The following is a 69,228-nucleotide window of genomic DNA, read 5'->3' as shown; positions in this document are numbered from 1 at the left end:
CTCTATCTCTATCTCTATCTATCTCTATCTCTATCTATCTATATGTTTTATATGAAATATCTTAGCCTATTCTACCTCTCCGTTCTCTTACTCCCAGTGCATTTCCCTTTTAGTCATTGACTCCATTTTTACAATATATTATATCTTCAAATTCAGCTCTCTCCTGTGCTTCATCTATGAAAGATCCTTCTACCTGCTCTATTAAATGAGAAGTTTCATATGAGTATTTTCAGTATCATTTTTCTATGCAGGAATACATGAGTTCATCATCATTAAGTCCTTCATATTTTATCCTTCTCTGCTCTCTATGCTTCACCTGGGTCCTGTATTTGAAGGTCAAACTTTCTGTTCAGTTCTAGTTGTTTCAACAGGAACATTTGAAATTCCCCTGGTTCACTGAAAGTTCATCTTTTCCCCTGGAAGAGGATGCTCAGTTTTGCTGGGTAGTTGATTCTTGGTTGCATTCCAAGATCTTTTGCCTTCTGGAATATTGTATTCCAAGCCCTACAAGCCCTTAATGTAGTTGCTACTAAGTCCTGTGTGATCCTGACTGAAGCTCCATGATATTTGAATTGTGTCCTGGCTGCTTGTAATATTTTCTCTTTGACTTGGGAGTTCTGGAACTTGGCTATACTATTCCTGGGGATTGTTTGTTTTTGTTTTGGATCTCTTTCTGGGGGAGATTGGTGGATTCTCTCAATTTCTATATTGCCCTCTGCTTCTAGGATATCAGGGCAATTTTCCTATAGGATTTCTTTAAAAATGAAGTCAAGGCTCTTTTTCCTGATCATGACTTTCAGGTATCCTAATAATTTTTAAATTATCTTTTCTGAATCTGTTTTCCAAATCAGTTGTTTTTTCAATGAGATGTTTCACATTTTCTTCTAATTTTTCATTCTTTTGGGATTGAAGTATTGTCTTGACTTCTCATAAAGTCATCAGATTCTCAGTGAGCTTTCTTATCTCCTTTTCCATCTGGCCAATTCTGCTCTTTAAAGTATTCTTCTCTTCAATAACTTTTTGAACTGTTTTATCCATTTGACCTATGCTGGTTTTTAACATGTTATTTTCTTCAGCATTTTTTTTGGATCTCCTTGACTAAGCTGCTGACTTCTTTTTCATGTTTTTCCTGCATATCTCTCATTTATTTTCCCAATTTTCAAAATCTTTTTTGAGCTCTGTCATAGTTTGAGCCCAACTTTTGTTTTTCTTGGAGTTTTAGATGCAGGAGTTTGTACTTCCTCATCTTCAGATTGAGTATTTTGATCCTTTTTGGGATCATAGACAAAAAATTTCTCAATGGTGTTCCATTCCTTTTTCCCCTTCATTTCTCCAGCCTGTGTCTGGTTTTGGGGGTGCTTCCTGAGTTTTTGAGTATTATTGGGACACCTACTTTGGGGGGGTTTGGGACACCCCACTGGGACCTTTATTCCTCCAAAGTCTTATGTTCTCTTGCCTGTGCTTTGATATGTAGATGACCGCAGACATTCCCCTCTGCCCTGGAGCTGTGAGGAGGACCCCTGCTATCTTAGTATGGAAGGCCAAACTGCAACCTGGATCTAAGTGTGGATAAACAGCAGAGTCCTGCCTCAGGGAGGGCAGACATATTTTTGCAGTCTCTCCTGACTCACCCTTACCATCTGTGGGCTGTGCTCTGGAGGTGTGGACTGGTTCCCCCCAGATTTCTGCTACAGGTTCTCACAGCAGGGCTGCTCTGAGACCAGTGGTCCTCACTCCACACTCATTCTAGTGCAGCAGTGTTCTACTGCCCCTTCAAGCTGTTCATGGTGATCCCTGGGCTGGGCTGGGCTGGGCTGGGCTGTGCTGAGCTGTGGCTGTGGCTTTTTTCCAACCCCCAATCCTGGTGAAACACACCTTTCCCATGGAACTTCTAAGTTATCTTGGGCTGGGAAAATGCATCATTCAGTCATTTTGTGGGTTCTACCCCCTCTAAATTTAGGTAGAGTCACCATTTGATGGCTTTTGGAATTTATTGGGGAACGAGTTTCTGGGAAATGCTGCCTTCAGGCTGCCATCTTATGATTAACCTTTTAAAGATAATTTTTTTCTTGTTTAAAATTTTAATTTTTTCAATTATCACACATTTTTCTCTTCTATCCCTCCCAAATAAATAGAAAACCCTCACAGCATTTAAACATAGGCAAGCAAAATAAATTCAAACATTGGCCACATTAAAAAATGTGTTATCTCATGGGGCATATTAATCCATCACCTCTCTGTCATGAGGTGAACAGTATTCTTAATTAGTTTTCCACATAAATTGGTATAAAAATGAAATATAATTTAAAAGGTGATTTGTGGTCTTACATGCTCATTAAAAATGTCTTAAAGTAATGTAACAGTAAGAGTTAGGAATACTTATTATAGCTAGTAAGATTATAAGTTTCTTTTTGCTGCAGGCATATAATATCCTTGTTACCATTATTTGATTATTCCTTTGTTCCACAAAAACACATTTTTCCATGAAATTGAAATTTATGGACAACTCTATAGGTAGCATGGAATAGTCAGTCAATAAGCATTTATTTACCAAGTGCCAAGCGTCCTTAAAGAAACACAGAAAGGTGAAAAATGTGGACTTTGTTCTCAAGGTTCACATTTTAAGGGAGAGATCACTTGTTCATAATTATGTATAACCAAGATATAAACAGAATAGAAGGAAACTAGTTTCAGAGAAGACCTCCTACAGAAGATAGGACTTGAGATGAGTCTTAAAGAAAGCAAGATTGGGGGCAGCTAGGTGGTGTATTGGATAGAGCACTGGTCCTGGAGTCAGGAGGACCTGAGTTCCAATGTGACCTCAGACACTTAATAATTACCTAGCTGTGTGACCTTGGGCAAATAACTTAATCCCATTGTCTTGAAAAAAAAACCAAAAAGACAAAAGAAAGCAAGTAAGCTAAGAAGTTGCAGTTAGGAAGGAGAACACTTCAGGCAAAGGTAGCTAGATCATGAAAGGTAGGAAGGAGCTAGTTTATGAAAGGTTTTTAATGCCAAAATAAGGGACTTCATCATTGATCCTGGAGTCAATATAGGGGGCCCCTGGAATTTTTTTAAACAGGATAATACAGTCTGACATATACGTCAGGAAAATCACTTTGTCAGTTGAATGAAAGAAATGGATTAAAGGGAGACTTGAAACAAGACCAACCCTCAGTGATGATGATGATATTATAAGAAACAATCATATAAATGGTATATATGTTCATCAGAAGTCAATATTTATACTATAAAAGTATGAATGTAAAGGTGGTGCCTTGGTATGGGAGAATTAGTATTGATTCTAGATTCAAACCCTGGGTTTAAATTCTACCTCTGCCCACTTATTATATGATCTCAAAGACGAGTCACAATCTATGACCTCATGTAAAATGAAGGCGTTGATCCAGAAAGCCTCTGATATCTCTTTGAACTCCATGATCCTACCTATGTTCAGACATTTGCTATCCTTAAAAACATTCATTTAAACCCTGTTATTTTTTCATGTTAATTTAACTTCTCTTACTGATGTTTTCTAAATCACTAAATATAGTGGTCTTCTCTCAGTTCTCACCAACTTGATCTCTTTGCAGCAATTTTACATTAATGGTCACCTACTCATCCTATATAGTCTTTCCTCCTTGGATTTTTCCCATACCAATCTTTTGTCCTCCTTTTATGCAACACCTCCTTAATCTCCTTTACTGCATCATTATCTATGTTCTCTCCCTGAACTATGTATGTCCCTTAGGGGTCTTTCTGAGTCCTCCTCTCTGTCTAGACCTTCAATCTTGGTGATGTTATGAACTCCCTTGAATTAAACGATAACTTCCAAACAGATGATTCCCAATATGTATTCAATTAGAGTTTCTCTTCTGAGCTAACAAGTTTTTGTTGGATATTTTCAAATGTATGTCACATTAGACATTTAAAATTCTGTCTATCCCCACTTTCTAAATGTACTCTTTCTCTAAACTTCCCTATTTCTGTTGAGAACATCCTCATTTTTCAAGTTACCCTAGTTTTTTCACTATCCTTAATGCTTTATAGCTAATAATTTGCTATGTGGATGTGTGTGTGTGTGTGTAAATAGGAATCACAATCATTTTGCAACATCTTGATGGACTAACTAAAGAAATCCCCTAACCACATGGTGGCTTATTATTGAAAAGTCCCAAACTCTATGCAAATACATGATAACTCAGATGATCTCATCAGCTATTATAACAACTACTTATGTTTGAATAAGAGGCAGTTTTGACTAAAAGGACTTATTTCACAATTATAAAAGTATTTGATCTCTTCCTCTTATCTTCTGCCCTTGAATAGTGACTATTTTCTTATGAAAATAAATCCTGCCAGTTGCATTCCAGTTATTCCTCTTTTCTTCCTTTTCTCTACTCAGCTTTCTTCTGTTAAATTCTTTACTTACATGTCCTACATTAATGCAGACTACTCTTGTGTACTGTATGAATATTTGAAATGTATTGAAATATATGAAAAGGCTTAAAAATATCTTTATCCTAGAAAGCTAAAGCAACTATTAGCAAGAGATTGATTTTTCTTAATATCTAATAAATCTCTTTACTTTCAGTTTGACACTCAGTCACTGAACCTTTAATGATGGATATGCTTTTCCAAAAAGATTAAGAAGCCAGACTTCTTTCCCATTACTCCCCTTCCATTCATTCTAGACCTAAACTAGTCAACTTGTTTGGTTTTTTTTTAAATTTGCTTGTTTGCTTTTTTTTTTGAGGTAATCAGATTAAGTGACTTGCCATGGGTCACATAGCTAATAAGTGTTTGAGGATGGATTTGAATTCAAATTCTCCTAACTCCAGGTTCATTACTCTATCCACTTAGTCACCTCATTGTCCCCTACTTGCTTATTTTTAAAGTTGGTACTTATTTCCTGCCTTTATGCTTGATCCCTAAAATACATTTCTCCATATTTCTCTTCTTAGATTCCTTAATGTTTTTTTCAAAACTCACTTAATGTGCCACCTTCTATGGGAAATCTTTCCTGGTCTCCCTAGTTATTAGTGCCTTCTTCCTTTTAGGATTATCACGTATGTACTTATCTCTTCTCAAGTTATATCCCTGTTACAGATAATACATTCCTTGACAACAGGGTTATTTTTTTTATCTTTGTTAAATCAAGAGCCAGAACCTGCTATTATGACTTGAACATAGGAAGCATTTATTACATTCTTTCTAGATTAGATGACAAAACAAAAAAACTCAAACATGTTCATGCAGCACCAAGATGTGGAGTTACTGGAACCTATAACTGAGAATAAAGAAAGATTTCAGGTCCCTAAAAGTTTATCAGCTCTGCTTAATTAAGGTGTATGACTGAGGTGGGGCCACCAGGTGGTGCTCAAACAGAGAGGGAAACAATTTGAGTTGAGGAATGAGCATCATGGGGCTTTAAGTTCAGTGATGCTTGGGAGTTCCTATGCTGACACCTGCACAGGACACAAGTAACAGAAACAACTTCACCATTAGGGCTGAACAATACAAACTAGATCTAGTTAGTAGAATCTCTTTTAGGCAGACAAGACAGAAAAGAAAAGCTGGTATGAGATGAGAAAGCAGTTTCCAGGGGGACAAAGGGTGGATATTTTCAGAAAAAGTCTAAGCAAGGTAGTAAGGTAAAATAACTTGGGTCCCACAGACTAATGCCAGGAAAACACTCCTGAGATACTGTTATAGGAGGAAAGCATCTATACTGACAGCTTTGAATGATCACACTTTGGATTTTCTCAAACTTGCACAAGAAAGTGCTTTCAGGAAGTCTGAAACATAATAACCTTGAAGTTAAATGCAATGCTAGGAAATCGGGCAGGAAGAAGATCAAGAAAAGTAGATACCATTTTATCACTTTGTAGTTGGTGTTTGGGACCAAAATCAAAGGGAAAGTATAGGAAAGGGAATAGGCATTTTATCTTTCATGTGTCAGTGCCTACTTAGCATTTTACAAAAATTTTATGAAATTGTTATTCTTTTCATTCATGATCATATGCTATCCTTCTAAGCTCCTGTCTATAGAAAGATACTTTGATAGAGAGAGAGACAGAGACAGAGATAGATACAGAGATAGATATATTTATCTATTGCAGGACTTGGTCCCTTAATTCCCTTAAACACCCCCAAAGATTGGTGTGCAGTTTATTGTGAGAACAATGAAACAGGAAGGAAAAGGAAAGAAATTCTATGATTTTTCCTCACATGGGTATTTGCTGTTTACCTCTCTGAAAACACATCATATAGATTAAGTAGAATAGAAGCTTCTTGAGGGCAAGAGAGTATTTCTTTTTTTAGTTTTGCATTTCCACTGCTCAGCATATTGCCTTGTACATAGTAGACACTTATATTGCTGTGGATTAGATATTTGGCTTATTTTTATCTTGTCATATTTACTCCTTCATTTCATACTTTTGTCACTTGTGGGGTTTTTTTTGCATCAAAGCACAAGATTTTATATTTATCCCCCTTAAATGTCACCTTATTAGATTAAGTTTATATTTCTAGTGTTTTTAGAGTCCAACTCTTATCTAATATTGCAGTTCTCAAAATATAGTCTATGGACATCTAGGGAACCCTGAAACCTTTTTGGGGGTCTTTGAAGTCAAAACTATTTTCATAATAATGCTAAGACATTTTAACTTCTCATGCAGTAAATAAATAAAACTCTTTGGAGCCCTCAATAATATTTCAGAATATGAGACAAACAAATTTGAGAACTGTTTATCCATTGTGTTAACTAAATGCCTTAGTTTTATGCTATATGACTTCCCTTAACTCAGTATTTTCTGACCCACGGCTCTACATGTTGTCCAATAGCTTGAAAGCCTGATGAAATCTTAGTCAACTCTGTCTACTGCATTCCTCTGATGTTTTTCAATGTGTCAACCCTGGCAAAACAAAGGAAAAGCGGTCAGTTTGGCATGACATATTGTAATTATTGTTTTCCATTTTAGAATGTTACTAGGCCAACTGAGGTCGGCCACAATCTATGCCAAAGAGAATGTCAGGCAAAGGTAGAAAAAGACAACCTAATAGAATACTGAGAACTCAACCGTCAGTGGATATATTTAAGAGTTAAGGGGACTCTAAACTAAGGACCACAAATAAGCCCTGTATAGATCCATCTAAGTATCTAAAAGGAGTCAGGTTGAATAATTTAATGACAAATTTTAGAATTCTTTCAGAAAAGCTGGGTGGCCTATAGTATATAAGTTTCAGTCTCAACTTTTTTTTTAACATTTGCCTTTCTCCAGTTCTGTAGCCCTTCTCCTTTAATTAAAATATAGATTAAATTAATTAGATTAAATATTATAGATATATATTATAAATATCTGTCCATCTCTCTTTTTTTGTCTCCCTCACACATATACACGTACTCACATACACACATGGTACATTCTTCCATAGTTACCACATCATCAATGTTGGAAAGGTATACATGTAAGGATATGTATACAGAGTATACATGTATACAGAGTTCTAAGTTTAGCCAAGGAACACATGATTTCCCTGAAAGGTTCACCTTGAATATTTTTGGATACTATTAAACTTTTGCAACATGGTTTCACTTTTCCAACATTTCATGAAAAGTATTTTCCTAGATTGGCTGGATCATGATTTAACAGTATATCAAGATGACATTTTAATTTACTTTCAGAATATGATCCAATGTACTATCCACAACCATAAGATGCAGGCTTCCTTCTACCACTACTAATGCTATGGTTGGCTGGAGAACTGCATATTCAACCTGACTACTTATTGAATCCCTTAACTCAAATACATCCACTGCCAGTTGGGTTCTCAGTATTCTATTAGATTGTCTTATTCTACCTTTGTCAGACATTCTCTTTGGCATAGATTGTGGCTCACTGTAGTTGGCCTAGCAAGCCAAGTATTTACAGAAGGAAATTGGGTGCTGTCTGTGTCCTTGGAGAAGGTTTGTGTGTGGGGTTGTTCAATAAGCAACCTGACGTCATGGCACAAAGAACACCGAAGGGTTGGGGAATTATGCTTGTGTGTCATAAGAGAAGTAATAACTGTATCCTTGACAACCCCTTCTTACTGCTTTTCTATTCTTAATATGTTTGAGGCAGCAGAACCTTGACATCAAGGCTGCTTCTGAGAGCTAGCAGAACCACATGAATGAAGCTAAGGCAGTATGTCATGGTCCACAATTGACTCCCTGCAAATTGGAGCAACTTTAAATGATCTTTCAACTCGTTTGTCCATTGTCAACACCAGATATACTTATCTTTTTAATGTGGTTCAAATTTCAAACAGGATATTTATTGTTTACAAAATTTAAGGACCATTGTCCTATCCCAAGACCAGATAAGAAAGCAGAACCATTGAACTATTTGGTACAAAAGCTTCACTGATACCCAACTCTGATTGAACTTCATGTCCCTCATGAAAATGGCCATTTATCCCATGCCAGGAGACCTGTTTTCCAGGTCTTTTAAAGTCACAGAACATAATACTTGCCACACTTGATGGAATAACTTGGCTATTTTACATGCTGACCTTTGAACATGACTACTCCATGGCTGGGTCTTTTCACTGACTGTCTCCTACCTCTCCCTTCTCTCCTTTATCTCTTAACTTTCTTGACTTTTTTAAAGATTCAACTCAAATCTCTCTTTCAGAAGGCCTTGCCAGGACTTCACTAATAGTGTCCTCCCCTCTGAGATCATATTCTATTTACTCTATGTTGATCTTAAATGTATCTAACTGTATGTTGTCTCATATGCAAATGTGAAGTCTTTGAGGGCAGGAACTATGATTTTGCTTTTCTTGTATCTGAATTGCCTAGCACAGAGCTTAGCACACTTTAAGAATTAATGTGTGTTAACTATTGACAGAATTTTACTAGGACTTTGACCTCCCTAAGAACATAGTGACTAGTATTTAAAAAACCCCACAAACACCAGTAAAATGATGATGCACTTCTATGTGTTACCCTCAATCCCAATTATGACTGAGACCATAATTGAAGGTAGGTACCCCTAGATTGTTGGTCAATGTTACCCTTTATTTTCTCCCTTTAAAAAATATTTTATTTTAAAGCAATTGGGTTAAGTGACTTGCCCAAGGTCACACAACTAAGCAATTATTAAGTGTCTGAGATTAGATTTGAACTCAGGTCCTCCTGACTACAGGACTGGTAGTCTATTCACTGTGCCACCTAGCTGCCTCCCTCAATATTACCCTTGAACTATTGTGACTCTGTTCACTTATGTTGCTAACGTACAGGACATATTTTATTTGCAGGGTATCTATGTCAGTCTTGTTAGTCCAATAATCAATCACATTGTATCCTCTTGCTTCCTTTCCCCTTCTTCTAGGTAGGAAGGAGGCTGTTTTCATTGCTTGTTTAGAAATGATGCAGGGAGTTCTAAGAATATGATACAGGGAATTATGAATATGGGAGATTCGTAATTGGAAACAGATTTTGTAATCCTTTATACTGTTAAATTTTGTAAAAATGTCATCTGCTCCTGTGATATAAATGGATTCTATTATTCTTGTTAGATGTAAAATTTGTATTATCTCCTTATTCCCAACCCCTAGGTTTCCAACCTTTTACCTTATTTTTAGTCACTGTATATTTTAGTCACTGAGGGGAGGGATTTCCCTATTGCCCACAGTCTCTAGACCTTTCACTAGATCAGAGAGTGGGCAAAAATATTAAAAACCTGACCTGGAATCCCCTTGAATCTTAGCCCAGCCAGTTCTCTCTCTCTCTCTCTCTCTCTCTCTCTCTCTCTCTCTCTCTCATTCTCTCTCTGTGAATTCTTTCACCATTCAGGCCTCTCTCAAACTTCCAGGGTGACACCAACTTCCTGGCAACACAGTGAGTTGTGAGAAGATGTGACAGTGACAGTCAATAACAAAATTTATTAAGTAACTAGTACAGCACCTTCAGGTATGTCCAACCTTCAGCCCATGGGCTAGCATTTGTTGTGCACGTTGGTGGACTGGATGCATTGTATTCATGAATGAGTATTGAATTCTGTATTGAGTCCTGGGTTTTTGTTGAGCAATGTGGACCAAAAGAGCTAAAAGGTTGAGTAGCCCTGTACTGGTTGTTCAGGGTTTGAGTCTGAGGACTGGGGTGGGGGGGGTGGGAGTGTTGGGGGCCATCAGAAGAGGAGGAAAGACATATAATTTTTTTTGGTGAGACAATGGAATTAAGTGACTTGCTTAAGATCACACAGCTAGTATATATATCAAGTATCGAGGCAGAATTGAACTCAGGTCTTCCTAACTCCAATGCCTGGTTGCCCCCCAAAAGACATAAATTAAACAATACCAAGTCCCTGCTCTTGAGGAGCTTATAATATAATAGAGAAGAAAAGTTAAAAACTTACTACACTTACAGTAAGTAAAAACTGACTACATTTCCACTTTACAGATGGAAGACAACAAAAATTAATTTTCTCAAATTCTCCAGGAATTGATAACTCTTGACTACTCACTCATCTTATGCTTTGTATAACCTCTTCCTTAGCTTGTAACCTGGTTTATTAGTTCTAAGCATGAACATCTCTGTATCTGTCTACTTTGCTCTCTTGCCAAGTGAGTATACCTTGATACAATCTGAATAATGAAGCAAAAAGTTCCTCCATCCCAACTCCTCTGGAATTTATGCCTTCAATAGGGTTCTGGGGAGGGGAACCGTTGGACTAATTAAGAAAAGTCTTAGGGGAAGATGTTGTAGAATTCTTCCCTAGGGATAAGAAATAGTTGATTGTATTGGTATTTCTCTTCAGATTTAGAGCTCTTGAAAGTCCATCAGTCTGTAGCTATTTGAAAGTGACTTAGGCAAGTAACAAACTTCCTGAGTTGTAAAAGGAAGGATTTGGACTAAATGGGCTCTGAGGTCCCTTTCAGCTTCAGGTTTGTGATTCTGTAATTATATGAATATCTTGCAATGTTATCCTGCTGTCTTGAACATTGCCAGGCAAACTTTTCATGTCGCCCTAAGAAATATGTCTATTACTTTCAACAGAGCAAGGTAAACTTTCCATTTCCATATATACCTTGTGTTACTTGGATCTGAATTGGGTTTTTCTTGTCTGATTTAATATTGTTATCTAATGTGTTGATTGATAGGGACCCCACATTTCAGGTGCTTACCCTTGGAAAACAATTACTAAATCATGTAGTCTGGGAGGTATAATAGGCAGAGTGCTAGACTTGGAGTCAAGAAGACCTGAGTTTGAATCCTATTTCAGACTCTTACTAGCTGGGTGATTGTGGGCAAATGACCTTTTTTATACCTCAGTTTCCTCATCTGTAAAATTAGAGGAATGTATTGAATGGTCTCTAAGGGAATTTCTAGTTCTAATTTTATGTCCTATGAACCTTTTTTGTATAAGTTTTTGCAAGGTAAATTGGTTTAAGTGGCTTGCCCAATGCTACACAACTGAGTAATTACTAAGTGTCTGAGGTCGGATTTGGACTCAGGTACTCCTCACTCCAGGGCTGGTGCTCTATCCACTGCACCACCTAGCCACATCCGTCCTATGAATCTTTAAAGTATCAAAGCCCTTTGGAAACATCCAGAGAGGCTATAGGTAGTTCCGTGCTAAGTACATTTTGAAGTCTTTTTTTTTTAGGTTTTTTCAAGGCAAATGGGGTTAAGAGGCTTGCCCAAGGCCACACAGCTAGGTAATTATTAAGTGTCTCAGCCCTGATTTGAACCCAGGTACTCCTGACTCCAAGGCCGGTGCTTTATCCACTATGCCACCTAGCTGCCCCTAGAAGTCTTCTTTGATAGACAAGGTTGCTTTAAAAATGTAGTTAACAAAGAACAATCCTCTATATCTTCTAATCGGTTCACTGTCTTTATAATGCCTTCTACTGCCTCAGAGGGCAGCACAGTGGAAGAATTGGTTCTAAATTTTTCTTCTAAATCTTCTTGGTTCAATGGTTTCCTCCAGTGACCATAGAAAGTATCACAGCGTTCTGTGAAGGTACTTCCATTCTCAAGGGTGACGCTCACCTCACAGTAGAGTGTATCAAAGTTAGGGTGATTGTTGGGAGGGTGCTCCAACTCTACTTTAGCAAGCAACTCCCTTATCTGAGGCCTGCTCACCTGGCTCTTGTGGAATGAGTGGACTGAGATGCCACCATCAAGCAATACAGTACAGGCAATGAACTGGAAGGAGTGCCGGGCTTCATGCTCTGAAACTGGGAAAGGTCTGTTCACGTATTTGACATCAGGGATTCTGAGCACAATTCTTTTGATCCTGTCAGTGGGGAGCAAGTACTTCCTTACAGAAGCAGTTGCATCTGCAACCCAGTGTGTTCCTAAATGGGCAGGGAAGCGCTTGGTGGCTATGTTTTGTTGATCTAGCAGCAGAGAATAAGATTCCAAAGCTGGTAGGGCTTGTGGGACATAGTTGGAATAGAAAGCCCCGAACCCTGATTCTATGTCCAAGATCTCCTGGTTCCCTTGAAGACCCAGCAAAGCCAGGAAAGCAGCTTCCAAGCCATGCCTGGCTGCATTGCCAATGTGAAGAGGTTTGGTCTGTGTGGCAGCATTTGCCATGGGTGCCCCTGCATAGGAAACAGCAATAGCCATGGCTTCTCTGCACTTTGTTTGGTCAAGCCCTAAAAACTTGGCTGCAGCAGCTGCACTGCCCAAAGTGCCCACAACTTTTGGTGGATGGAATCTGAAATGCAGAGCACAGAACAAGCTAGTTAGTTGTGGAGCATTAGAGAAAGATGTGACATTGATAACTAAAGGCATTTGAAAGGGGGTTATAAAAACACAGGTCAGGCAGTGGCTTACAAAGATGAGCCAATATTATATTTTACTTTTACTTGCTCATATGTAGTGAAATAAAAAATGTGCTCATCTGGAGAATTTGACTTGGAATTTTGGCATCAATTCTAGCAATTGGTCCAGGGAATATCTCAGAAGAAAATGAGGTAAACAGGACAGCCAATGGGAAGGGACTACAGATAGGGTCAAAGAGTTAGAAGGACAATTGGTACATGATGATGAGGGTATTTTAGTCTGGTCTGCCCTTGTACCATGACAAAATTAACATTGGAAAAGGCAGTTGTACACCTATACCAAGAATGAAACTCTAAATAGAAAACCACTTATAGGAGGTTTGGTCTGTACCACAATTCCCCTGACACCATCCCCTGTGCATTGAGAAAGAGCTGAGACCCAGATCTAGTATTTCCTTTTCCAACAACTGGTTCTATTAGTTGCTATGTTAGATACAAACTGTGTCCTTTTCCTTTTCCTTCTTTCCCTGATTGCAATATGTAGGATTGTGGGGAGTGCAAATAAAGTGAACTGGGTCTTTTCTGCAACTCTTGAGTAGAGAGCATATTTATACACTGTGGGAATACTATATGTAGGAGATGGTATGGACTCCACCTGAGTCACTTATTTTCTCTTATAGAATGCTTATGGAATACTTACAGAATACCTATAGAAAATACCGCATACAGTATCCACATATTTGTGTGAGAGATTATACCATTATAAGCATATGACTAGGGTTCTATGCAATATAGCAGGTTTGGGAGGAAGGCAAAATTTTCTAGTAGGTAAGAAATCTCAGAGCTATTCTACTTAGGTAAATCCTCATGATTGCACCCTTTGGTTAGTGGGAAGAGTGTAGCTACCTAGAGAGAAATGGACCTGGGGATTATTCCTTCTTAAAGAACGAAAAGAAAGTCTGCATTTCACCAGCAATCCACTCCAAAGTGGAGTAGTTTTTGATGGTCAAGTGGAAGAATCAGCATTTACTAAGTTCTTCCCATGTGTCAACATCTGCTAATAGTCGATCTTTTCTGCTGCATAAGACCAGATTAAGGCTAACAATGACACCTGGAAGTTAAAATTAGCCTTTAGTACTTGATAGATTTGATCTTGTGAGTAAATTAGAATACTCCAGAGCCCTAAAAGCACCAACTATTTAATAAATGAAGCAAAGAATGAGGTATCTTTTTGCCCAACTCTGGGACAAATTTTCTCCATACCTCTTTGGTATGTCTCTGGCTTCCTTGGAGAAATGCATCAATCGACCTTGTACTTCAATTCCAACATTGAAAGCCAGCAGCAGGTCAAGTCCAGAGATTCTGGGATTTTGAGGTAGGACCTCTGATAAAGCCAAGAGGGCAGGAAGGACAGGCCCCGAAGGATGTGTTGCAGGGTGCCAAGTATCATCAAAGTCCATCGAGTGAACCTTTTTGGGTAAGAAAACACATACAAACCCATAGATATACAAATTCAGTTCCCTTCAGTTCTAGTGGACTAAACTGACAGAGAAGAAGATAACTTTGTCAGAGATGGGATTTTTTTCTTAGATTTTATCTATTTTTCATTAAGGTTTGAGGAAGGAACATGATATGGGGTGGGGTAGACTTGGGTTCATATTTTGGATCAGATGTTTAGTAGCAGTGCAATCATAAGCTTGTAGAAAACACCTAGAACAGTTATATATATATATATGTATATATATATATAGTATATATATATATTCCTAAAACTTATCTATGTTTAAATTTTCTATATTTTCCCCTTATTGTTCACCTAGTCTCTTATAGAAAGTATTAAGAGAAATCTGTGGTTAACCCCAAAGAGTTATGGTCTATATGAATTTCCTTTACCCAAAGGCAAGCTGAGAGGGAAATTATGGTGGGGGAAAAGTGTGTGTGTGTGTGTGTGTGTGTGAGAGAGAGAGAGAGAGAGAGACAGAAAGAGAGAGAGACAGAAAGAGAGAGAGACAGAAAGAGAGAGAGGGAGACAGAGATGCACACAGAGAGACACACAGAGACAGAGAGACAGAGACACAGAGAGAGAGACAGAGAGAGGTACATGAAGAAAGGTGAGGGTGGAGGAGGAAAGAGGAAGGGAAGGGTGAAGGAAGAGGGGAAAAGGATTTGAAAGAATCAAAGATTTTTCTTTAAAGTATGTTATTAAGCTTCCTAAAAACAGAGATAAAAATGAACCCAGTCCACTCATCAACTGGTCTGGGTACACTAGAAATAAATGATAGCATTTGGAGATTGGTAAACCAAGAAGCATCATTCCAATTACTCTAGGACAGTTGCCTCAACATTCCATTTATTCCTCCTGTGTAGACATAAAGAGGCACTTTCCAGAAGATGGAAAGTTCAGAACAGTGACTAAAGGCAAAGTTAGTCTCAGAAGAGAAGAGATGGGAAAGAGTATCTAAAAGGAAACAGGCAGTTTTTTAAGCTAAATACTTCCAATTCCAAACACTGCTTTCTCAATAATATTTTTGTGGATATTGTGCATACTTGTTTCATTTCAAATTCTTCCTGGATATTTCCATCTAGTTGTCTTGCTATTAGTGGCAACTTGACTTTTATAAAACTGAATTCACTATTTTCTCCCTTAAAGAAATTTCCCCTCTCACTTTTTGGGTTATGCAGGATTGACAGCTTGCAATTGTCTTTGACTCTTACATCAAGTTAATCAACAAGTCCAGTTATTTGTTCTTCAATAATCTTTCACTCATTTCTTTTTTCCCCCATACCCACTGCACTGTTTAGCCACCTATCATTCATAACTAGCCCACTGCAGAAGTCTGAACAATTATCTTCCTAATTTTAGACTCTTCACACTTCTCATTGTCAGAACATCTCCCTAAATCATTGATTTGGTTATTTCAACCCCTGCTTTTAAAAAATCTTCAATAGTTCCCCACTTCCTACCATGTATTCTGTATCCCAGCATTCAAGACCTTCTGCTATCTGGCCCTAACCTAACTTCTCAGTTTTGCTTCCAACTACTTTCACATAAAAAATAACTTCCAGTCAAATTCCTTTACCTGCTGTTTCCTAAATAATATATAAGATAATGATACAATATAATAATCCCACTTATATAATGCTTTGTTTGAAGTGCTTTCCTTATAACAATCCTACATCATTGTGAGGAAAGTCAGGAATGGACAAGTATTGTCATACTTATTTTACAGATGAGAAAAAAAATGTAGTTTTTGAGAATGTAAGACTTATTCATAGTTGTACAACTTATATGGGTCCAAAGTAATATCAAGATTAAGAATTTCTGATTGCAATGCTGGCACTTGATACACTATTACTTCCTACCTGTTCCTTTGACCTACTCCCAAGTTTCTACTTATTGGAGCCCTTCAAAAGATAAGCTTAAATGCAACTCCTTTCATGGGGCTTTCTCTGATTAGCCTTGCCAAAAATGTCTCTCCCATTCTGAAATTCTCCAACAGTATTGATATCATTTATTATCTTAGCTTAGATTTCCTTTTATAGTCATTACTGTGTATCTGTCTTATGTTTTCCATTGATGAAAGTGCTTTGGCATTGAGTTTTTTGTCTTTTGTCACAAGAGAAGTTTATCCTGGAGAAAGAGTCTAGACTTAGAGTTGGGATATCCTCGGAGTTTTCTGTACTTCATATGAAACCCTCCCTTTCCCCAAGTCCTTGACTTCATCTTTTCATAGATAATTTTATCCCATGAAACTTCTAAGAAGACTTGTTTTTAAAAAAGCTTTAGAAACAGACAAAACTGGTGATACTAAATATCTGAGATTTGAACAGTTAGTTACATAAAGATCCTTACAGCTACTCCATTAACGAAAGCAGCATATGTGGGTGGGAGCCTGAGGTCTGGATGTCCCCAGACGCAGCTGGATACATCAGAACTGTAGATCTGGAACAAAAGCAGAGGAGTCAAATTGGGGCATCAGGTCACCATTTCTATTCTTGCTTGTTTCTTCCTTTTATTGATTGGGGTTATTATTCTAGCAATTTTTGATGACAAATATAAATTACATTCTGTAAATGTCTTTTTCTTTGACCCAGAGAATTTTATAACTCCTCCTTCACATGTAGATTAGAGAAAACTGTCATCCTTTTGCAAAAGTTCCTGATACAGACAGGCTTTAAGGGACAGAGGAGTTTGACATTATCTGCACTTTTTTGTTTTTTGTTTTTAACCTTTCAGTTCTAAATGGATGATTGCTAGGCATTTAGACCTACTGTATATATGTTATTGTTAAATATATGTGTGAATTATTTTTTAAACTGAACCTGTGTTGGGGCAGCTAGGTGGTGCAGTGAATAGAGCACCGGCCCTGGAGTTAGGAGGACCTGAATTCAAATCCGGCCTTAGACACTTACTAATTACCTAGCTGTGTGACCTTGGGCAAGTCACCCCATTGTCTTGCCAAAAAAAAAAATCTAAAAAAATTAAACTGAATCTGTGATTTTATCAGCACAGAGAACTCCTGATGAGGAACTTCCCCTACTTTTGGAGACTGGGACCTGCTCTGCAATTTAGTTTCAAGAGTGACATGGGACATTTAGAGGTTAACAGGTCAAACATCCATTTTTGTGCCAAAGGTGAGACTTGGACTCAAGTGAGAACAGCTTGCTATCCATGGTGACTCAATATATTTTACTTATTATAAACATATTTTCAATAATATATTATGTAACATATTATTATAGATATACAAGTTACTATATATATATATATATATATATACAAATATGTGTGGAAACACAACTATATACATACATATATATATGTATATATATATATATATGCACACACATATTATAAACACACACATATATCCTTCCCAGATAGTCTTCAGGCAATTGTTTAAGACTGAGGTAAAAGAAAATGCCTATATGCTTTTGCAGAGTAAGCTTACTCATCTTTTTTTTTATTTTTTTAAAACTTTTTTTTTTAGTTTTTGCAAGGCAAATGGGGTTAAGTGGCTTGCCCAAGACCACACAGCTAGGTAATTATTAAGTGTCTAAGACCAGATTTGAACACAGGTACTCCTGACTCCAAGGCCAGGGCTTTATCCACTACGCCACCTAGCTGCCCCTGAAGCTTACTTATCTTATGGGGAGTGGTATAGAGCTATGAAGTCACAGAACTGGTCCAAAAAATACTCCAAATGCCTATATTATAGCCACATGTCTATGTGATATCATACTTATTATTATAGTCATGCTAGACATATTTTGCTTAAATGACAAATAAGTGCCTATATTGTTTTATATTTATTATTATTACTATAGATATGTATCCACCACATATATACAAGGCTCATTATTTTTTACTGTGTCAAATGCTTTATATGTAGCTAAATCATAGACATGTTTGTTATTTTTAATATATACATTATATATATATATATGTTCCTATATTATATCTCAACTTGTGTATCTTTCATGGATTTGAACTGTGTGTGTGTGTGTGTGTGTGTGTGTGTTTAAACTATTAAAGTTTAAAGCTGCATTAAGAATTTTAGGACACCCAATTTAGGCATGTATGTGTATATTTGAACACATGGACAATTTGTATCTATACATAAACATATGTATGTGTTACACATATGTATTGTACATATATAGTAATGTGTGTTGTGTGTATATATAGTAACATATATATGAATGTATAGACCTGTAATCTTATTGATGTAGAAAAAAATTATATAAATTGCTACTGATTTTATTGATGTAGTTTAGCAACTTGTCTGAAATTTATAGTTTTAGCATTAACAAGTATTTCTTTGGTTCCAAGTATATAATGCTAGGCACTGTAGTAAGTGCTAAGCACACAAAGAAGGGCAGAAACAGTCCTTGCCTTCAGGAACCTCACAATTTAATGGGGAGAGACAATATGTAAAGCAGTTGTGTACAGGATAATTTGGAGATAATCACTAGAGGAAAGACATTCATCATTGGGAAGTAGCTGGAGGTATCATTGGAGTCAGCTGGTGGTGTAGTGGATAGAACTCGGTCTAGAATTAGAAAGACCTGAGTTCAAATGTGTCCACAGACACTTATTATCTGTGTGAAATTAGGCAAGTCAATTAATCTGTGTCTGCCTGAGTTTCCCATTGTAAAATGAGGATAACAATAACACTTACATCATAGGAACAAGTGAGATAACATATATAAGGTCACTCAGCATAGTGTCTGGTATCTAGTAAGTGCTCTTTCCTTCCTCTTTTCCATTAAGAGGGATTGAGAGAGGTTTTTAACTGAAGGTGAGATTTTAGTTGAGACTCAAAGGAAGTCAGGGAAGCTGGGAGGCAGATGAGGAGGGAGAGCAATCCAGATATAGTGGACAGCTGGTAAAAAATAAAAACAAAAACAAACTCAGACTCAGGAGAAGAGTCTCTTGTTGAAGTAACAGCAAGGAGGCCAGTGTCATTGGATCACAGAATACATGGAGGTGAATAAAACATTAGAAGACTGGAAAGACAGCAAGGGTTCAAGTTATGAAGGACTTTAAAAGTCAGAGGATTTTATTTTTGATCCTAGAGGTAATAGGGGGCCACTGGTATATACTGAATAGGGAGAATGACATGGTTTTACCATGTCAGGTTTTACCTTAATTTTACTACTAAGAAGATCACTTTGAAAGCCAAGTAGAGGATGTATGCAGTGGGGAGATACCTGAAGTAAGGAGATCAATCAGAAGGCTATTGCAGTAGTCCAAGAATGATGAGATTCTTCACCAAGGTGATCATAGTGTCAAAGGAGTAAAGGGGGACACATATAGGAGAGATGTGATGAAGGAGAATCTGTACAACTTGGCAACAGATTGGAGAGGGAGCCATGAGAAAGAGTGAGCAATCTAGGATGACATCTTGGCTGCAAAGCCAGGGTAACTCAATGGATAGTGATAGTAGCAAGCTATTTAGGAATGGGTAGGGTTGGGAGGGAAAGGTAGAATATTTGCTTTGGCACTGAGAGATTGTGATTTGCCAGAGGTCAAACAGTATGTATCAAAAGTTGGATGTAAACACAGATCTTTCTGACTCCAAGCTGTATCTGTTAGTGTCCCATATTATGTCATGTTATATATTATATTAATTATATTATACTATATTTATTATGTCTCATCATATATCCATTATATCATATGTTATATTAGATTATCTTGTTATATTATTACATTATAGTATATTATATCTTACTCTGCTCTGCTGTATTATATTTCATGACACTGATTTTCTGACATACTAGTATCTATAATATATACTTTTTTTAATTAAAAATTTTTTTTTAGGTTTTTGCAAGGCAAATGGGGTTAAGTGGCTTGCCCAAGGCCACATAGCTAGGTAATTATTAAGTGTCTGAGACCAGATTTGAACTCAGGTACTCCTGACTCCAAGGCCGGTGCTTTATCCACTACGCCACTATGCCACCCCCCCAATTTTTTTTATTAAAGATATTATTTGAGTTTTACAATTTTCCCCCCAATCTTACTTCCTCCCCCCCTCCACGGAAAGCAATCTGTCAGTCTTTACAATATATACTTTTGTACTCTTACTTTACTATATTGCATAGTTTTGTGGAAGACTTCAGTATTGGTTCCCAGTAAGCCAACACCCAGAGTATCCAGGATCATCCTCTTGCTTCTATGAATGACTTGGTCTGTCAGATGCTGGACATTTAGGCCATGGATGATAGTGGCAAAGCTTTCTGTGACAGACTTAAAAGAAAACAGATATTGTGCATTTATATTTCCATGTTTATTAGGACTAAGCATTTTTACTTGTAGATTTGTGCCATCTTTAGTGAATTCAATATTCAGAGATAACACATTGTAAACTCAGAATTTCAGTGCTGGAAGCTACCTTAGGAATCACCTGATCTAATGCCAATTTTTTTTTTTTACAAAGAATGAGCTTTGGGGGACAGATTGATGCAGGCATTTAGCAGTGGTCACCCAGATGTTTATGGTGGAACTGAAAATTGGTTCCAGTGTCTCATGTATTTCCCACTTCACCAAGCTACTGAATCCTTAGAAAAAAGATTAAGTGAGGATTGTTATCTCTATTTCACAAGGATCCTTTGCTTTTAAAAAAAGGACCATGACAAGGTTTTTTAAAGTAAATTTTTTTTAGCAAAAAGAATTTAAAATAAGGTTTGATTTGAACAAGCTTTACTTGTTCATTTATGTGCTTTACTTTCAAATTACAACAAATTTTAGTTGTGGCACATTCCTCCTGCCTCGATGTCAAAAGAGATGCATGCTTCATTAGCTATTCTCTGAGATCAAGACTGGTCAGTATATTCAGAATTCAGTTTCCTTTTAGTTACATATAGCTCTCTAAGAACACACCAGTTGTTTAAGATGAGGTCTACTTACCCACCCCCAAACATTGTCTCAACTCTTTGAAGCCAATGGGAGGAAAACTACCACAAATGGCCCAGTTCCAATGATTAGCTATTCTTGATTCTAAGGATCTTGCTTACCAGCTTGCCTCAATTCTAGATTCTCTAAATCTTAGCTAGGTTTCTATCGCTAACATTTTCATTAAATGGGTCTTTTAAAATAAGCTACTATGTATGGGACACTACGTCTTTTGTTGTTACATGATGTGTTACTTTTCAGTCTTTTTTAAAGCCTTGATATTAATGGAAGATATTGTGTTTGGATTTTCACAGTGAAGTCTCCAAGATGGAGCTGGGAGGCAATAGATTTAGAATAGGATAGGAGTTCAGATGCCATCTCATTTTACAGAAACTTCATTTTTCACAGAAGAAACTGAAGCTGAACAAATTAAGTGACTTTCCCAAGATTATATTGATTGTAAGCATCAGAGTTGGGATTTGTACTCGAGTTCTCAGAATTCTAAGTCAGTGCTCTTTTCATTACACCAGAGGAAGCAAGGGAAGGAATGAGCATTTTATGTACTAGGTATCCTTTTACAATTATCTCATGAGGGCAACCCAGTTCCCTGAGTTCAAATCTGACCTCAGACACTTACTAATTGTGTGACCTTGGGCAAGTTATTTAACATTGCTTACCTCAGTTTTATCATCTATAAAAGGAAGTAGAGATAACAAATCACTCCAGTATCTTTGCCAAGAAAACCCCAATAGGGTCACAAAGAGTTAGACATGACTGAAAAATAAAAGAACTGAACAACACTCACAACAAACCTTTGATCATTACAATGACCCTGTGAAATAGGAACTATTGTTATTCCCATTTTATAGTTGAGGAAACTAGGGAACTGAGGTTAGGTGACTTGCCCAGGGTCACACCTAATCTGAGACTAAATTCAGTTCTTCCTGATGCCTGGTCCTGCCTCAAGAGAGTCAAAGTCAGGGGCATTACTACTTTATATTCTAAGAATTTCTTCAAATCTAATTTAAAATGAGAAAAGAAGAGATTATTGTGACAGCAGCCACTTTGGCCTTTTGCTAACATTTGTATTTATTTCTGGGAATTCCAGTCCTAAAAATTGCTGCTTTTCCCCAATCCTATCTTTACAGTGGATCTGATTAGTGGTAGTACATAATTTTTTTCTCTACCAGAACAGGCTAGCAGTAATGGCACTATCATGTTGGGTGTTCATAGGATGATGTTCAATCATAGAAATAAGAAAATTTTAAGAAATCATAAGAAAAAGATGCACTCTAATTTAGAGTTGGAGGGAATATGGGAGGTCAGTCTAGCTCAAATCTTACTTGATGGATGACTCTCTTCAATGACATTTTCCACAAATATTTTTCTAGTTTTTTCTTGAAGAACTCACTGCCTTGTGAAAAGTCCATTCCATTTGGAAAAGTGGGAGAGCAGACACAAAAGTAGGATCTTGGATTGGTTATTATATGCCTATTCTAACCATGTACTGCCATAAATAGTGCAATAGAGAAGGTTGCTTGGAATTCTTTTAATAATCATAGTCGTCATATTTATATAGCACTTGGCAGTTTTCTCTCTGCCCAGCTCTGTGAGGTAGCAATGTTAAATATTATCAATCACCTGTATTTTGCAAATGAGAAAACTAGAGCTAAGAGAACTTAAATGGATTGCTAAAGGTCACACAGATAGGCTAAAATATTGTTGGAATTAAATGGGGGTCTCAACTCAAAGATGAGTTCATTTTCTACTATGCTACAAGGCATTTCATACTTCTAAAGGAAAAATAACCTTACACTGACCCTAAAAGGAATGGCCAGGAATGTAAGAAAAATGAGATGAAGAGAAAGAAACAAGTGACTACTCAACAACCCATGAACTTTACTTTCCCCCATTCATCTTAAAAATAACTTTTTTGGATCTGACTGATTTTTTCTTGGCAATTGAGGAAGCAGTGAGGTGAAATGAAAAATCATTGGTTCTAAAGTCAAAGATTCTTGGCTCTATTATTTATTATATGTTTGACCTTAGACAAAGCACTTAAGCATTTTGGACTTCAATTACATCCTATGAAAAAGGAGAGGAGTTGAACTAGGTGATTTCTAGGCCCAGGTTTAGTAAACCAACAATAAAAACTATGCTCAAAGTATAAAATAAGTAATACTATACTGACTAATTTCCTTTTTTATTTAAACATTTTACTTCTAGTTCTGAATTCTTCCCTTCCCTTCAATCTTTTCCCTCCTATTGAGAAGACAAGTAGTATGAAACCCATTATGCATATGAACTGATAAATTTTTTTTTAGATTTTTGCAAGGCAATGGGGTTAAGTGGCTTTCCCAAGGCTACACAGCTAGGTAATTATTAAGTGTCTGGGGCCGGATTTGAACTCAGGTACTACTGACTTCAGGGCAGGTGCTCCATCCACTGCGCCACCTAGCCGCCCTGAACTGAATAATTTCTTAATCTCAAGTGTCTACTTATCTTCTCAGTTTAAAAAGCTAACCATCTCCCTTATATTTATGTTATTAGATGAAGAAAAAGATGTATTCAAGTTTTCAGTCAATCAATATATGTCAGGTTCTCTATTAGGCCCAGAATATATAAAAAAAAATGAAAAAGTTCTACTTCCTCAAGAAACTTATATTCCATTAGGGGAGAAAACATATAAACATATAAGCATAAATACAAGAATATTTTTTGAGGGAAGGAGCTAGTATTTGGGGGGGTGATCCAGAAATCATTTGCCATTTTTAAAAAAATGCCACTTTCAAAGCAAAAATATCAAATAACTGGAAAAGAGAGAAGAAAAATCAAACCAAAGGAAATAGGCTATAACATAATCATACCTTGAGAATCATTCTGAGCTAAAGAGGATGTCAATCCCAGGAACAAAGTTGAGCAGTGACTTGAACAAGCACCAAACTTCATTTATAGAATCAGCTTTTCCCAACTTCATTTATAGAATCAGCTTTTCCCTCACCACGCCTTCCCACCTCACCCCCTCACTTTGCTCAATCATTTCCTTCTCTAAACCTAGGAACTTCCCCATTTCTCCATTGTGTTAATTTCAATTGCCCCTATCATGAACTTTTTGGCCCATCCCAATGGATCAGGAATTAGTTTGGAGCTCTTCCTATGGAGCACAAGTGGGGATGGGACTGTGCCTAGGTCCCTTCCTGTGAACCACTTTCCAAGGGACATCTGAATCCAATGCCTCCAGGTTGCTTCTTTCGTCCTCATAATAGGTAAAAGGGACTATGTCAAAGAGGATCGCCAACTGATGCAAGAACTACCCTTTCGGCAGGTCAGATAAGAGACTCAATCTCTGTCTGTCTGTCTCTGTCTCTCTGTCTCTCTGTCTCTGTCTCTGTCTCTGTCTCTGTCTGTCTGTCTCTTTCTCACCCCCCCCCCCATACTTCGTTGGATCACATCAGTACCAGTTTCATTTCTTGTAAGGACTGGGAAGGGATTTTTCTCTCCTCTTTTGCAACATCAGCACCATGTATAGCAATGAACCTGTATTTCCATCACTTAACACAGTTCATGATAATTTGTTCAGTCTTTTTTCAGTTTGTGTCTGACTCAGGCTAGATTTGAACTCACAATGATGAGTCTTCCTGATTTCAAGGTCAGTGCTCTATCCACTGCATCACCTAGCCACCCATTTATTGTGTCATTTCAGTCATGTCTGACTATCAATGATCCCCTTTGGAATTTTTTTGACAAAGTTCCTGGAGTGGTTTGCTATTTCTTTTTCCAACTCATTTTACAGAAGAGGAAACTGAGGTAAACAGTGACTTGCCTGGGGTCTCCTAGCTAGTATGTGTCTAAGGTTGGATTTGAACTCAGGTCTTCCTGACTTCAGGACTGGAACTCCATCCACTGTGCCACCTAACTGCTAAATAGTGGGAACTTAATGAATGCTGGTTGAATGAATGATTGAACTAGAGACTAGGTCTCAAGTCCTCTTTTGTTTTGTGTTTCTTTCCCCTAGTATAGGTCATCAAACAATTGATCCTAGGAGAGCTTCAGAGATTCTGACCCATGCTCTGACTTATTTAAGGATGATATCTTGATTGATTTATGTCAGCCACTGATAAAAATGTTACCCTTCAGAATCTGGATTGAGACATCTTTGGGAGTCTGGAGACATTGTCTGTTTGCTCTTCCCCATATACAACATAGCATCTTTCATCTCTGTGCCTTTGCACATACTAATCTACTCTTTCCACCAAGTTTTTCTTCTTACCTCCAACATTTGGAACCTGATTGAAGTCCTTCAAGAGACCTTTCCTGATTCTTTCAGTTACAAGTATCTCCTTCCATAAAGGTCCCAACCAAATCACTTTTTATTTATTTCCTATGTAAGGGGAGAGTGAATGATTGAGAAATCAAACAATTGACTCCATAGTGATAAGATCCAAGCTCTGATTTATGTATCAGATGAGAATACTCTGATAGTTTGAGAGGTTTGAATACATTCTTGGTATAACAGAGAAGGGGTTGTGTCTGCTCAGGGTCTTGGTCATACCTCTTGGGGTTCATCCAGCCATTAACTGCTACAGAGTAGTGCTACACACACACACACACACACACACACACACACTAATCTATTTGACCATAAACATGTTGCATTAGGAACTGCTTACTTTTGTATTTATATCTCTAGCTTTAGGCAGAGGAGACACTTGATAAATATTTGTTGATTAGTTAATTGACTGATGGTCTTCACAGCAAGACAAGCAAAGTTTCCTTACTTAACCACACAATGCAGATATCAATATGATTTTCATTAACCTTATCAGAGTGTTGGATCTTGTTATGTAGCCCTGACTGATCAGTATTTACTCCCTGAGGGTTGTAGTTGGAAAGTCTTATTAGGACCCTGGAAGTATGAATTACAGCCTTAGTTATAGCAATCTAGATGTGTGATCTTGGCCATACCATTTACCCCCAATTTTTGGTTTACTTATTCTTAAGGTGAGGTGTCAGATTATGGTCTCTAAAATCTCTTCCAATCCTAATATTTTATAGGTCCAGGGATATCTGGAAAGTGTTTATCAACTAGCTCTCTGAAAAATGTACTCAGGATACACTTTTGAGTTTAATCTGTAATATTAGTACTTAGACAAACAGTAAAACAAATACACTCCTGATTTGTAGCTTTGTGAATTTTTAGGATGAAAATACTCACAGAAAATTTAGCATTGATTCTCACTGGTATCAGTTTCTTCCAAATGTTTTTCAAATATTTATTTCTTAGTATGATAATGTAGTTGGTCAGAAACCTGATGGGATGGTAGATATAAATCATCTCCATGGTGCACTGCAGTAGGAACTTTTCCCAGGGTCTAGACTGGGAACTCACTGTTTTGTGACATCCCTGAGAAGTCACAGAAGGATGTGCAATTCTTTTCTCTTAAGTTTTAAAAAATTAAAAAAAAATTATTATTAATTATTATTATTATTTTTGTATTACCACACTTAAAAGCAAGCAAATGTAGTTACTTTCTTTTTAATTTTTCTCTTTCTGGAAACACATGTTCAAAACATGTTGTGCACATACACCCAAATAACTTTGTCATCATAGTGCTTTGAACTGATATCCTAAATCAGGAAAGTCCTACATGAAGTCAATTATTCAGAGGTAAAAGGTGTTGGTAAGTATTTTTGAAACTGTTGTAAATAACTAGTAAACACTGAATCTCAGAGGGTTTGCTTAGGATAAGGACAATAAAGGAGGAGCAGTGATCTGCATCTTTCCTTCTGATTCAGAAGATCATTTTCCCAGGAGGAAATAATCTTCTCTTCTGTCACCTTCACTAATATTGGCCCCTCTAAGGAAAAGTCCAAGGAAAAAAGTGTTTTCAAACAATATCAAAATCAAGAAAGCCAGATCTAGATATTCAATCAGACCTTCAGGAGGTTGCCAGCATGATTCCAAGGCAAAATCAGATTCAAAGGTATAGTTTACAAATTAATGCTGCTCATTCTGCTGTGACAACTTAGTGTATATTGACCCACCTAGCCAGAAAGATTGTAAATACAGATTTCTAAATACATTATGTCAATACCTCTATTCATCATTGTTTGTTCCAGTCTATCACAGCATTTATGGGACAAAGTGAAGGTTTCATAAAAGAAGCAGACAGAACAAACATGAATAAAACAAAATATCTTTATTAAGGTTTTAACTCACATGTCTCAGATATTTAAACTCACATAATGGGAGTTATAAGGCCTAAAGAGAAACAACTGGAGGCAGGTCATGGAGAGTGGGTGGGAGCACCTTCTGTAAAAAACCAAAAATATCAATTAAAAATCAATAAATAAAACCAGGGAGTCACCAGAATTGCAGGTGGGACATTCTTCACATCATTGAGAAGGAGAGGGAGTTAGTGATGGTCCTTCAAAGAGATTGCCTTGAACTTTGTAAACCAAATCTTTGGCACCATAACCAGTCCAAGTATGGATGTTTGTGGGTTTAGATCACTTCCATAGCAAAGCTGCTCACAAATGCAGGTGAAGGTAATAAGGAGGGGGGGAAGTTGGGATTCTCACTCAGATGTAGTTTAGCATAAAATAAATGTGGAATGCAAATCTTAGGTATGGAAATGTCTATAAAATTTCAGGATAAGGCTGTTTAGACAGAAAGAGAGGGCTTAATATCTAAAATACTCAAAGCAGAAGAAGTTTACTTCATGGATCTCCTTGTAGGCACAAGATTTTGAAGATTATTGCTGTGTTTGTAATTGATAATTGATCATATATTGCTCATTTTCATGTCCATAGAAATTTCATGTATAATGACATAAATCACTCCTGAGTCTATGCATGGGGTGATTAGGGCTCTCCACTCTCTCCTCTACTTTCTTAGCATTAGGTTCTAGCCTTTTGTCTCATGTCTACAGTGTTCTGGTAAACCAAGAGAGAACTTGTGATTGTCTTCCTGTCAGTGGTCATCCTCTCTGTCACAGAAGCCTGATCTCTAGTGATCGCTTGAATGCTCTAGAGTTCAGAAAATTCCAATCAATTGCACTAACAAGAGGGTCATCAAGGCTAGAATGTCCATCTCAGAGTTTAATCATCTATGTTCAGGGAAGAAAACACAATTGGGAAAAGATAGCCAAGGCCTGTATTTATGACCACATGAAAAAATTCTACAAATTACTCATAATAGAAAACACAAATCTAAACATCCCCCAGAATGGCAGCAGTCAAGGACCAGTACACTGATGTATCATTGGTGGAGTGGTGAAAAGGTACAACGGTTTTGGACAGCAATTTGAAATTGTTCAAATAAAAGGACTAAAATGTCCATAAACTTAGAACCAGAGATTCCATTATTGGAAGTCATCCATAAGAAGAAAGTCTCAATATACACCAAGATATTTATAGCAGCACTTTTTGTGATAACTAAGAATTGGAAGCAAAGTAGATGTACATCATTTGGGTAATGATCAGATTTTGGTACATGAATGTAATAGATTATTTATTGTGCTGTAAGAAATGTGTGATGAATAAAGACAAGCAGGGAAAGATTCATATGAATTGATGTAGTAGCCAAGTAAAGTGATTATACACAATGATTACAACAATGTATATGGAAAGAACAACCACACACACAAATAAAAAGTGAATTTAATAAAATTATAAAGATCAAATGGGACTAGAGTGAACATATATGAGAGGATACCCCCAACCTAGCCCTTTATGGAGACTTAAGTGTATTAATCAATTGCAGTGACTTTTTTTTCCTTCTAGAATACTGTTTGTTATATGAGTTGGCTCTCTGGGAAGAGGGAGAAAAGGAATATCTGGGAAAACTATGATAATGTAAGAAAGAGGAAACATCAATAAAAACTTACTTTATAAATGTTCTCTGTAATGAACCCTGAGTTAGTCTAAATGGAATGAATGATTTTTTTAAATTCACCTAAGTAAATTTTTTTCCTGAGAGAAAAATCACAGGAAATAAATAATTTCTTGGTTAAGAACTCTCAGTTCCTACTGTCATTTGACCAGATGTGCCCTTTCAGAGACATTTCGATAGAAATGTAGAATTGAACATTTCTTGGATGTCCACATAGCTAACATTGTACTAGAGGCTTAAAGAGCAGTATACAAAGCTCTGGAGTGACAAAAATTTCTTTTTAGGCCAAGCTTGGGTGTGACCTGACTATTCCTTGTAGTTCTAATTCCTCAGATATGAGGATTCATTCTTTACTTCATTCTTTGTTTGAACTTCTATTGCATATTCACATGTAATATAGCTCTTTAGGCATCTCCCTTATTTTCCCTCCTATAATGAAATGGGGAGATGATTATTTGTCTTAATATAGCTGATACCTAGCCCAGAGTCATTTATATAGGAAGTTCTTTAAAGAAAATCCAGTTATAAGATTTTCTGTAAAGAAAATAATTGAGGCTAATGCTGAAATAAAAAGATAGGTAAAGACATAAAACTTGATTCCTTAAAGGTACTTTTCAAAATATAGGGAGATTCATATTTTTAATTTTATTTTTTGGGATATTATCCTATAATTTTTCTTTTCATCTTCACTGTTGAGGTCACTTTCCATTGTAATAGGAAGAATAGTACTTGACCGTTGAAAGTAAACAGCTCGGGGTGGCTAGGTAGCACAGTGAATAGAGCACTGGCCCTGGAGTCAGGAGTACCTGAGTTCAAATCCAACCTCAGACACTAAATAATTACCTAGCTGTGTGGCCTTGGGTAAGCCACTTTAACCCTATTTGCCTTGAAAAATCCTAAAAAAAAAAAAGTAAACAGCTTAATGTAAAAAAAAAACACACCTAAGATAAAAAAAAGGAAATTATGAAATAATCTCAGCACAGAGATGAAAATAGTTTTCCACCAAGATGCAGTGTGTATGGACTGTTGGTTGTAGTGAACAAATATAGAACAATTAACCCGATTTGTGATGCACACAATTCAAGTCAATTTAATATTTATTAACTTCTATTTCAAGAGCCAAAGCATGGGTTTTTAGGGTTGAGCATAAAACAGGCAAAAATAAAACTGCCCCTATCTTTTTTTTTCATTTTTTTTCAAGGCAAATGGGGTTAAGTGGCTTGCCCAAGGCCACACAGCTTGGTAATTATTAAGTGTCTGAGGTGGGATTTGAACCCAGGTACTCCTGATTCCAGCACCGGTGCTCTATCCACTGTGCCACCTAGCTGCCCCTAAAACTGTTCCTATCTTGAAGCAATTTATGTCCTCGGGTGGCCCCGGGGTTGGGGTGGGGTGGTGAGGAAATAAAACATGTGCACAAGTAAGTAGAGCACAAGGAAAATTGATGAGGGATAGAGTACTAATATCCCATTACAAACATGTATGACTAAACATATAAAAATCACTGCATTAGCCATTTCCTATTTTTGGCAGATATGGTCAGGAGTTAAGCCAGCTTCTGTGCGAAGAACTCACTATTTTGACAAAATCTGTTGGAAAAACTGTAAAATAGTAATGGCAGAAACCAGGAATAGAACAGCATCTCACACCGCATACAAAGTAGGTACATGATTTAGACATAAAGGGTGACCCTATAGGCTAATTAGAGGAGCAAGAAATCATTTATATTTCAGATTTATGGAGAGAAGAATTTATAATCAAAGAAGAGATAGAGAACACTATGAAAAGCAAAGTGGATGGTTTCTAATTACATTAAATTGAATAGATTTTGCACAAACAAAACCAATACAACCAAGATTAGAAGGAAAATAGAAAACTGGAAACAATTTTTGTAGCCAGTGTTTCTGATAAAGTCCTCATTTCTCAAATACGGAGAGAACTGAGTCAAAGTTTTTAAACAATACAAGTCATTCTCCAATAAATAAATAGTCAAAGGCAGTTTTCAGATGAAGAAATTAAAGCTATCTATAATAATATGAAAAAATTCTCTGTCACTATTAATTAAAGAAATGCAAATTAAAACAATTTTGAGGTATCACCTCACACGTATCAGATTGGTTAATATGACAGAAAAAAGAAATGATAAATATTGGAGGGGATGAGGGAAACCTGGGACACTTAATGCATTGTTGGTAGAATGGTGAAGTGATCCAACCATTCTGGAGAGCAATTTGGAATTATGCCCAAAGGGCAATAAAATTTTGATTTTGATAAATTTGTAAATTTTGTAAAATTTGTATAATTTGATCCTGTGATACCTCTACTAGGTCTGTATCCCAAAGAGATAACCAAAAAGGGGAAAAGACCCATATATACAAGAATATTCATAGCAGCTCTTTTTGTGGTGGCAAAGGGGAATGACTGAACAAGATGTGGTATGTGAGTATAAGAAATGATGAATAGGGAGATTTCAGAAAAACCTGGAAGAATGAAATGAACTGATACTGAGTGAAATGAGCAGAACTAGGAGAACATTGTACAAGCAACAACAACATCGTGTAATGATCATCTATGATAGACTTTGCTCTTCGCAGTAATACAAGACCTATGATGAAAAATGCCACCCACATTCAGAGAAAGAACTATGTAATCTGAATGTAGTTCAAAGTGTACTATTTTCATTTTTGCATATTGTCATGGATTGTCATTGTGTGAATGATATTAGCAAAGGAATCAAGAGTAGAAGATAGTTTGTGATTGAACTGGTCAACTAGAGTCAAGATTTATGAGAGCAAAGTCAGACTCTGAAAAGGGTGATTAGGAGACCAAAAAAGGGGCAGGAGGTAGTGATGGAGGTGAAGATTAAGGCAGAAGAGAAAATTGGACAGGAAATTGTGATCAGAGAGGGGCATACTTGTAGATTATTAACAGGTGAAGCCCACCCCCTCAAAATAGAAAGGAGTCCAAGCTGGGTAGAAAGCAGAAAAGTTTTATAAGGAGGAAAATCAAATATAAGTGCTGAGACTCTCTATACAAGGTACAAAGCAGTCCACATTCCAGTAAAGATTTATGCTTGAAAACTACAAAGAGGAGATTCAGGGTTGAATGGACAACCCTTCTCAAAAACAGGTGAACATAGAAGCAGGATACCAAGCAGTTACAGCTGACCATAAGGCTGCTCTGGGCCAGTTGGGAGGGATGGCACAGCTTGGCAAGGTCATCCAGCAAACACCAGCAAAGTTATCTGGGAGTGAGCAAGGTTTTGACTCCCTGGAGGTTCCTGATTGACTCCTTTCAGCAAACAGGTTTCCTTTGTATCCTGGATAGCAGCCTGGTAAGGTAACTCAGAGAAAACAAACAATATCAGGGGTACTTTCAAAGGGAGATGGTAAGAGCATTTCAGTGTGTGTCTGAGTGGACCTGTACATCTTGAAAATTGAAGAGGCTGATTAACTGGGACGTCAGAATATTTGAGGACCATCAGTTTGTAATCTGAATTCCATGATCATAATGGCAGGACTGAGTTGCAGAGAGTCTATGAGACAAGTATTGAACTTCTTACAAAAGAATGGAGAGCAATCTTCAGGCTAGTAGTGGAGAATACTAAGTAGGTATGCTTAAGAGGCGGCATTTAGATTCCTGCTAGTGCACTAATACTCTGACATCACTTCATTAGCTTATTCTACATTCTGAGATTCAGTATATTTGACGAAGGGATGGCAGATGGAGGGCGGGGATGTCAGAATCAGAAGGGAATAATCACTTTTAAAAACAAAGAAAGATAAAAATGTTAATAAAATTTTGCTACCTCTTTGCCTCACAAACCCCTCATGTTATGTGCTTTGGAAGGTGCTCTGATAGCTGGTAACATGGGGAAATACAAATAATTTGTACTAGGGAAACAAAGATATAAGGAAAAAGACTAATGCAGAGCAAGAACTTTGGAAACCTGTGCCAAGTATTGGCTACCATCTTGTGTGGGCAAGATAGAGTCCTTGGCCTCTTTCCTTTCCTTTATTGTATTGATAGAAAGTCTAGTAGCCAGTGGTTTGAAAAATGATCTGCCTTAGAGGCTTTGTCTTAAGGGTAAAGTCTTTGGGCATATATCCATATATCCAGCTGGAAGCAGCTGGAAGGAATTGAACTTCCAGGGTTTTGCTTTGCTTGATGTTGGAGGCTGTTATGGGATTTGATAGAATTAAATGGATTGAGAAACATACACTGAGTACATTATTACCAGCTTTTATTTATTAATTTCTAATCATTGCTCATTGTATGATTAAAGAACCATATAAAACTATGCCTTTGTAAATAATCTTGAGTATAATGGAGATATAAAGAAGGGAAAGAGGATGGATACAGACTGAGGAAGATATGATTGGATAAGACACCAATTTCTAGACAAATGAGAGAAAAGTGGTACCTTGTGCAAATGGAAGGCATCAAGGGATCAGTGGCAGCTAGTTCTTGGAGTGTCTAAGAATGGCTCAAATTGTTGAGCTGATTTTGGGTGGTGTATCATGAGAGGTGAGGTAAGCGCTTGAGTGGTATCACCATACCCTGCTTCTAATTACTACATAGACAAATTAGACCATGCTGCTAGTACCTCTCAGGGTTAGATTTGGATGGGATGACCCCTGATAGAGGAGAGATTGCTGAGTGATGGTGTCAGCTACAAGCTCTAAAAGCAGTAGCAGGGATCAAGAAATATGCTAACTTCTTTGGTCCACATAGAGTATCAAGGGATTTGAGAGTAAGAACAACCTGCTGGAGAAGTTGGCCAGTGATGCAGTATCTTCCAGACAGTCAGATTCCCATGATTTCAAGAAGGTAAGAATGTAAAAATAAAGGACTGGGTATAAATGGTCCCATAGGGTACAATGGAAAGGGTGGAGTAGGTTGTAGTTGAATTGAGTTGGATGGCAACTAGAGAATCTGTAGAGGTCACTGGTCAAAGGGGCATTTGCAAGAAATATTTGGATTCTGAATCACTGGGAGTCAGAACAAGTGGCATAAATTTGCCATCCATAGCTAACAGTTGATTGGACCCTTATCCTCTAGGGTCTATTATTAGTTTGTCCAAATCATGTATGGTGAGACTTTTTGGCCTATGGTTCTATCTAGTCAAAGTCTCTGAGTGGGCCAAGTAAGTGACTGTCATCTTGGTTTGGTAGACCAGCTGAATCAAAACAGGAAAGATTCAAGTGAATTAGATAATCTGAACTAAAATTCTTTCTATTTAGCAAAGGGATTATATTTACAGAAAGCTATGTCCTCTGATTACTTCCTGAATAACAGTTTAACTTTTTAATTTCATTTTCATTTTAGCACTAAATGGGAAATTCCAGGAAACTGAAAATTTGGTTAAAAATTTAGCTAATGCATGAATTTCAACATTTCAGGACTTCTTTAACATTTTGCAAGAATACTTAGATGAGTGTTGTGTCTTATTGCTATCCTTGTGTAATACCAAGAAATGTCCTCTCTCTCTCTCTCTCTCTCTCTCTCTCTCTCTCTCTCTCTCTCTCTCTCTCTCTCTTTCTCTCATTCTAACGCGCACACACACACACACACACACACACACACACACACACACACACACACACCAGCCTTCTGGTATTTAATAATTCCTGAACACAACTTCCAAAGATATTTGAATTTTTCAACTCTGGTTAATTTCTTGGGCCAGTATTATCCTCTTTACAACAGAAAATCCTCTCTCTCTCTCTCTCTCTCTCTCTCTCTCTCTCTCTCTCTCTGTCTCTCTCTGTCTCTGTCTCTGTCTCTGTTTCTCTCTCTGTCTCTGTCTCTCTCTGTCTCTCTGTCTCCCTGTCTCTGTCTCTCTCTCTCTCTCTCTTAGAGGAAATTGGGAGTCAAATGACTTGCACAGGTTCACACAGCTAGTAAGTATCTGAATCTGGATTTGAATTTAGGTCTTCCTGATTCCAGGATTCTATTCACTGCAACACCCAGCTGCCCCATGGTCCCATCTTCCTTCCCCTCCTTCATTTATTTTTTATTATATAAATATTTTATTTGTTTTTCAATTTTATTTGTTTTTTCAATTACATATAATGGTAGTTTCTACCAATCTTTTTTTTGAGGCTTTGAATTTTACAGTTTTTCTCTTCCCTCCCTTCTTCCCCCCTCCCCCCCCAAAAGGCAATCTGATGTAGATTTTACATTTGCGTCATGATATGCATAGATAGAAATTGAATTTGTTGTGAGAGAAGAATTAGATCATGGTCCCATCTCTTAAGAAGTTTACAAGCTGGTTGGGTAGGCAAGATATACATATGAAGAGAGAAAAGAAAATATAGGGCAAGAGTCACAGACCTGAAACAAGTATGTGAGTAAAAATGGTCAGGTAGTCTGCAAGTATGAAAAGTTTCAGTTAAGTTACATTAGGAGAAGGAAAGAAAATCTAGGATGTGATTTTGCCTTGTTAAAAACAAGATCTAAAGTATTGCTGGAAAAGGAGTGGAAACATTATTTGAACTGAGTGTGGAAGGAGAAAATATTAATAAAAGTGAGGGATTACAAAGATCTTTAGGGTTTGCAAAACCTTTGATATATATTATCTCATTTTATCTTTTCAATAACCTTGGGAGGTAGATGCCATTATTATCCCTGTTTCACAGATGAGAACACTGAGGCAAACAGAGATGAAATGACTTGCCTAGGGTCACAGTTAGTATGCATCTGAGATCAGATTTGAACTTAGGTCTTCCTGAATCCAGGCTCTGTGCTCTCTATTCACTTTTCCACTTGGCCACCTAAAGATAAAACCCTGTGAAGATTTAAGAGGGAAAAAGTGAGAAGACTACAAAACTCCTGGGGGAGTACCCTCCTTGATCTTCCCAGTCAAGTGCATCTTCTTTTTTCTTTTTATTTATTCATTCATTCATTCATTCATTCATTCATTCGTTTGCTCATTTATTTATTTATTTATTATTTATAATTTTACATTTCCCCCCTAATCTCGCTTTCCTCCCCTCCACCCTCTTCAGAAGGAGTCTGTTAGTCCTTACATTGTTTCCATGGTATGCATTGATCTAAGTTGAATGTGATGAGAGAGAAATCATATCCTTAAGGAAGAAAAATAAAGTATAAGAGATAGCAAAATTACATAAGATAATTTTTTTTAAATGAAAGGTAATAGTCTTTGTTCAAACTCCACAATTCTTTCTCTGGATACAGATGTATTCTCCATCACAGATATCCCAAAATTGTGTCTGATTGTTGCACTGATGGAATAAGCAAGTCCATCAAGATTAATCTTTGCCCCCATGTTGCTGTTACAGTGTACAGTATTTTTCTGGTTCTACTCATCTTGCTTAGCATCAGTTCATGCAAATCCTTCCAGACTTCCCTGAATTCCCACCCTCCTGGTTTTTTTTTTTTAGGTTTTTTTTTTTTTTGCAAGGCAAACGGGGTTAAGTGGCTTGCCCAAGGCCACACAGCTAGGCAATTATTAAGTGTCGGAGACCAGACCCGAACCCAGACACTCCTGACTCCAGGGCCAGTGCTCCATCCACTATGCTACCTAGCTGCCCCTCCTCCTGGTATTTAATAGAAATAGTGTTCCATCACATACATATACCACAGTTTATTAAACCATTCCCTAATTGATGAACATTTACTTAATTTCTAATTCTTTGCCACTACAAACAGGGCTGCTATGAATAATTTTGTACAAGTGATGTTTTTCCCTTTTTTCATCATCTCTTCAGGGTATAGACCCAGTAGTTGTATTGCTGGAGCAAAGGGTATGCACATTTTTGTTGCCCTTTGGGCGTAATTCCAAATTGTTCTCCAGAAAGTTAGGATGAGTTCACAGCACCACCACAATGTATTAAAGTCCCAGATTTCCCACATCCTTTCCAACATTGATCATTGTCCTTTCTGGTCATATTGATCAGTCTGAGAGGCACAAGGTGGTACCTCAGAGGTGTTTCAATTTGCATTTCTCTAATAAATAGTGATTTGCAGCAATTTTTCATGTGACTATGTATCTTTTTGATCTCCTCATCTATAAATTGCTGTTGCATATCATTTGAGCCTTTGCCAATTGCTTGTTTTTTAAAAATTTGACTCAGTTTTCTGTATATTTTACAAATGAGTTCTTTGTCAGAAATACTAGTTGTAAAAATTGTTTCCCAATTTACTACATTTCTCTTGATCTTGGTTACAGCAAAAGCTTTTTAATTTAATTTAATGTAATTGGAATTATCTAGTTTATTTTTAATGATGTTGTCCATCACTTCCTGGTCATAAACTGCTTCCCTTTCCATAGATATGACAGGTAAACTATTCTTTGATCTTCTAGTTTGCTTATAATATTGCTTTTTATGTCTAAATCCTGTATCCATTTTGATCTTATCTTGGTATAGGGTGTGAGGTGCTGGTCTAATCCAAGTTTCTGCCATACTAATTTTCCCAACAGTTGTTATTGAAGATAAAAATATATCCCAATAGCTGGACTCTTTGGGTTTATCAAAGAGCAGATTACTATAATCATTTCCTGCTATTGCACATAGTCTATTCCACTGGTCCACCACTCTATTTCTTAGCCAATACCAGACAGTTTTGATGACAGATGCTTTATATTATAATTTTAGATATGGTAGAGCTAAGCCACTTTCTTTTGCACTTTTTTTTTATTAAATCCATGGAAATTCTTGACTTTTTATTTCTTCATATGAATGTACTTACAATTTTTTCTAACTCATTAAAGTAATTTTTTGGAACTTTGATTGATAGGACACTGAATAAGTAATTTAATTTAGGTAGAATTGTCATTTTTATTATATTACCTCAGCCTATACATGAGCAATTAATATTTGCCCAGTTATTTAAATCTGATTTTATTTGTGTGTTCTTTTTTTATTATTGATTTAAGGAATTGGGGTTAAGTGGCTTGCCCAAGGCCACACAGCTAGGCAATTATTAAGTGTCTGAGACTGGATTTGAATTTAGGTCCTCCTGACTCCAGGGCCTGTGCTCTATCCACTGTGCCAATGAACTGCCCCCCTCAGATGCACCTTCAAGAGAAGGAACATGACTGCCATGACTTCTGGGTCTGGGACTGTGGAATGGGAGAGACCTTGGCCCATAGCAGCATTCTTTTCAGAGAAGGAGAAGTGGGAATAGGACCCAGACACTGTGGCTTTAAAGAGTGCTCTGCTGTAGGACCACAATAACCGACTCTAACATAAAGTTCTAGTTGAACAATCAGGAAGAAGACATGAGTAAATCAATCAGTCAATCAACAACAAACATTTATTAAATGCCTACTTTGGGCCAGGATTAAAAACTGAAGAAAATTCTTATTATGGTAAAGTAAAAAAATAATGACTTTAAACAAAGATAACATCACAAAATTTTAAAGTTGAAGACAACCCAGCAGAGATGCAGTTTAATCCATGCCTCCAAAGAATTATCACTACAAAATGCCCAAAGAGTGGCTCTTTAACCTCTAAAACAGTTATAATCAGCCATGTCTCTGTTTGACAAAGGAAATAAATATTTTTGATTTACATGGTTTCTGTACTCCATTAGTTTCCTTGTGAATGTAATTATATAAATAGTTGATGTAGTTACATTTTCTCTTTTTCTTTTTTTTAAGCCAACAGTTTATTTAAATAGTTAAAATTTGGAACATTATCTTTTTCATCTTTTATCTGCCTTTCAATTTGGTATTCATTTTAGTGTTCTAAAATCACATATGAATATCTAATTCCAAAAGGGCTCCTATTACTATATAAACTATCCTGCCTATTAAGATAAAGTCAATTTAATATTTTGTGGTCCTATTCAGTTTTCATCAGATCCAGAGCCTTGTGATTCTTTTCTTGAAAAAAGTATTCATGGTACACCAATATTAAGCTTCTGAATTGAGTTGAACTGAGTTGGATGATAACTAGAAAATATATAGGGGTAGACAACCAAAGCAGTATTTTGCCAAAAAACATTCGGACTCTGAATCACTACAACCATGTGGTTTTAGTTTTTTGTTTTCGAAGAAGTAGGAAGATGTTACCCTACAACCTATTATGTATTTAAAATATAAAATATTTTTTTTCTCTGTTTTTCTGAATGTTAAAACAGGAATATCCACTGTCAATATCTTGATGGTGTTATGATTTCATTTATGCACACTTCTTTGGTGACTTACTGTTACCAATCTATTCTTTCTCATCCCATATGATTCTTATCCATGTCCTTCCATAAATCTGCCTCTTACCAGGAACCTATCCAACAGACTAGAACCTTTATTTCAACTCTTGTATACTGTGTGAATACCAATGAAGCATAAAAGGCATCTGCACTCAATCTTGCTATATGATCAACTCACTTTTTTTCCTGTCATACATCTTTTTGATGATGTCTTTTAAACTACTTCTGTTTTTCTAAAGCAAGATAGCCTATTGTTGACATAAATAATAAATAAAAATAATAAAGTAGTTTTTAAACTTGTATTTGACATTAAGCTCACAGTGTGGAAAATTCCACAAACTCTGTAAAGCAGAAACCTTTGTTAATGTGGGGAAAATGTCAGTAAATCTTCATTTGGAGGAAACTTATCTTAGATTAAAGGTGCTGTGACTAGGTGAAGGGGAATGATTTTGAGGAAGTAATCAGGGGTTTGCTGCATTGATGGCTAGGATGAAGTCCTTGGTGATAGGCAGACCAGTATCTTGTGTTGAGGTCAAAGTGGGAGAAAAGGGGTCAGAGATTATAAATGCCAATGGTAACTGTTAAAAACATGTGAGAGACTGGTGAAAGGAATGGCATAAATGAACAGTTTTTCTAAAAGGATTAACAATTTGGACCATTAGAGGAACTTGAGATGCTTCAAGGTTTCCAGTTTATTGTTTAAAGTTTTGCCCCAGGAAGTTCATTTGTGTGAGTACACAGGGACAGATATATAGTAGTTATATTCTGATGCCTGTGACTTGTGTAACCTTAGACAAATCTCTTACCCTTCCTAGAATCAGCTTCCTCATTTGTTAAAGATTCAGACAATTCTGAGAACTCTTCTAGTTTCATAACTATTATCCCCTTTTGATATCTGTAGATGTAATCTCTCTGATAATTTGCTTTATGCTAATAATTTTACGATAACTAAAAGATTCTAAATTGATAACAAAGATTAAAAATACGAATAGAAGAACAAAACTAAAACAAAAGATTAAGAAGGAAATTAGAATACTTTGAAGAGGTTTTAAAGAGACATTGGAAAACCTTAACCAATTAATGAATTGCAACATTGAATGGAACAAATAGAAACCAAAAATTCATTTATTTAATAACAACAATAAAAAAGTCAAATTAAAAGATTTAAAAAAATTAAATATGGTAGCTGATTTAAAAAACAAGTGACCTGAAAAATAAGACAAAGACATATTTAAGAATCTTTGTACACTCTCAAAAGCATGACTAAAACAAAAACCTAAATTCCTTAAGAAAACAGTCCAGATCTATTAGATCCAGAAAATAAAATGAAAATTTGAAAAATTTTTTACTAGTTATTTCCTCAAAGAAACACAAATCACATATATCCAAAAATATCATAGCCAAAATCCTGAGTTTTCAGGTCAAAGATATAATGCTAATGGTAGCCAGGAAGAATGAAGCCAAGTATCAGAGTCTCAATTAGAAACACAAAGACCATGCGGCAAATATTTTAAAGGATAGGAAAGTTAGTAGTAATACACTATACCAAAAAGAATAAAAGGCTTATTACCAAGAGTAATTAATCTAGAAAAATTAAATGTAATCCTAAAAAGAAAATGAAGCTTCAATAAAATAGTAGACCTTTAAGCAATCCTGATGAAAAAACAGGGTTGGTAAGAAACTATGAAACATTATGATAAGAAGCATCAAAAAAATTCTACCAAGCGATATATAGTTGAGCAAATTTAAAGAGTTAAATGATTGTGTTTCCATCTCAGCAGAAGGAGAGACCATTATCCTTTCTGAACCTTACTATTGTCTACCTTTGTGATCTCTGGCTAGTCACTTAACCTATCTGACCCTCAATTTCTTCATCTACAAAATAAGTGAGTAGAATTAGTTGGCATCCAAGGTTCTATGACAAATGCAGAGCCTGGATGGATTTGCTCTGTTGTGTTTGATTTAGGAAAGTAAAGAAAAAGGAGGTGGGGAAATAGAATATCCCAGGAAAAAAAATGAGGAAGAAAAGAGAGGAAGTTACTATTTCTCATAATTGCATTGTGTTAGATGAAGAGTATACAAACATGAAGTTGGGACTGGGTGGAGTTAGCATCTTCTAAACTTCATGGTTATCCTCACTAGGCAAAGAAAAGTTGAAAGCACACAAATGTACTTGAACACACACACACAGACACTAAGATTCTAAAGGTAATTAAAAATTCATTAAAGAAAACAAAGAAATACATTGTAATAGGGAGAGGGAAGGGGGAGGATTTAAATGGGTAGGAAGAGAAAAATAACAAGCAAAGCAAAATTCACTATAGAGAACTCTCTACATGGTGTCTGAGTGCAGTTTAAAACACTAATAAGTTCAGTTCTTTTGGATATAAAAGTAATGTGTAAAATGGAATAGTAAAATAATTTATTCAAAGCGCTGAATGGGAATTATAAGGCATAAACATATTTCTAACTTTTCTATGGTACTGTTACAAAAATTGACCATGTGTTAAAGCATAAATATACTATACAAATTTAGAAAAGCAAAATAATAAATATATCTTTTTTCATTATAGCATAATAAAATCATAATCAATAAGGAGGAATTTGAAGAAAGGATTAATTGGAATTAAATGAAAAAAATAGGTGAATGGAAAATGAAAGAATTAAATTAGGATGAACTCCATGATTACTTTAACCAGCAACTAAAATTGTATATTCTAGATTTTTAATAAGTGAAAACTCACAGCATTAGGTATAGTAGTAAGAGCAGTGTCCTTGGAATCGGAAGGCCTGGTTTCAAATTCCAGTTTTGACAATTATTGGCTAATTATGGATAACTTAATCACTTAACTTAATTGTTTTCATTTATTTAATGGGGAATAACAATATTTAAATTATCACAGGATAATAATAATGAAGGACTTTATAAATTATAAACTGCCATGAAAACATGAAATAATTAAATGTTTCAAAATCTATTCAAAAGAATTATTGCTCAGATTCTGAAGGGACTTACATATGTGATCATCAGATGATTGCTAATAACCTTTGAAATGTCATGAAGAATTAGAAAAATATCAGAAGATAGGAGATAGACAAATATCCTAATTTTCAAAAAGAATAAAAAACATGTCATTATTTGGTCTTTGGATATTGAATCCAAGCAAAACTATACAGTAGCTTAAAAATTAAATTGGTGATAGGCAGACTAGTATCTTGTGTTGAGTTCAAAGCAGGAGAAAAGGGGTCAGAGATAATAAATGCCAATTGTAACTGTTAAAAATATGTGAGAGACTCTATCAAGCTAAAATTAGTCATGCCCAAATAAACTCATTTCCTTTTTTGGTAAGATTTTGTAAATATCTGGTTATATATTAGAAGATACTGAAATAGTGAAAAGCTGTGATGCAAATATATATAATGCTCTAATGTCTAATCACCAATGAGAAGAAGGAAAGGCAGAACCGAGAAGTAGCCAAAAAGATTTTTACTATATATATGTTTTTTGCAAGGCAATGAGGTTGAGTGACTTGTCCAAGTTCCCACAACTAGGTAATTAATAAGTGTCTGAAACTGGATTTGAACTCAGGTCCTTCTGACTCCAGGGCTGGTGATCTATCCACCAGGATACTGTGGCAATTTATTGGCCCAACAAAATATTTTAAAATTAAATTTTACTTTTAAAATTAGCAGCCATTTATTTTCTTTCCTCATTTCACCCCATAAGGGAAAACAAAAACCCCCCAAAATCTTTTGTAACTATATGAAGAGTGAAGAAAAACAAATTTATTCATTCAAAAACAAATCCTAAAATATTTCTCATTCTGCCTATTTAGTCTATCACTTCTCCATCAAGAGATGACTAATATTCCTCAGTTGATAAATGGTCAAAGAATATAGACAGTTTTCAAATGAAGAAATTAAAGATATATATGTAATCATATGAAAAATACTCCAAATCATTACTGATTAGTGAAATGCAAATTAAAACAAGTATGAGGTATCACCTCACATCTATTAGATTGGCTAAGATGACAAAAAGGGAAATGATCAATACATTGCTGATGGAGTTTTGAATTGATCCAACCATTCTAGAGAGCAATATGGAACTATGCCCAAAGAACAATAAAACTGTTTATACCCTTTGACCCAGCAATTCCAGTTCTAAGCTTATATACAGAAGAAAGAAATGGGAAAAGTTCCACATTACAAAATATTCATAACAACTCTTTTGGTAGTGGTAAAGAATTGGAAATCGAGGGAATGCCGATCACTTGGGGAAATTGAGGGTATGTCCATCACCAAGTTATGGTACATGAATACTGTGGAATATTATTGTTCTATAGGAAACCATAAATGGTCAGACTTTAAGAGAAGCATGGAATGACCTACAGGATCTGATGCTGAGTGAAGGGAGTAGAGGCAAGAGAACAAACAATGTACACATCAATATTTTAAGATGAACAACTTTGATGAAAGCAGCTCCTCCCAACAGTTTAGAGAGCTAAGACAGCTGTATTAGACTGGCTATGGACAATGTTATCCCCATCCAGAGGAAGAAAAACAAAACAAATAAAAAAAACACCCTTTAGAATCTGAATGAATACTGCATTCACTTTTAAAAAATTTCTCCTATGTGTTTCTTTCCTATCTCATGGTTTTCTTTCTGTTTCCTTAATCCAAATCCTAATGACTAATCTGTAAACATGCTAAACACAAATGTGTATGCACAATATTCATTGGATTTTTATTTTTGCTGAGAGGAGGGAGGAAATTATATAACTTAAAATATGAATATGCACATGGACGAATGTTGAAAAACTGTCCTAACATATAATTGGAAAAATAAAATAAAATATCAATTAAAAAATAAAATTGCAAAAATAGATGACAAATATTATCCATCACCAGTAGTCTTGATCTTGTGCTTGCTCAGAGATCTTTCAAAATTGTTCCCTTTAATTATATGTTGTTACTATAAATTGTCTTTCTGGTTTTCTTCACTTTAATCATTCATTACAATTTTTCCAGATTTTTCTGAAACCTCCCTTTCATTGTTTCTTAGAGTACAATAACATTCATGTTGTACTTTGTTCAGTCAATTCCCAATTTATAGGTGCCCATTAGTTTCTAGTTTGTTTTTTGTCACCACAAAAGGAACTTCTATAAATATTTTTGTGCATTTGAATCCTTTTCCTCTTTCTTTGATCTCTTTGGGATATAGGTTTAGAAGAGGTATTGTTAGTTCAAAGGATATGCACAACCTAAGTAACCTTTTTTTTTCATTTTTTGCCATAAGTACAAATTGATTTTCCAGAATGGTTCAATCAATTTATAGCTTCCCAACATTTTATTCAAAGTGCTGTTTTTTCCACCGAAGATTGAGTTCTTTTAGTTTTTATTACAATTATTTTTTATTTGTTATTATTTTATTTTTCCCAGTTACATGTAAAAACAATTTTTAACATTTATTTTTACAGCTTTAAGTTCCAAATTCTTTCCCTTTCTCCCTCCTACCCCACCCTTATTTGAGAAAGCAAGCAATTAGATACAGGTTATTTCTGTGTAGTCATGCAAAATGTTTCCATAATAGTCATATTGTGAAAGAGAGAGTAAAAAGAAAACTCTAATCAAAGGTTGATATTTTTAAAGTCACTTTTCTTTATGAAGTATTCTTTTACTTCCCCTTTTAGCAATAATCCCCCTATAATGGATAATGTACCCTAAAGAGCTATTCAAATCTAAGATGGTATCATAAAATTACAGGAGAGCATATTTCAACTTGAAGAAGGGAAGAATTTTCTAAAACTGACAGTTGATAAGCAACAGAATGGACTGCCTTGAGTGTAGTGAATTCACCCTCACTGGCAATGTTCAAGATGACAGCTGTTAGGAATGTATTAGAAACACTTCCTCCATTCAGTGGAAGGTTGGATTAGTGACAGGTTATCAACGTTAGAGGACCTGGCTTCAAATCCTGAAAAATCACATAAGCTGTATAAGCCTCAATTTCTTTAGCTATAGAATGAGGGAGTTGCATTAAATGACTACTAAGTTTCAATTTCTAAGTTTCCTTCTAAGATTAAATTTAGGTGTCTAGAAATGTATTTTACTTGGTGAGTAAAAGATGTCAGAATACAAAACCTCTAGGTTCCTCTCTTTTGCCCTTATCAGAACAGAGAGAGAGAGAGAGAGAGAGAGAGAGAGAGAGAGAGAGAGACTAAAAGAACAGCAAGAAAAGTAAGTAGAATAAAAAATGACAATAATGTAAATAGAAAAAACAGCAATAAAATTAAAAATGCTGCAATCACAGCTCCTATAACCTCACTGATCTCTCTTTTACTAAACTAGAAGCAACACAAGATAAATTACAAAGAATTATGCAAAAGAAGGAATATTCCCAGCGATAGTTTCCCCCCAAAAAGGTGACCTTCTCTACAAAGAATGGAGTTTGGGGTAGAGGCAAGAATCAGGGATGGAATGTAGTTCTCAGATATCACCTCCACATCATAGAAGGAACCAAGGAACAGAGTATGTTGTCAATCCAGTAGTGTTACGATTTTCTAAAGACAAAGGAAGGCATGGGGAATATTAAGAAATCATTCATCCATGATTTATCAGTGAAGTCCTAGGGTATTCTTGCTAAACAGAGAGTAACTGGTACTCTTTCCATTCCATATTCTTTGACTTAATATGCATAAATGAAAAAATCTTTTTTTGCTCACTTCTGAAGAAAAGGAAAACTCAATTGTGAAAGCTTTGTACTTGCCTGTTGATCTTCAAAGTATGATCAAGTGAATTATAGTTACAAAGGAAGGCAGAAAAAGTATTAAAATTGGGTAGAGAAATTCCTAGTCTATGTCCTCAGGCCAACAAGATAATTCACCTCTCTGAGGGCTCTAAAATTGCTACTATGATTTCATTACAACACAGCCTAAATCCTATGGAAGTGCTGCCACCTGCTGTGCAAAAGAAGGTAGTTTCTGTCTTCACCCCGCCCCCACAATTTGACAAACTTCAAATTAGAAGAAAAGTTTCACCTGTATCTGTATCCTAGAACATTGTCACCACATTTTAATAAACTTATTGTTTCTCATTGTTTAATTGAATACTTCCCCATATAAATAATCACAAGTATATCTATGGTTGGATTTTCTGAGATGCTTGCTTTTTCAAATGGTAAAGTTAATTGAATTTTGATTTCTTAATACTTCCCACTCCTTCCTTCCTCTTTAAAAAAAATCATATTACTCTACTGGATTGACAACATACTCTGTTCCTTGGTTCCTTCTGTGATGTGGAGGTGATAACTGAGATCTCTTTTCCATCCCTGATTCTTGCCTCTACTCCCAAACTCCACTCTTTGGAAAGAAAGACAGCATTTTGGGAAACCATTGCTGGCAATATTCCTGCTTTGCATAATTCTTTGTAATTTACCATGTATTGCTTCTGGTTAGTTTAGTAAAAGAGAGATCAGTGAGGATTCAGGAGCTGTGATTGCAGCATTTAATTTTATTGTTGTTCTTTCTATTATTGTAGTCTTTTGATTACTTTTCTAGCTGCTCTTTTAATCTAATTCTCTGTCTACTCTGATAAGGGCAAAGGAGAGGAATGGACTAAATGACAATTGAGGTCCTTCAGATTCTAAAATTCTGTGATTTTTGTTAGAGATATCTCAGTAGTTACTATTCCCAAATTGGCAAAAAAATAAGGGAGGAGATTATTCTCTTTTAATAGAGAGACAATTTGATGACTGAACAGGGGACTAAAAAGAATCTTTGCATAAGGAAAGCTGATAAAATCAATGTGTGTGTGTATGTGTGTATGTGTGTGTGTGTGTGTGTGTGTGTGTGTGTAACACTCTATCTCAGATAGAATGTTAAAGAGACATAGATTTTTTTTGATGAAGAACTGCTCCTCTGATGAATGTACTGAGAGAATCTATCTGAAAGACAGAACAGTAACTTAGGAGATATGATAGCTATAAGGCATTATGGTCTATTAACTTATTTGCATGTGGCTGCCAGAGAATTTTGAAGTGTGCAACCTTTACAATTATTAATAAAATCACAGTTTAGGGGCTAGGAGAAGATTTATAAGGTCAGCTAGGTTCACACATAAAAGAAGGATGCATTTTCTTGAGTTTTCTTTCATAAAGGGACAAATAAGTGACTGATTCTTGGAAGATTAGTTTGAGGTATTAGAAGTTGTTATACAACAAATGGGAGAAGAAGCTATAAAGGAAGAGAGAGAAGAAGAAATAGTAAGAAAATGAGATGAACATGGACGGTATGCATCTGTCATAGGGTCAGAAGACAAGGAGGGTTTCCAGCTAGGACGGTGGACTTAGAGGCTTTCGTGCTTGGAATTTCCTGATGGAAGGAGTCATTACTTTGGTGGGTTTTTTGGGGGTTGGTTTTGTTTGGTGAAAAGATGGAGCAGCTGCTCTCTAGATGATGGTAGGAAGAGAGCTGAAATCTGCTATGTATTGTATTTATTGCTCTCTAGTGTCATTCACAGACTGAGAAAGGGGAAATCTTCCAGAATATCAGTTGCCCTCTACTATTTTGGTCTGAGAGGGAGAAACAGTAGTGAAAGATAAACTTTACCTAGGTTTTTCCATGGGATGTGATTTGCTATGAGGAGAGACTTGCAATCTTGTAGACTAAGTAGAATCCAGTGCTATTTACAGAGCTGCAGAACTTGGTAGTCCTCTGGTAGGAAGAAACTGATTGTTATTTCAATTGACAGAATATCAAAGTCCTCCCGCTGACAAGTGACACCAGAACCAGATTAAAATGTAAATAGAAATGTTTAACGAAATCAATAAAAATATAATACATAGATAATGTTAATTTGTGGTTTTCTAAGTCAATGGGCAGCTCACAGAGATCCATTTCTATTTGAGTTTGACACCAGGACTACTTTCATCCTCTATGAAGAAAAGCCATGAGACTTCTGGCCAAGATGGTGGAGAGAAGACAGGCACAGTTCTAAAATCTCCTGATCTTTCCCCATACATGATATTAAACAAACCTCTTAACAGAAATCTGATCAACAAAACCCAGAAAGAAAAGCTAGGAGAAAGAACATCTACCTCAGGATTTGTCTTCTGCAGTCATGGGTGAGTATGGGCACAGAGGGTGGACTTTGCTGGGAGAATGGGATGGGGGAGAGCCTGGGAGCCTGGATCAGCTGCAGATCAGCCTGATTAGTGGTGTCACTGGAGCCTGAGAACTCAACATGCTTGATCAGCAGTGGGGCTAGAGCCTGGTTGACTGCGGGGGCTTGGGTCAACTAGGAAGCTGAGGCATTGGTATTGGCGCTGATCCTCAGGAACTTGCCAGCAGGTAGTCCTCTGGAGGAACTCTAAGGAGTTCCTCCATTTCCTCTGAAGCCTCTTCTCAGAACAAACACAGTTACAGACTACCTCCACCCCAGGCTAAGGCCCAATAGCAGAGCCAGCTCAGCTGACAATAGGGAGGATGATGACCTCACTCCAGGGTAGAGCCCACCATTGATTGAAGACAAAAGTATTTAATAGCTTTAATCTTTCCCTTCAGGCTATGGGAGAAGGCCTCAATCAAGGTCACAGACACTCCAGAGAAAGCAACCAGCACCCTTATTGGCCAGCTGGAGAAATTACACTCAGTTAGCAAATCCTCTAGCACCCTGCACTGACCAGCTGGAGATATTACACTTAGTCAGTAAAGCCTCTAGGGATCCCAACACCAAACCTCTGTGAACCAGCCCCTCCCCAACTCAAGGTCTTAGCAAAATGAAGAAAGGTCAGTGAAAAGGTGGATCGATAGAAAAATTCTTGGAAGGAAAAAACCCTAAATCAGAGAGACCTAGAACCTCTAAGGAGAATATTATCTGGTCTCCAGCACAGAAAGACTTCCTTGAAGAAATAAGGAAGGAGTTGAAAAATCAATTGGGAAATCTGGGAAAAGAAACCCAAGAGAAGATTAACACCTTGCAACAAGAAAACAAATCATTGGAAAATAGAATTGGACAAATACAAAAATGAGAATAATTCTCTCAGATCCTCAATTGGTCAAATGCAAAAAGAAAATAATTCTCTCAAAACCTCAACTGGTCAAATGGAAAGCTCTTTCAAAAATAGAATTGAGCAATTGGAAAAAGAGTTGCAAAAGGTAAATGAAGAGAACTCCTCTCTAAAAAAAAGAATGGAATCTGTGGAAACTAATGATTTCATGAGACAGCAAGAGCCTGTTAAACAAAACCACAACATAGAAAAAATAAAAGAAAATGTAAGCCAACTCATCAGCAAAAACCACTGACCTCAAGAATAGATTGAGGAGGGACAACCTGAGAATTATTGATCTTCCTGAAAATATTGAAGAGAAAAAAAAGCCTGGGCTTAATATTACAGGATTTAGTGATGGAAAATTGTCCTGCTATCATGGAACCAGAGGGCAAAATAGTTATTGAAAGAATACATCGATCCCCTCCAGAAAGAGATCCTAAAATGAAAACAACAAGGAATGTTGTGGCCAAATTCCAGAACCTTTAGATAAAAGATAAAATCCTGCAAGCAGACAGAAAGACACAATTTAAATACCAAGGAGCCACAGTAAGGATTATGCAGGACCTGGCTGCATTAGTGTTAAGGGATCGAAGGACCTGGAATGAGATATTCTGAAGAGCAAGGGAGTTTGGAAGGCAGCCAAGAATCCACTATCTGACAAAGCTGAGCCTTCTTTTTCAGGTGAAAAGATGGACATTTAATGAAATGGAAGAATTCCAAAAATTCCTGATGAAAAAACCAGAGATAAATAGAAAATTTGGACATCAAATAGGAGGTCCAAGAGGCATATGAAAGGTAAAATAAAAGGGAGGGGTAAAGGAAAAATCCCTGCTATCCAATAAGATGGAACTGGCTATATCCCAGCATGGGAAAGAGATGCTCATAACTCTTGAGAATTGTAACTCTAACAAAGAGAATATACCTAATCAGAAGTGATGGACACTCATGACTTATCCATAAGCCTGATATCCAATGGGATGAAACTGGCTATAACCCTGCTTTGGAGAAAGACTAATAACTTTCAAGAATTATAACTCTATTAGAGAGAATAAACTTATCCAGAAGTGATGGATACTCAGAAAAAATGATTTAAAAACTATTCCTCATTAAAAAAGGGACAGGAAGGAAATGGGAGGAAGGAGGGGATTGAATGGGTCAAATTTCATTTCATTAAGAGGTACAAAAGATCTATGGTAATAGAGGGGAAGAAGGAAGGAGATAAGAAACACTTGAATCTTCCTCCCTTCAGATTTGGCTTAAAGTTAATTTACACACACACACACACACACACACACACACACACACACACACACACACTCAGTTAACTTAAAAACATTTTACCTTTCAAGTATTAAAAGGGGGAAAGTGAGGGGGGATAGAGATAGGGAGGGGGAGAAAAAGGGGAACTAGCAGAAGGAAAGGAAGGGAAAGGGGAAAGAAAGGGGCAGGGTATATATAGGAAGGCAAACACACTGAAGGGGGTGGTATTCAGAAACAAAATACTGGGGAATATGGATAAAGAAAAAAGGGGAAAAATACAAACAGAGGGAAGATAGCATGGGGGACAATAAAGAGTTAGTAATTATAACTTTGAATGTGAATGGGATGAACTCTCCCTTAAAATCTAAGAGAATAGCAGAGTAGATTAAAAACCAGAATCCTACAATATGCTGCTTACAAGAAACTCATTTGAAGCAGAGAGATACATATAAAGGTAAAAGGTTGGAGCAAAATTTATTTTGCTTCAGCTAAAGTGAAAAAAGCAGGGTAGCCATCCTTATCTCAGACAAAGCAGCTGCAAAAATAGCATTAAAAGAGATAAGGAGGGAAACTACATCATCCTAAAAGTTACCATAGATAATAAAGTGAGTTCAATATTGAATATATATGCACCCAATGGGATGGCATCTGGATTCTTAGAGGAGAAGCTGAAAGAACTACAGGAAGACATAGACAGCAAAACTCTACTAGTGGGAGACTCCAACCTCCTGCTCTCAGATTTAGATAAATCGAATCATAAAATAAACAAGAAAGAAGTTAAAGAGGTAAATGGATTGTTAGAAAACCTAGATATTATAGACTTATGGAGGAAGTTGAATGGGGATAGAAAGGAATATATATATATATATATATGTATATATATATATATACATATATATATATATATATATATATATATATATATATATATATATATATATATATATATACCTTTTTCCTCTTCAGTACATGGTACTTATAGAAAAATTGACTAGGTACTAAGGCATAAAAACCTAATAATAAATTGTAGAAAGGCAGAAATAGTGAATACATCTTTCTCAGATCATAATGCAATAAAAGTCATATGCAATATTGGGCCAGGAAGATATAGACCCAGAACTAATTGGAAATTAAATACCCTCATTTTTAAGAATGAGTGGATCAAACAACAAATTACAGAAAGAATTAATTATTTTATCGTAGATAATGGCAATAATGAAACATACCAAAACTAATGGGATTCACTCAAGGAGGCTGTCAGGGGATATAGATTATATCTTTAAATGCTTACATGAATAAATTAGAGAAAGAGGAAATCAATGAACTAAATATGCAACTTAAAAAATTAGAGAAAGAACAAATTAAAAATCCCCAATTAAATACTAAATTAGAAATTCTAAAAAATTGAAGGAGAAATTAATAAAATCAAAAGCAAAAAACTATTAAATTAATAAATAAAACAAAGAATTGATTTTATGAAAAAAAACAATAAATTGATAAACCTCTGGTCAATTTGATTATAAAAAAGAAGAAAACCAAATTGCTGCTATCATAAATGAAAAAGGTGAACTCACCACCAATGAAGATGAAATTTAAGTAATAATACAGAATTATTTTGACCCACTCTATGCCAATAAATTGGACAATCTAAGTGAAATGGATGAATATTTACAAAAATATAAGTTGCCCAGGTTAAATGAAGAGGAAATTAAATACTTAAACAACCCTATCTCAGAAAAAGAAATTCAACAAGCCATCATTGAACTCCCTAAGAAAAAATCTCCAGGGCCTGATGGATTCACAAGTGAATTCTACCAAACATTTAAGAAACAATTGATTCCAATTCTATATAAACTCTTTGGAAAAATAGGGGAAGATGGAACTCTGCCTAACTCTTTCTATGACATCAATATGGTGCTGATGCCTAAACCAGGAAGAGTTAAAACAGGGAAAGAAAATTATAGAACTATCTCCCTGATGAATATAGATGCAAAAATCTTAAATAAAATCTTAGCAAAATGATTACAAGAAGTTATCACTAGGATAATACATTTTGTCCAAGTAAGAATTATCCCAGGAATGCAGGGTTGGTTCAATATTAGGAAAACTGTTAGTATAATTAATTATATCAGCAACAAACCCATCAGAAATTATATGATTATATCAATAGATGCTGAAAAATTTGACAAAATACAGCACCTATTTCTACCAAAATCACTAGAGAGTTTAGGAATAAATGGACTGTTCCTTAGAATAATTAGCAGTATCTATCTGAAACCATCAACAAGCATTATATTCAATGGGGAGAGGCTAGAGGCATTCCCAATAACATCAGGGGTGAAACATGGATGCCACTACTATTCAATATGGTTAGCTTTAGCAATTAGAGAAGAAAAAGAAATTGAAGGAATTAGAATTGGGAAGGAAGAGACAAAACTCTCACTCTTTGCAGATGACATGATGGTCTACCTAGAGAATCCCAAGAAATCATCCAAAAAACTACTGGAAACAATTAGCAATTTTAGCAAAGTTGCAGGAAATAAAACAAACCCTCATAAATCCTCAACTTTTCTATACATGACTAGCAAGATACAGTAGGAAGAGCTAGAAAGAGAAATCCCATTCAAAAATAACCTCAGACAATTTAAAATACCTTGGAAGTCTATTTGCCAAGGCAGACTCAGAAAATTTTGGAAAATACAAATAAAATCAGATTTACATAACTGGACAAACACCAACTCCTTATGGATAGGTCAAGCTAATATAATAAAAATGACAATTCTACCAAAACTAAACTACCTGTTCAGTGCCCTACCAATCAAAATTCTAAAAAATTACTTGAATGAGTTAGAAAAAAGTTGTAAGTAAATTCATATGGAGAAATAAAAAGTCAAGGATTTCCAGGGATTCAATGAAAAAAAGTGCCAGAGAAGGTGGCTTACCTGATCTAAAATTGTATCATAAAAATTAGTCATCAAAACTGTCTGGTACTGGCTAAGAAATAGAGTGGTGGACCTGTGCAATAGACTAGGTGCAATAGCAGGAAATGATTATCGTAATCTGCTATTTGATAAACCCAAAGAGTCCAGCTATTGGGATAAATACTCTCTCTTTGATAAAAACTGCTGGTAAAATTGGAAGTTAATATGGAAGAAACTTAGTTTAGACCAACACCTCATACCCTATACCAAGCTAAGATCAAAATGGATACAGGATTTAGACATAAAAAACAATATTATAAGCAAGCTAGAAGTTCAAGGACTAATTTACCTGAAAGCAGTTTATGATTAAGCATGAAATGGAAAACATCACTAAAAACAAACTGGATGATTTTGATTACCTTAAATTAAAAAGCTTTTGCACAGAGAAAACCACTGTAACCAAGATCAAAAGAAATGTAGTAAATTGGGAAACAATATTTACAACTAATATTTCTGACAAAGGACTCATTTCTAAAATATACAGAGAACTGCATCAAAATTTTTTTTAAAAGCCATTCCCCAGTTGACAAATGGTCAAAGGATATGCAAAGACAATTTACAGATGAGGAAATCAAAGCAATCTGTAGTCACATGAAAAATTGCTCTAAATCATTACTTATTTGAGAAATGCAAATTAAAGCTTCTCTGAGGTACCACCTCACACCTCTCAGACTGGCCAATATGATCAGAAAGGATAATGATCCTTGTTGGAATGGATGTGGGAAATTTGGCACACTATTACATTATTGGTGGAGCTGTGAACTCATCCAACCTTTCTGGAGAGAAATTTGGAACTACGCCCAAAGGACAATAAAAATGTGCATACCCTTTGATCCAGCAATTCCACTACTGGGTCTATACCCTAAAGAGATGATGAAAAAGGGTAAAAACATCACTTGTACAAAAATATTCATAGAAGCCCTATTTGTAGTGACAAAGAATTGGAAATCAAGTAAATGTCCTTCAATTGGGGAATGGTTTAGCAAACTGTGGCATATGTATGTCATGGAACACTATTGTTCTATTAGAAAGCAGGAGGTATGGGAATTCAGGGAGGCCTGTAGGAATTTGCATGAATTGATGCTGAGTGAGATGAGCAGAACCAGAAAAACACTGTACACCCTAACAGCAACATGGGGGCAATGATCAGCCTTGATGGAGTTGCTCATTCCATCAGTGCAACAACCAGGGACAATTTGGGCCTGTCTGCAATGGAGAATACCATCTGTATCCAGAAAAAGAACTGTGGAGTTTGAACAAAGACCAGGGACTACCTTTAGGATGACCTTTACCTTTAGTTTAGGAAAAAAAAAACTGACATCTTATTGTCTGATCTTGCTATCTCTTATACTTTAAGTTTCTTCCTTAAGGATATATAATTTCTCTCTCATAAAAAAAAGAAAAAGAATAGCTATGAGTTTTGCCTAAGGGGAGCTCAAAGAAGGGGAGCAGCTTGCAGAAGAGAGGCTTATATCCTTCCTTGTTCTCTTCAGGAACAATATACACCAGCTGTGACTTGTCTGCAACACATATTCCTCCAGCCTTCTATCTCTCTGCTAGGTTTCTCCTCAACAGACACTAGATACACTGATGGAATAATATAATCTATGTTGAAAGATGGATTAGTATAATATTTTTCTTCCTGCTCTGGTTTCCTAGTGAGTGAATGTTAATATTAATACTTTTTTTTTGGTTTCTATTGAGTAAATATTATTTCTGCCCTTGCCTTCTATTGGGTAAATATTATGATTACTCCTGCCCTTGCCTTATTTTAAATGAATGTTATGATTATTCTTGCTTTTGTCTTATTGTTAAGTAAATGTTTATTTTTGAATTAATGGTGTCAGGATGACTGATTTCATATAAAGTGGAAGTATACAGGTATCTCAAGAAGTATTATGGTGAGTAGTAGGAATAAACTTTTCCCCCAATATCAGAGTTATTCCTAGGACCTTTAGAGAGAGGATGTCATAGCAGCATGTTATGTTCCCCTTTGGGAAAATGAGAGCTAGTTCGAGTGAACAGGCCTGTCCACAGAATAAGAGTGGGAGTCAATACTCTGCCTGGGCTTCCTGAAAATTTTTTTTCTTGAGTTTCTAATTAAATATACAGAATAATATAGAAACATTGCTTTTAACATTAGGTATTAATTGCTTTTTTTTGAGGGAGTAGAGGGGAAGAAGAAAGGGAGAAAAATGTAAACTTCAGAACCTTGCAAAAATGATTCTTGAAAACTACCATTACATGTAATTGGAAAACTACATAAATAAATAAAATGCTTTTTAAAAATTAGATGTTAAACAGGAATATCCACTTCTACTGTTTCTATTTCTCATAGTTTTAGAAAATTTTCCAATAGCAAAAAGGAATAAAAAAAGAAATTAAAGAAATCAACATTGAGGGCAACTGGGTGGTTGGACCTGGAGGCAAGAAAGCCTGAGTTCAAATTTAGCCTCAACACTTGCTAGCTCTAGAATCCCAGGTAAGTCACTTATTCTGTTTGTCTCAGTTTCTGTAAAGTGAGCTGGAGAAGGAAATAGCAAACTACCTCATAACTTTCTCATGAATACCCCAAATCATAAAGAGTCAAATATGACGAAACAACTGAATATGAACAAGAATTGACAATAAAAGCTAAGATATTTCTTTTTGCAGGAGACAAAAAAATCCAAAAATTTCTACCCTTGAAATTCAAAACAATGAACAAAAACAATAGTGAAGATAAATAACTTGAGTGAAGTAGAGGATAAAATATATGCTGCCTTATCATTTATTGTAATATTCTACAATCATGAAGAAAAAGAAACTAACAAAAGAGAAATAATTTTTATAATAATAATAATTAAAAACAGCAACAGCAACAACAAAGTTTATCAGTTTGGGCAATTAATCCAAGAAAAAAAATAAGACATCTCTATTTCAAGATAACTTCAAAATAATTTTGACAGGGAAGAAGTGAACTCCTGGAGGAATATCCTTTGCTCAGGATTAGGCCAAGCAAATACAGATAATATATCAATATTTCACAAAAATTATAGATTTAATATATCAATTGCTTATTTCATAAAATTCAGTTAAATGAATATAAATTCTTATGTAAAAATAGAAGGCTAAGAATATTAAGCGCTATGAAGAAAAATTGTCAAAAAAGTAATTATAACTAAAATGTACTTTGAAGCACCATTAAAATTATCTGACAATGCAAATAGAATAGAGATAGAAGTCAATGGAATTGAATGGAGAACAGAAATGGAGCTCAATGTATATGAAAATTTAGGAGTCATATTGTTTTGTTTTGTTTTTAATAAACCCAAATGAAATTCACTGAATTTAAGAGTCAGAAGGGATTTCAGAAGTCATCTAATTCAGTTCTTTCCTGCAACTGCTTGAAGACCTCCAAGAAAAAGGTAACCAAAGTAATATGCTCTACTTTTGCATATTTCTAATTGTTTCAAAGTTTTGCCTTCCCACCTAAATTTGTCTCTTTGTGAGTCTATGCATTGTTCTGAGTTCTAACTTTTGAGATCAAATATAATACAATTTGTAGAAAAGGTGCTCACAGTCTGGCTCACTATGTCCAAAACAATTGATTATTTTGCTCTCCAAACCCTACTCACTTCCCAATTTCTCTATTACTTCTGTTAACTGTTCCTATTACAGTAGCATCTTCCTCCTCACCCAGGCTTGCGTCCTATGGGTCAATCTCAACTTTTAACTCTCACCCACAAATCTATTGCAAATCTTATTGTTTCTACCTCCCTAACTTTTCTTCATTCACACAAAGTTAACCCCAGGGCAGACCCTTATCATTTCTGCCTTTTACTATTGCACTAATCTTCCACCTGGCCTTCCCCCATCAAGTTCTTTCCCTACTCCAATCTATCTATCCCCTATTCCACTGCCAAAATGATATTTCCCCCTAAGTGTGGGCCTATCACTCTCTTAATTTAAAGACTCTTTCCTACTGTTCTATATCTGGCTTATGATCTTTGTCTCCAATCAGCATAGTAGAAATATTTCTAGGAATTGTCCTGACCCAGATTTGTACTCTGTTAACTTGGGTATCTTGAGAAGTTACTTCATGTCTCTGTAAAATATGGCACCAAAGATTGCTTTTAACTCTAAAATGATAGCTCTATGATCCTTATGAACCTCTACAGACATGTTCATATTTCTCTTTTTTTTAAATTTTTTTTATTTTTAGATTTTTCGAGGCAATGGGATTAAGTGGCTTGTCCAAGGCCACACAGCTAGGTAAATATTAAGTATCTGAGGTCGGATTTGAACCCAGGTACTCCTGACTCCAAGGCCAGTGCTCTATCCACTACACCATATAGCCAGTGCTCTATCCACTGTACCACCTAGTCACCACATGTTGATATTTCTCAAAAACCCCATGGCCTATTTCTTTAATCTACCTCAGCTACATAGAAGGATGGTCATACTCTTGGTCTTGTCATCATTCATAATTGCTCTATCTTCATGACCAAGAAATTTAGCATTTTAAAATCTACTTACAATCTCTTTTCATTCTATTTCTCTCTAAACCTTATTGTTCCCGAACTTTTTCTTTGACTTGATCATGATATTTAATTATACCCTCAGCATTCCTAAAATACTTTGTTTTCCTTCCTTCCAAATTGCAACCTTTAGTAAACCAATTCAACATAGTACTAATATTTGCTGAATTTCTTGATTTCTTTCCTATCACCCTTCATGCCTGGCTAAACCCCCAGTCTTGCATTACTACATCATAACCTTCATTCCTTTATATCCACATGTTGAAGAATATAACTGGAAAAAGACATGCAACCATGCTCACTGGGTTCACTATAAATTTAGGTTACCTAACTCTATGAATATAGAGTGGTGATTTTTTTTTACTCCTCCTTAACTGGTTGTTTTCAATTGAGATGTTCAACTTTTAGGCTGCCTAGATTTCTCCCTTCATACCTCTCTTTCTTCTTCCTTCAAGAGAGCCTCCTGGAATAACAAAGATATTTTTATAAAAGGAAGAGAAAACAAATCAGCAAAATTGAACAATAATTTGATATGCAATGATATACATCTGTGGACTCGGTTCTCAACAAAGGAGTTGGTGAGGTACAATTTAAATATATATATATATATATATATTATTTGGGTCAAGCCTGTTATTTATAATTTTATAATTGATTATTTTATGGTGGTTGTTCTTTTCATTTATATGGTGTCTATTTTTTTTTGGTTCACTTTTTAGTTAGTCCATATAAGATTTTAGTTAGTCCATATAAGACTTCATAATTCTTCATATTAACTATATTTGTTTATTCTTATAGTCCAACAATATTCCAGTACATTGATGTTCAACAATTTATTTAATCACTTCCCAATTGAAGCCTATTTTGTTTGTAGTTCTTTGATGCCACAGAGTACTACTATATATATATATATATATATATATATATATATATATATATATGTGTATATGTATTTTAGGTTTTTGTAAGGCAATGGGGTTATATCGCTTGCCCAAGGCCACACAGCTAGGTAAGTTTTAAGTGTCTGAGGCCAGATTTGAACTCAGGTACTCCTGACTCCAGGGCCAGTGCTCTGTCCACTGCACCACCTAGCCTCCCCCACAGAGTACTACTATAATAACAATTTATATTTATATAGTGATCTGAGACTTTCAAAGAGCTTTCTATATGTTATTTCCTTATATATGTTATTTCATTAAAATAACCTGTAAGTTAGATCCAATTATTATCCCCATTTACATGGGGGATATTATGGTTGAAAGTGAAAAAGATGTTGAATGTCTTGCCTAACTCAGATCTTCCCACACTCTAAGTTTAGATCCACATCTGTTGCCCCAACTTTGTCAACAACTTCCTTGGGAGACACACTTTATTATCATATTCTGTTATTTTCAGTCGTGTCTAAGTCTTTATGATGCCATTTGGAGTTTTCCTGGCAAAGATACTGGAATGATTTTCTGTTTTCTTCTCTAGCTCATTTGAATGTACCTCACCAACTCCTTTGTTGAGAACTGGGTCCACAGTATGTATAGCACAGTATAGAGTTCCCAGACTGGAGTCAGAAAGATTCATCTTCCTGAGATCAAATCTGCCCTCAAACACTAACAAGCTGTGTGACCCTGAACAAGTCACTTCACCCTGTTTGCCTGTTTCCTCATTTTTGTTGTTAAGAATTCATGTTCTATCCATAGCTATTAAATACATATTATCTGATTCTCCTCTAACATTGTATGGATATGAATTTACCATTCAGTCTCAGTTGCCTTAGCCAAATTTCTGCTAGACCGTTTTTCCCAGTGGTTCTTAGGCTTCTCATGTAATTTATTTCATTTGGTTTATTAATACTGTGTTGCCGAATTTAATTATTTCTCATTTTTCCTTGTCTGTGTTTATGTTGATCTATTTTTCTATTTTTAAACCGGTATCAAAATATCTTTAATACTACTGCTTTATAATAGAATTTGAGAACTAGAAATGCTATTCTCTCTTCATTCCTATCCCTACCCCTTTTTTATTATTTCCCTTGATATTTTAGAACTTTTGTCCCTCTAAGTGGAATTTGTTCTAACTCAGTAATATTCCTTTGGTAGTTTGATGGTTATAGTATTAAATTTGCTATTTTAACTTTGGTAATATTGTTGTTTTTATTATATTGGTATATCCTAGTTATGAGCACTGAATATTTCTTCAACCATGTTATTCTTTATTTCTTTAAAGAATTTAGTAGCAGAATCTATGAATTGAATGTGATTTGATAGATATTTTAATGCATTTTGTAGTTATTTTGAATGAGATTTTCTTTGCTAGTATTGCTTCCTAAATTATGATATTGTTATTATGTAGAAATGCTATTGCTTCTTGTAGGCTTATTTGGTCTCCTGAAACTTTGCTGAAGTTATTGTCTCAATTAGTTTCTATGATGATTCTCTGGTACTTTCTAAGTAAGCATTTACCAAGTCCTCAGAGTTTTGTTTCCTTTTGTAAATAGTTATGTCTTTAATTTTGTTCACTTGCCTTATTACTATTGCTAACATTTTTAGAAAATATCAGATAATAGCACAGAAAGGAGATATCCTTGCTTTATTACTGTATTTATTGAGAAAACTTCTAGAGCAATCTCATTGTATATGATGTCTGCTTTTGGTTATATACATACACACATACACATATGTATATGTATTTTTGTGTGCACATTCATATTCATATAAAAATCTCTTGTAGGAGGGCAGCTAGGTGTCACAGTAGATAGAGCATTGGCCCTGGAATCAGGAGGACCTGAGTTCAAATCTACTTCAGACACTTAATAATTGCCTACCTGTGTGACCTTGGGCAAGTCACTTAATCCCATTGCCTTAAATAAAAAAAAACTTTAAAAAACTCTTGTAGCTTAAATATATGTATTATGCATTCATATTCATATAAAAAATCCCTTGAACCTTAAATTTTTAGGCATGTGTTGAACCTTCTGAAACTACTGAGATAATCATGTGGATTTGGATTTTTTCTTTTTAATGTGACTAAGAAGATGGACTATTTTCATAATGTTTGAATCATTTTTATATCTCCAACTCAATAAATTATTTTTATATAAATTGTTATAGTCTTTTTGCTAGGATTTTATTAAAATAAATATTCATTAATGATATTAGTTACTTAACTCTATTCATTTGCTTTATTCTTCCTTGGTTTAGATATTAGGGCTACAAATTTATAATATAATTTTTGAGAATATTTTACATAATATGGGTATGCTCTTTAATTGTTTCCAAGAAGTTTCCTGTAAATTTGCCAGGAATGAGATTCATTTTCTTCAGTATTTCCTTTGTAGATAATTTGAATTCCTTTTATGGGTTTAGATTATTTAAGATTTTTATTTGGTGTTAAGTAACTTTGGATATTTTATATTTTTTGTTGTTTTATTTTCTGTTTTGTTGACTTGTAACTGTGTATACTAGGTTATAATCATCTTTTTTGTTTCTTTTATTCTTGTTGTGATTCAACCTTGTTAGTTTGATATTTTTTGCCCTATTCTTTTTAATCAGGTTAGCCAAAAGTTTATAAATTTTAGAGAATTTTATCAAAGAAGCAAATTTTAGATTTGTGATCAGTTCTTTAGTTTTTTCATTTCCAACTTATATCTCAATTTTCAAAACTTCTTTTTTTGTTTTGAATTTGTTAGTTTTCTAGTTTTTAAAAATGTGCTCTCTCCTTCCCCCATTCTTTTTTATTTTTTGTCTCTGTTTTTCTTTGTTCCTGTCTCCTTTCCTCTCTGTCTGTGTCTGATTGCATTTTTTCTCTCTGTTTTTCTCACATACCTATTTCTTCTATTCTTCCTCCCCTTAAAATTTAACAAAACACAATGCATATATTGACCATATATTAAAATTTTATCTTATTCTTTAGAAAGTTTAATAAATATTTCAAACCTATATTATTTGTAAAAGTCTGTTTTCTTTCTGTGCAAGAAATGGAAGGGAGGGGGAGGGAGGGAGAGAGGGAGGGAGGGAGGGAGGGAGAGAGAGAGAGAGAGAGAGAGAGAGAGAGAGAGAGAGAGAGAGAGAGAGAGAGTTGCTACAAATATTTTTGTGCATAAGTTCTTATCTATATCTTTAACATTTTCCTTTATGGACTTAGGCATTATGCTATTTGGAACATTAAATGCTGATCTCAGTTGATTGTCTATAGTTTCTTTAAGCATGATATAATTTCCTTGTTTACCTCTATATGGTAAATTTTTATTTTATTTTATTTTATTTTTTTCTGAGAGCATGATTGCAACTCCTGCTGTTTTGGATCCACTTGAAATATTTTTTTTCTAGACAACCTATTTATCTCTTTTCTAAGTGATAGATTATTAGGTTCTGCTTTCTTATCCAATATAGTATCTGTTATCCTACCTTCTACAGGACTTTCCTATCCCTCTTAATTCTAAGGCTTATTTCTATTTAGTTGCTTACATGTTGTCTCTCTTATTACACTGTGGGTTTCTTGGGAGTAAGAAGTACCTCTTACCTTTCTTTGCATCACCAACATTTACTGCAGTACAAAACAGCTACTTAATAAATGTCTATTAGAGACTGATTTAACTGAACTCTTTATTTCATTCATGTTTAAAATTATGAGGATTAGGAATATGTTTCTTCCATTTGTCTCTGGTAATTTTTTAGTTAGCATTTTTTTGTTCCTTTTCCCATTTTAAATCTGTACTTTGTTCCTATGATTAATTTTGGTTATTCTATTTTGGTGCAAACCTATTCCTTGCTCTGCCCCCTCCTTTTTTAGTTCCTGTTTCTTTTGTCAATCTTTTTCCTTGACACATTGATTTTTTCCTTTCTTTTGTCTAATTATTTAATTCTTCCTCTCTCTCTCTCCCTTTTGTACCTCTTCTCCAACTTATTCTGTTAGTTCTAGAAATTATATATAAATATATTCACGTACATGTAGACATACACACATAATAAACACATATTATATGTGTATGTGTTCCCCTAAATCTCAGTTTATGACTTCTCTGATGGCGGTTATACCCTGATACCTGAAGTACAAAGTTGCCTCAGTCTCCTCCCATTCCTACTATCTCTCAATTCCAATTTTATCCTGGGTTCTTATTTTTTCCTTCTTTGAGTTGTTAGTTTCTGCCCTTATTCATTCATTCATTCATCTACTTATTCTTTCATTCATTCATCAATTCATTCATTCATTCATTTACTTATTTATTTATCCATTTATTCATTCATTTATTTATCTATCTATCTACCTACCTACCTATCATCTATTTATTCATTCATTTATTTATTTATCTATCTATTCATTCATTCATTCATTTATTTATTTATGCAAAATTGGGGAAGGGTGAAGGCAGAAGGAAGTCAAATTCTCCCATGCTATTATCTGTGACCCATCATGTCACTGAAAGTCAATTTTTACTGCCTTGGGCAATGGGAGAAGAAATAGCTGGGGAAAGTAGATCTGATGAGCTATTTAAGGATTAATATTTTCCAGTACTATTCAACAGACTGTTACATTGTTTGGCTCCTTACTTTCTTATCTTATTAATTCAGCTATAATTGTGCTACCTCTGGTACATAATTATGCATGTCTTTGTCTGTGTGTGTGTGTGTGTGTGTGTGTGTGTTTACTAGCTAGTGGGGACTTGCAGGCAATGTTTTGTTGATTATGTGATCCAGAAGTTCCCTAATTGATTCTTTATCTCACTCTTCAAAGTGGTCTTTTAAAACTTTTTTTCTCAGGCTTCCAAAACTACTCTTCTTCCATCCTCATAGCTGAAGACTTACCCTTATATTCTGTTAAGAAAAGAGAGACCATTTGGGGTTAGTTTCCTCAAATCTTTACATTTTAAATCCTTTAACTTCATTTCCCATAGTTTCTGATGAAGAGGTGGATCTTCTTGTTGGAAGCTAACCTCTCTTTATGTATCCTTGATTCCATCTCTTCCTATCTTCTCTGGAATATTTTCTTTTCCCCCTAAACATTCCTCCCTTCTCTAATCTTCAATTTGTTCTTATCCCTCTCTTTTGTCTCCTTTCCTATTGAATACACATGGCCAAGTTTTCCCATCCTCATCCTTAAATACAAACAAACAAAGCAAAATTCTTACTAGTTCCTACCATCCCCTTAAACTATCGCTTTATGTTTCTCCTATCTCACTCAAACCTAGAAAAAGCTACCTATATTAGTTTTTTTCCACTTCTTCTCTCACATTTTTCAACTCTTTTCATTCATTTTTTCAATGCTGGCTTATGATTTCATTGAAATCTGGTTTTCTCCAGTTATCAGTGATCTTGTAATTGCCAAATATAATTTTTTTCCCCTTTAACACTCATCCTTTTTGTCTTCCTTTCAGTAATTGACACTATTGTCCATTTTCCCTTTTAAGAAACTCTCTTCTAAGGGGCAGCTAGGTGGTGTAGTGGATAAAGTACTGGCCCTGGAGTCAGGAGTACCTGGGTTCAAATCCAGTCTCAGACAATAATTACCTAGTTGTGTGACCTTGGGCAAGCCACTTAACCCCGTTTGCGTTGCCAAAAAAAAAAAAGAAACTCTCTTCTCTTCCAGGTTCTTCCCTGTATCTCTTCACTCTCTTACTTGACAACTTCATTAACTCCCATTGATTTAATCATCATTTCTATGTTAATGAATTCCAGATCTATGACCCTGATCTAGATTCTGTCTTGAGTTTCAGTCTTATATTACAAAACGCCTATTAGGCATTTTAAAATGGAACATTCTACAGACATTTTGAATTCAATATTTCCAAAAAAGAGAACTCAGCCTTCCCTTCACTGAAGGCATCACTCTTCTGAACTTTTATTTTTACTGAGTACATCCACCAGTTGTCCAGGTTCATAACTTTAGAATTATCTTCAACTCTTTACTCTCACTCACCTTTTATATGAAATCAATTATCAGATTTTGTTGCTCCTATCATTCTGTTTTGTCTTTTGCTATATATCCACTTTTTCTCCATTCACACAGTCCTTATCTAATTTAGGCTCACATCACCTTTTGTTTAGACTACTACAATAGCCTTCTCTTTGGTCTCCTGACCACACCTCTCACCCCATACCAGTCTATTCTACAAACAGCTACTGAAGTGACCTTTATAAGTTGAACATCTGATCATTTACTCTGCTACTCAATAACTGCCAGTTACTCCCTGTTGTTCTAAAATAAAATATAACCATTTTTAGGCATTTAAAACCCTCCATATTTAAAACTGGGACCCAATTTAACCTATAGCCTTATTATATATTAATCACTTTCATGAAAACTATGGTCCTTCTGTTTCCTATTGCACAGTATTCCATCTCCCATATGCATACCTTTTTGATGACTATCTCCCATTTCTTGGATGTATTATCTCCTACCTCTTCCCCTCAGAAGCTCCACTTTCAATTTGCTCCCTTCTGTATGAAACTTCCCTCCCTCCCTTCCTCCTTTCCTTCCTTCCTTCCTTCCTTCCTTCCTTCCTTCCTTCCTTCCTTCCTTCCTTCCTTCCTTCCTTCCTTCCTTCCTTCCTTCCTTCCTTCCTCCCTCCCTTCCTCCCTCCCTCCTTAAAGAAAGCAAGATTGGGGGCAGCTAGGTGGCACAGCGGATAGAGCACTGGCCCTGGAATCAGGAGGATCTGAGTTCAAATTTGACCTCAGACACTTAATAATTACCTAGCTGTGTGACCATGGGCAAGTCACTTAAACCCATTGCCCTGAAAAAACTAAAAAAAAAACAACAAAAAAACTTCACTGCCTAACCTTTGTTTCTGTATCTTCAAATACTAGCAAAGTGCCCTGCATTGTTCAAAAAAAAGGCTTACTGATTGAAGATTTTTCTGTTTTCTTCTCTCTCTCTCCCATTTGTTTATATATCCCCTGTTCCTCAATTCCTTAAAGTTTATTTTTTACCTTAATTTCCCTGAATAACTTAGTGCACCATCTTTACAGCTTCATTTATCTTTTTTCCTTTTTCTTCCTCTTGACTGCAGCCTCTCATTTAGTATGTATAGTGTGTAATCCCCTAGCACTCCTATATATTGACTGTACTTCATCATTGTCATGCTACCCCCACTATTATCACCCATGAGTCACCTTTAACTTTTCACCTATTTTTTTAATCAATACCTAAATTTTAATTCTCTAATGTTATATTTACATAAGTCTCCAGTCCCACTTCATTCTACCTTTTGGGGAGTAACTTTTTTTTTGTGAAAAACAGGATCAATAGTGTATTTGAGGAACAGAGAAGTCATCAGTCAGAATTACTATTTTGTTATGGGTTACTCTATTTCTTCATAGGATTACATCCAAAAACTGGGTTATATGAACCAGAATGTGGAGGGAGAGTGGCTTCATGAAGAATCCGTCTACCCCTGAATAAGGGATAGGAGATGGGAATGGGACTTCGGGGAGGATGAGGATAAATTCTTTGCACCTTTGACAAACCAGAAAGATTGTTCATTACTTTAAGTAATGTAATTGTTCATTACTTTAAGACAATTTCTCCATTTCAACGGTCTGTGTGAATACTTTGGGTTAACATGCTGCTAAAGGTAAGGTGAAGATTTATTTATAATGGGATCTATGATTTCATCTATATAAAAAGTTCCCAATGAGGAACTTCATTTTGAAAGGGATTTTCTGTTTTTTTTTAAATGTGATCTATACCATTTGGGGTGAAGTCTATGACTTCCTTCTTAGAATAATGTTCTTAAATGCAAAAAAAAATAAAATGTTGCAAAATTATTTTGAAATAGGAAAAATTATTTTTGAAATAAGAGTATCAAAATACATTAAAAAACAAAATAAAACAAATAAAAATTCGTAGGCCCCAGTCTGGAGTACTGAAAAGGAAAGTGTTTTTATTTGTTCGTTTGTAGGAAATAGCCTTGAAGTATAATGATGAGAGAACTGGCCTTGGGTTCAGGAAGATAATGGATTCAAGTCCTGCTTCTCACACATGCAGGCTATTTCCTACAAACCAATAAAAACACTTTCCTTTTTTAGTACTCCAGACTGGGGTCTATGAAAATGGTCAGGGAGAAGGGAACCTATGCAGATTAGATACTTCCTGTTACAAAAAACCTAGAGAGAGTCCGAAGAAGCCTAGTTCAGCCCTCTCCTACTTCTGCAGAGAACTAGATTTCTAGTTCTTATCTTGTTACCCATTCAACCAGCCCCAGTCACCCCACTGGGACCATATTCCTGCCATATCTCTTCCTTCCCCATCTCACACTTCCCTTTACTTCTTGTTCTGAGAACAGTGATCAACTGAGGACAGTGTTTCTGAAAACATCATGTTCCATTGCCCTTTGGCTCCACTCACTATGGGGACTTTAAGGGTTTATGACTGGTGAGGCTAGAATGAGAAAAATGACCATGTTGAAAAATCGACCCGAGAGCTGGGGGGTGAAGCAAGGAGTCTTGAATTTGTTAGATTCAAAGGACCTGGATTTGATCCCCAGCCTTGTCTCTTACTTTGTGATCTTAGTCAAGTTACTTTTGTTCCTTGGTCTCAGTTTCCTCAACTGTAAAAGGAGGGAGTTGGACCAGATGAGTTCAAAAGGACCATTCCAGTTCTAAATCTAAAATGCTAATGAAAGTAGATTCTGGAAGGAGGGAAATCTCTGAAGTCTGAAGAAAGGAAGATCAAAAAAAGCATGTATTGGGGAGATGGCCTCTTCAGATATCTGTAGCTTCCAAATAATTTATCTTCCTATGTTTTTCCTAAAGAATCTGAACAATCAGTAATGTCTTACTCCAGTAACTCTTGCAGCACTCCTGTTCCCATACAATTATATAGTGTTTTCTCAGCATCCAAAGTCCTGTCTCCTACATATTAGCACTCCCATGCAAAATGACCCAGCCTAATATGACTGATGTTTGCTATAAACAGTATTAAGCTAATTTTACAGATGAGAAAACTGAGGTTCAGAGAGTATACATGACTTGCATACTCTCCTAAAGTTAGTGAAGCCCTCTCTAAAAGGTTCAGATTCCTACATTGCCATTTTGTTTAGGTTTTTGCAAGGCAAATGGGGTTAAGTGGCTTGCCCAAGGCCATACAGCTAAGGTAATTATTAAGTGTTTGAGACCAGATTTGAACCCAGGTACTCTTGATTCCAGGGCCAGTGCCTTATCCACTGTGCCACCTAGCTGCCCCACCTACATTGCCATTTAAAGCTCTTCCCAACATGGCCCCTTCTTGCCTTTGCAGTTTTATTACACAAGACTCCCCTTTATATGGATTATGGTCCAGCACCAGCTCCTTACAGGAATCATTCCTGAACCCCACAGCTGTAAGTGCTCTCCCTCTTGTTAGGAGGGACTTTTGTTTTTATACTTGGAGAATTTTGTTCAGCACCTGGATCATAATAGGTTCTTAATAAAAATGTTTGTTGATTGATTGGTGGTAATATTCAACAACTAATGTTGAATTCAGTGTGATAAATATGACTTTAGTTACTGAATTCTAAAATCTTATACTGGTCCCTCACAAGTTGACTACAATTCTGGGTTGTTCAGGGCTATATCAGCAGAAGATAGGTCAGATGATGAACTGACAAGTGAGAATTATTTGGCATGGCAATTTATAAAACTGTCTACTAAGGTTGGGAGGAGTTGTGCTATAGTTCAATAGAGAGGGTTTCCACACTGATGAAATCAAAGATATTTTCAAGTAATGAAATAATTTGTGGAATAAAATTGTAGAACATGGTGTCCCATACAAGTAATGTAACATGAAAATGCTAGAACACACAGACCAACAAGAAATTGAGGCTATGGAATTCTCTTGGGGATTTCTGGAAAATCAATTGTAAATCCATACACTTACTTTGGAAGCTGTTCCTACTTATCCTTAACTTACCTTCTAAACTTGATTATAGTTCTTGTTATGTCCCAGACACTATTCTAAGTCTTGGTAATAAAAAGACAATGAAATAGTCATTGCCCTTGAAGAGTTTACATTTCAACAGGGCAAATGCTATGTACATAAATATATATACAAAAAATACCTGAGTTTTTATTTTTTGAGGGGTTTGGAAGAAGAAATTAGCAATTGGGGAGGGAAGATAATGAAATGCTTTGTGTAGAGATCATTGTTTGAGTAGAGTTTCAAACAAAACCAAGGATTTTAAGCCTAGAAGGAAT

The 69,228-nt window shown here is 35.7% G+C and overlaps 1 protein-coding gene across 2 annotated transcripts; it reads right to left on the bottom strand.

Moving 5' to 3' along the window:
* Positions 1 to 9,749: 9,749 nt before the first annotated feature.
* Positions 9,750 to 24,153, bottom strand: ACOD1 (aconitate decarboxylase 1). Of its 2 annotated transcripts, XM_074191847.1 has the most exons (5): positions 24,049 to 24,153; positions 20,375 to 20,536; positions 16,634 to 16,723; positions 14,044 to 14,249; positions 9,750 to 12,713 (listed from the first exon to the last, which is right to left on the bottom strand). In XM_074191847.1, exons 1-5 carry the CDS (start codon positions 24,058 to 24,060, stop codon positions 11,786 to 11,788), a joined length of 1,398 nt encoding a protein of 465 aa, XP_074047948.1. In that variant the 5' UTR covers positions 24,061 to 24,153; the 3' UTR covers positions 9,750 to 11,785. The 2 variants fall into 2 exon arrangements, with proteins under 2 accessions (XP_074047948.1, XP_074047949.1); XM_074191848.1 differs by lacking the exon at positions 20,375 to 20,536 and having other exon boundaries at positions 24,049 to 24,143.
* Between the last annotated feature and the right edge of the window lie 45,075 nt (positions 24,154 to 69,228).

This window comes from Macrotis lagotis, chromosome 6 (genome assembly GCF_037893015.1).
Source record: "Macrotis lagotis isolate mMagLag1 chromosome 6, bilby.v1.9.chrom.fasta, whole genome shotgun sequence".
Taxonomy (NCBI): domain Eukaryota; kingdom Metazoa; phylum Chordata; class Mammalia; order Peramelemorphia; family Peramelidae; genus Macrotis; species Macrotis lagotis.
This window is presented reverse-complemented; position numbering and strand designations above follow the sequence as displayed.

What these genes read in the sequence shown, in the direction of transcription:
- ACOD1 (XM_074191847.1), bottom strand. An exon ending in AAACTATGCAATATAGTAAA is followed by an intron (nt 16,724 to 20,374) that starts GTAAGAGTACAA and finishes CTTTTGTTCCAG; the next exon opens with ATCTACAGTTCTGATGTATC. An exon ending in CTTTCGTTAATGGAGTAGCT is followed by an intron (nt 14,250 to 16,633) that starts GTAAGGATCTTT and finishes TTACCCAAAAAG; the next exon opens with GTTCACTCGATGGACTTTGA.